At 35.3% G+C, this 72089-nt stretch overlaps 2 protein-coding genes across 2 annotated transcripts; both read left to right on the top strand.

The window, feature by feature from the left end:
• Positions 1-25714: 25714 nt before the first annotated feature.
• On the top strand, positions 25715-57580 carry LOC145332871 (uncharacterized). The gene is made up of 10 exons (XM_080177960.1): positions 25715-25846; positions 26471-26537; positions 34512-34564; positions 36058-36131; positions 36393-36460; positions 51069-51127; positions 51987-52037; positions 52397-52453; positions 55734-55823; positions 57486-57580. Exons 1-10 carry the CDS (start codon positions 25755-25757, stop codon positions 57571-57573), a joined length of 699 nt encoding a protein of 232 aa, XP_080034086.1. The 5' UTR covers positions 25715-25754; the 3' UTR covers positions 57574-57580.
• Positions 57581-64695: 7115 nt separating this feature from the next.
• Positions 64696-67607, top strand: LOC145332417 (uncharacterized). The gene is made up of 3 exons (XM_080177414.1): positions 64696-64837; positions 65308-65470; positions 67240-67607. The coding sequence occupies exons 2-3, from the start codon at positions 65326-65328 to the stop codon at positions 67605-67607; spliced, it is 513 nt and encodes a 170-aa protein (XP_080033540.1). The 5' UTR covers positions 64696-64837; positions 65308-65325.
• Positions 67608-72089: the final 4482 nt, after the last annotated feature.

Below are 72089 nucleotides of genomic sequence, written 5' to 3'. Positions count from 1 at the left end.
CGCTAATTTCATTCACTAAAAGTGGTAATTTTGTGTACCATCATTGGGGATGTATATCAATTTATAGGTTAGTGTCTTATCCTTTAAGATCCCTGAAAGCTTGAGGTATGAATTGCATAAACCAGAGCTTGCATCACGTGACAGAAAAGAACAATAAACAGTCAGGGATCTACAGGGATAAGACATTGGCCGTTACATTGATTCCCAATGATGATACACAAGTTTACCCTTCCTGTAGATTACAAGTAGTGGTTGGAACGTTTGAACACTCAACTTAACTAACCAATCATGCATATTCAATAAACTTAAGTTAATGGGGCGTTGTCCTGTTACAAAATTTTTTATCAATTTGAAAATTTGAGTACCCCCCCCCCCCCCCCCCCCCCGACAGTCTGGATAGTCTGCGGGAGGAGGAAAAGATTTGGACACAGGAAAAAGGCAAGCTTCAATTTAATTCAATAACGTGTCCGTGCTGTGTGGGGAAGCCGAGCGAAGCGAGGCTTCTCCACAGCACGGACACGTTATTGAATTAAATTGAAGCTTGCCTTTTTCCTGTGTCCACAACTTGATGTCGGGGTACTCTAATTTTCTAAATTTCAAAAACTATTTTAGGTTAGGTTAGGTTAGGTTATAGGCTAGGGAGCCGAGCGCTGCGGCCACGGATGTTCGTTGTCTGGGGTACTTTAATTTTCTAAATTTCAAAAAACTATTTTAGGTTAGGTTAGGTTAGGTTATAGGCTAGGGAGCCGAGCGCTGCGGCCACGGATGTTCGTTGTCTGGGGTACTTTAATTTTCTAAATTTCAAAAAACTATTTTAGGTTAGGTTAGGTTAGGTTATAGGCTAGGGAGCCGAGCGCTGCGGCCACGGATGTTCGTTGTCTGGGGTACTTTAATTTTCTAAATTTCAAAAAACTATTTTAGGTTAGGTTAGGTTAGGTTATAGGCTAGGGAGCCGAGCGCTGCGGCCACAGATGTTCGTTGTCGGGGGTACTTTAATTTTCTAAATTTCAAAAAACTATTTTAGGTTAGGCTATTTCTTTTAAATATTGCTACGCAACCCACAAATAAAATTGTTCTTGCTAAAAAAACGCGGACGAGAGGGAGAACATAAAGGGGACTGGGAAAAGGGGGTTGTTGGTCAGATGGGAGAGGAAAGGGGTAAACAATACAGTAAAAAAACGCGGACACGTAGCGGACGAGAGGGAGAACATAAAGGGGGCGGGGATAAGGGGGTTGTTGGTCAGATGGGAGAGGAAAGGGGTAAACAATACAGTAAAAAAACGCGGACACGTAGCGGACGAGAGGGAGAACATAAAGGGGGCGGGGATAAGGGGGTTGTATATAAATAGACTGAAAGCTTGTAGCTGTTTGCTAGTCGACTGCCTTGTAGCGAGGGACTGCGATCCTAAACTGGTTGGCATGGTTGACTAAGGAGGCAAGGCAAGGCTCGTGTCTCGCCTTATATACCCTCCCTCCCTTCCTCCTGTCCAACCTAATAATAGTTTACTTAAATTATTATTTTGTTGTCGGGGGGGGGGGGGGGGGGGGGTACTCAAATTTTCGAAATCGCTAAAAATAATACTAAGAGGAATCTACCGTTAATGGATAAGAAAAGGTTATAAATAAAACTTTGGGGAATAGTGTATTAAACAGCCAAATGTCCCCTCCCTCCCTGATAAACAGTGCATTTCTTTTTGGTACAATTTTAAAGCAGTACAATTCTCATGGTTACCTAATCTATATTTATAAGTTTATTTATAAAATTTTAATTAAAAAAAAAAATATTTTTCATACCTCAAAGTCAGATAGCTAAAAAATATAATTATACGGATCTAATGGATACATTGGATAAGTTGGGTTGATTTTGAAGAAACTCAGATTGTAGTAATGTAAATTAATAGATTTGAATTGACAGTAACTAACAAGTGCAGATCTATATATTTACTAGCGGCTTCACCTCTAGAATCTAGGGGCTCTGACCTAAGCCATCAAGAAACATAAGTGAATTTTACCTCAAATAGAAAACCAACTTTACTGCTATTTATAATAGTATAAACCTAATCTGGTTTGCAATGATCTAGAATCTAGTTATAACAGGATTTATTGCATTATTTGTGAATCATGAAATCATCATTTTAAAGGTCAAGCAAAACAATAAAAATTCCCCAGTATCTTTTTTTGCAATTTTGTAATCCTAAACATGTTTGTTTTAAATTGACTGAAAATGCAATTGTTTAAGCAATATAGACAGTGTCAATATCTACGACACTGCAATAGATATACCAGTACGGCTTCGAAACCGATTGATATCCGCTGAAAAATCATGTTAGGAATCGTATTACAAACAATTTTAAAATAACATTTAAGTGAGAAAAGATATTGTCAAACGGACTGAAATCATTACAATTATATTAAAGCTTTTTATAGTTCCTATATAAAATCACTGCATACTGGCCTACCATTGGTAAATTAAAATGTATAAAGGGCCAACCATTAGTAATTTAGTCTGTGTATTGGCATATCATTGGTCATTTGTATTGAATGACGCCAATTTTTTAAAGGCACTGTAAAGAGCCTCAATTGTGTTTTAACATTACACTAATTGAAATAAAACTTTAATAAGATACAAAAAAAATACATAAAAAAAAACATTTTTCTTTCAAAATGAAATGCTTCGACGTCCCTGCTTTTGCGAATAATCTGCACAACGCTAAAACATTACCAATTGTTTAAATTGCATTCTTAACACTAGATTTTACCAAGGATCTAAAGTGATAAGACAATGGCAGATAAAATGATGTACATCCCAAATGAACATACACTAAATTACCCCTTCTGAAGATTAAAGTTATTAGTTGAAACGTCAGTACACTGAACTTAACAAACGAACTAACCAAATTCCCTAGTCCCCAAAGTTGTTAATCCAATAAGAAAAAGTTTTATAAAACTTTGGGGACTAGTGTAATAAACGGCCCAATGTTCCCTCCCTCCCTGATATTTAATACTAGATTATAACATTTGGGAATTCTTACTATTTCTCAGAGTTTCTTCATTCTTTTTGGTCCATTTTTTTTGCTTTTATTTAGGGCATTTTTTAATTTGTTTTGTTTAAGAATCTATATTCTATTACATATCTGGGGCTGGTTTTATTAAATCAAATGTTTAGAGATCTCCCCCCCCCCCCCCCACAAATAGTTATAAAGCTTCACTGTAAAGGAGAACTATATCGGTTCAGTGGTTAGCGACACACAGATAGACATACAAACATCCAGTTACTTTTTGCATTGAGAATTTATGGACATGTGTATGTATCAAATGTGCCTTTAAAGTCAAAGTGTATTAATAATACCTACACTGTTAAAAATAATTTTTTTATTTAGTATCAATTGATACTCTGGAGAGTATTGGACCCGTAAGTACGCTACAACTATATAATTAATATATAACACTATGTAATACTATATAACACAATAATTATTACTATACAGAACCCATACATTTTTTTAGTATCGATTGATACGCTCTAGGGTACTATAGAATACGCTGTAGAAAAGTTTATAAAAATAGTAATATTTTATACGTTGTAGGGTATCGGAAAATACGCTGTAGAAATGTTTCTTGATTTAGTACTATTTCATACGCTGTAGCATATCAGACAATACGCAAGAGAATGGTTTATTAAAATAGTAACTATTCATACGTTCTAGGGTACGAATCTGTACTGTAAAGAATAATTGAAACAGACACCATTCGTGCACACCTCTCATGGAAGTGTTTCTGCTTGGTCGTTATAGACAAAGATGAAATGTTACTATTTATGCTCAGATTTATAATTTTGTTTTTTGTAATTATGACTGACCATAGTTTTTATTTTTAAGGATAATGTTTAGTCCTAAACATCTTTAAAGTAATTTTTTTACTAAATTTACATTTAAATTAATGTTTTATGGCTCTGCTTGGTATGTTTGTTGATATAACAAAATGTATATGTACATATAATAATCATATATTATAAACTGATCTTTCATACAAAGTAAAACAGTTTCATACTCTACAAAGTATCAAAAATTGTGATAGAGGGTAACAACAATTGCGAAGGAGGGTAATGAAAAATTACTTCTACCGTACTGAATTTTATTCCCAAGAGCGTATTGGATAATACTCTACAGACAAATACATTATTTAGTACTACATGTTACTTCACAGAACATTACCTAATACTCAATACAGCGTTGAAAACTTCCTTGTATCGTAATGAGGTTTTTTTCCTAGTACGTACGGATTGATACTATACATTAATGTGAAGAATATATAGTATTACCTGATGCTAAAAAAAAAATTATTTTTAACAGTGTAGTTCATCAAAAATTGAATATTTTAAGTACTTTATACTTTTAGGATTTTGTAATCTAATCGCTTAGTATTTCAAAACAAGGATGCCAACATTTATAAGAGCGAAACTCAACAAACAAAACATACAAACAAACTAGCAAAAACATCGTTTTAAAATTTTATATAAATACATAGGTATGCAGAAGAGGGCGAGTAAATTCACAAAAAAAAAACCAGACAACTTTTTAAGGGAGGTTAAAAATGAACATACTGACATATTTGTACGGATAATAGAGTTGCATAACGAGCAGAGTTATCCGTTACGGACGGACGTACAAACCTTAATTATAGAAAAGCTTCGCTCTATATTATCACAAAAAAAGCGTCGTTATAGTAAAACATATTCTGCTACTTTTAAATGAGAGGTGTGAAGTGACCTATTTACAGTGTTTAATGGAAAAAGCATAAGCACTCAGGGAGGGAGGGGGCATTGGGCTGTTTATTACACTAGTCCCTAAAGTTTTATATTGATTTTTCTTATTTGCTGGCTTAACAACTTTAATTACTTAATCAAGTTTGGGATCCAAACGTTTCAACCACAACTTGTAATCTACAGAAAGGGTAAATTTGTGTATCAGCATTGGGCATTGTCTTATCCCTTTAGATCCAAAATATGTACTAGATATAATAACAACGTACACATTACTACTTTATGTGTGTATGTAAATTATTAATATTACTATGTAATATCAAAACTTGTAGCTGTTCAAATATCATCAAAAGAAAGAAGTCTTTACGTCTATGAATTTCGGAGGATTTAAAGGGATAACACAATAAACAATAAATTGATGCATATCCCCAATGATTTTACACAAAATTACCCCTTTCTGTTTAAATTTACCAAAAAACTAATGACAAATGCATTAACCCGCGACCGTGGCTCAACACGTAGCGCATCCGCTCGTCGTCGGGAAGGTGATAGGTTCGAATCTCGGTCCGACACCGCGTCATAACTAAAGACGTTAAAAATGGTTCCTACTGCTGCTATGTCAGGTGCGCGACATAAATAGTTAGAGTAGGGGGAATGCCTTGGCCCAAAACAGGCGCAACTAACTACCATGCACAGTTAGGACTTCTCAGACAAAGGTCGTGCAATCAAAGGGTTGGTTGTCTGATGGCAAATGGACGCTTTACACCGCAATCATAGGGCTTAGGGCTGACAACCCTATCCCATATCCATAAGCCACATTGTTACAGAAACACTGACGAATTGTCAGCGGCCTATGCTCCCCCCTGTGGAGTGATAAGGGCTTGTTACTGTTACTGTAATGACAAATGCATAAATCCTATAAACAGTTTGTATAGTAGTTTTGCAACATAAACAGAGAGAGAGAGAGAGGACAATGGTCTGTTTATTACGTTAGTCCCCAAAGTCCTATAATAGAGTTTTCATATTCGTTGGCTTAAGAAACTTTGGGGACTTTTTGAATTTGGTTAATTAAGTTCAAGCATTTCAACCCCTAATTTTAATCTACAGAAGGGGTAATTTTATTATTATTGGAGATGTACATCAATTTATCAGCCATTGTCTTATACCTTTAGATCCCTAAATATAAATAATTACTTGAACTAAAGAATACATGAAAATGAAAAACATTAAAAGTAAAGTAAAATATAAATAAAACAGCTTGTTGCAGAAGAGAAAATTGTTCTTAAAATTCAGTATGTATATAAGCTAAAATTCTAAACAAACAAGGATAAAACTCTAAAAACAGATGGTAAGACTAGATTTTAAAGATGCTTCGCTTTAAGAAAAAATACATTGAAGTTCAGATAAATATGAAAATTATATCAAACAAAAAAAAGGTTGTCAATAAAATTTTAATAAACGTGTAGACTTTCTGGTATTGATTATAGAGTTACTACGTTATCTAATTGTTCCTGGAAGCATCATGCAAAGTTTTAAATCGGTAGGACAATTAAAACATGCCTAAGATAAATAGTTATCCGTTATTGACCGATGTAGAACTAACAAAACATATTTATAAAGCTTTCTTAACAGTTTAACTAATTTGAAACCAATTGCAATATCCGAGACATTTAGCTTCAGATAAAAAAATTTACTACTTTCATAATATAAAATACTTATTTTCTAAACTTTTTAGAAAAATTCTTTATGTTTTCACTTAGGCTGCAATTGCATTAGGTCGATTAATCTTAACAAAAATCAACACTTAAATAACAATGGAAAAGATTTATACATTTTCAAGATCAAAAGGTCAAGACCTAAAATTTACAATGTTAAAAGCCAATATTTTCTATAATTAGCGTCTGTCCGCTCGTAAGTAACAGTTAGCTCTGTTTATTAATTTAAAAATGTTAGAATTGTCAAATAAATTTCAAACTTTACATGATGATTCCTGTAGTAATTAGGTACAGTTTAGGAAGCGTAGCAATTCTATAATCGTTACCTGAAAGTCAATACGTGCTGATTGTTTGATTTTTTGACGGAGACGGATGTAAAATAAATTATCGCTACTAACAAGAATGACAACATTTATGGACTATATAAAATATACAATTTTCATTAACTTTTAAGTAAAATTCCGGAAATTTCAAAACATAAACAGACAGAAATTTATTTATATGTATAGAGACTTTTCTTTAGAATCGGCTATTTCATCCCTTTGATCAAGATACCAACTAGATGTAAAATAAGGAAAACAAGAAACAAAAAGTTATTCTTTAATAATCTTTATAAAAGTAAAATGATCAATGTTTGTCTGTCTGTCAGTACCGAAGGATCTCGCTAAACTGTTGAACCAATATAGTTCTCCTTTACAATGTAGCTTCTCATAGATCCTAGAAAATTGTAAAACTATTTTGGGGGATGGTACCTCCAACACTAGAAAACTCTATTTTTAAATGTTAAACCTTTTCATATTGTATTTTCTATTTTTTAACATCGACTTTCATAAACAGGTAAATATATTATCCCTAAGTTGACATTCTTTGTTTTTATTCCAACAATCAAATTAAATTTAAGGGTGGATCTTTACCCCCCTTATAAATTTTATCCCTGGGGGAAAATCTTTAGTGAAAAGGAGGTTATCCCCCCCCCCAAAAAAAAATAAAAAATAATAAAAATAAAGCTCACACGACTTTGATGAGGTGCACCCTAACGTTATCTTTAAGCGCATGACTTAAAAGCAGTAGGTACAACTTAATATTTTTTGCATAACACCCTATTAAAAAAGTAGTCAGTTTTTTTGTGTGTAGCTTAAGATTTCAATAACTACTTAACTGCTTAAGTTTTCTATCTTATGGAATCTTCATATATGTCCGGGATGGTCTTAGGCTATGTAGATTAAATTATTTGAATGGTTCTAGGCTTTTTTCCGCTTTCACCACCCTATTAAAACAGAGCCCCTAGGTGTTAGGGGCACAGCCATTAGTACATGTATATTTCTTAATTTTAAGTTTTCTAAAAGTTGAAAGGTTGAAATATGAAAAGTCAAAAAGTTATTTTCGTAAATGTAAAAAGTTTAAATTTGATGGCAAATAAAAAAATGTACAAAGAATGTGATTGTTTAGGCGTAAGTAAGTTTGCTTTCGATGCATAAGTTTTTTTTTGCGAGTATTGCGAAGTTTTTTTAGTGCCTTTAATTGCCATTGTTCAATTAAGATGTATACAGGCCTGTCATTGGTAATTTAGTCTGTGTATTGGCCTTTTATTGGTCATTTGTATTGTATGACGTCATTTTTTTGTTGGTTGAATTTGATTACGTATATGTATCAATTATTAGTAAAATAATTCTATATAAGAAATTACCAATTATTTTAGCTTCCTGAAAGTAAAAGTATTGTTTTGACAGAGTATTTTTTTCTATTTTTAATGTATATATATAGGCAGGGATATAAAGGGATAAGACAATGGCTGATAAATTAAAGTATATTTTCAAATGTTGATACACAAAATTATCCCTTCTGTAGATGACCATTAGTGGTTGAAACGTTTGGACACTCAACTGAATGAACCAACAATTGTTAGACCAACGAATAAGAAAATGTTATCATAAATCTTTGGGGACTAGTGTAATAAACGGCCCAATGTCCCCTACCTTCCTGATATATATAGGACTATAAAGGTATATATACTGTTTGTTTGTAGAGTATCTTTATTAATTGACAGTCAACCAACAAGTGGGTAAACACATTGTTGAGTAGCGCACCTACTCTATAATCAACTTTGTATGTCCGTTCGTCTGTCAGTCAGTACGTGACGCTTTCATTTTTCGGATTCTACTGAGGATAGACATCTGAAACTTTTAGTTAAGATTTCCATGACATATGCTCATATATTCTATACATTGTCTTGTTCGTCTGTATGTCGGTTAAGTTTAAAAAGATTAAACATTTATTTTTTAAAGGTTTCGATATTTTAAAAAAAGCTAAAATTAATAGTGTAGGTTGGTCGACATTCCCCACCCCTTTTAAGTTAATTGGTACATGTTAACAGTTTTAATTATCTTTCTTTAGTTTTTCATCATTACTTTTTTTGCTGATATTTTTGTCCTTGGTCTTACTCTATATATTTTACATACGTAATACATCAATGACGATTATATCAAGCCGGGACAAAAATAAAAAAGCAGGGTGGTAGGGAATATTAGGCTGTTTATTACACTAGTCCCCAACGTTTTATAATAATGTTTTCTTATTCGTTGGCTAAACAACTTTGGGGACTTATATCTAAAGTAACGATATCTTCATCCCCCTTCTGGGTAAATTATATGACCAATAAATAAGGAACAGTGTAGCAACTTAGATTTACGATAAATTTTCCCCTGTCAATATATCCACATATACTATATTCATTTATATTTTACATACGTAATACATCAATGACGATTATATCAAGCTCTGACAAAAAGGAAAAGTCAGGAAGGGAGGGGACATTAGGCTGTTTATTACACTAGTCCCCAAAGTTTTATAATAATGTTTTCCTATTCGTCGCCACAACAACTTTTAATATCGAATTTTGATTGGTTGGTTCATTATGTTGAGTGTTCAGACGTTTCAACTCCTAACAGTAAATTACGAAAGGAGTAATTTTGTTTAATAATCATTGGGGATGTACATAAATGAATCTGTCATTGTCTTATCCCTTTAGATCCCTGGAAAAAGTATATAAAAATAGCTGAGCTAGATAAAACAAAGATGACAATATCAATTAGTAGCGAAGCACAAGAAAATCCTAAGTAAACAAACTGAAATATAGACCAGATATTAAAGTTGTAAAGGATAGACGTACGGACGGACTGACCCTAATTATAGAAACGCTTCGCTTTTTTAAAAAAGTGAGAAATTATGAGATATATCATTTCTAAAATATTTTTTCTTTTTTAATTAAGCATGTCCGATGGACCTAGTTAAACTGCTCAATGGTTCAGGGAATCATCAACTAAAAAATATCTTAAATAGTAGCAAAGAAAATTATATATTGCCCAAAGCTTGAATTTTTGTCTATACCAATATTCATCCAGTATATAATTAAAATACCAATACTTTTTTATGAAAAAGTATTGGTATTTTCTATATTTATATTTCCGTTAAATCATCCACATTTTTTGTGCGTCTTTTTACTTTATTATGGATGTTGTCATCCTTGTAATATAAAACTTTTCCGTTACTTTTAATCATACATCAAAAAAAGATAAATTGTTCAAAAATGAGAAATTAAGCACACACAAAACATTTCACAGCAGGGAGGAGGGAGTCATTAGGCTGATAATTACACTAGTCCCCAAAGTTTATAATACCGTTTTCTTTTACGTTGGCTCAACAACTTTGGAGACTTTTACTAAATTTTGATTGGTTGGTTCATTAAGTTGGGTGCTCAAACGTTTCAACCACTAATTGTAATCTTAGGAAGGGGTATCATTATTAGGGATTTACATAGATTTATCGGACATTGTCTTATCCCTGCTTTCAAAGTTTTTACAAGTTTTTAAAACTTTTTTTCAATGAGGGTCAAACTTAACAATTTAATACGGTGTTAACATATTCAAACATAATCCTTTTAATAAAGTAAGATGATGTATATTTGTCTGTCTGTTTGTTTCTTTGTACAGACGGATCTCGCTAACGGCTGAACTGATATGGTTCACCTTTAAAGGGTAACTTCTTATAGGTCCTGGGAAGGTTTAGAACTATTTTAGGGGAGGGTATTACCACCCACCCAAGAGAAAACACATCTAGAAAAAATTCCTGGACCTACAACATATTTTACCCTGTCATGCTATCCATATATATATACATCCATTGCTAAGTGATTAAGCTTATCTGATATTTTATAGAATATTTTATAACTATCCTTTTATGAAAAAAAACAAGGATGACATCAGAAACGGACTGTCAGAACTAAATAATCAGAATATAGTATAAAACTTTCAGTAAATTTTTTTTAAAAAACTGCTGTAATACAGGATAATATTTAGGAACATACTTACATTTTTAGGACTTAATTATAGAAATGCTTTTATTCTGGACGGATGGATGTACGGCCGAACAGAAGGTCCAACCCTAATCATAGAAAAGCTTCGCTTTAAGAAAACACTTATAAAAGTTAAAACAATTTATTTTCTCATCATTTATATAGGGTGAATTTTCTTAGCAAGATTGCCAAGTCCAATCTTTCTACTTTTTTCCGACCGTCTGTTATAAATGTAGCATTCTTGTTATAAAAGTAACAAGGATGACAACATCTATAAGTAGCAAAGCACAAAGAAATCATGGTTGAAACTACGGAAAAAGTTATTTAAAGAGCAGTTTTTTAGTTGTCATATATAAAGAGAGTGAGTATGTGATGAATAAAAAGTAAAAGTTAAGACACCTTTGTAAAAAATAATATTTTTGTTTTTTGTAGCATGAGCAACAAACTGACAGACAAAGTATATTGATTAATGCTTTTTTTGTATCTTTACCATAAAAATCAGCAGTCTATTATAAAAAGCAGCTAAGAAATAGCATAATCCCCAATAGCGTTATGGACGACCAATGGATATACAGACACAGTGAATAATAAAGTTCTCTGCTACAAAAAATTTTATATTTATATCTATGAACTTAAAGAGAGAGAGGGGATAATGGGCTGTTTATACAATTGACCCTAAAGTTTTATAATAACGTTTTATTATTCGTCGCCTTGACAACTTTGGGGACTTAAGTAAATTCTAATTGGTTGGATCATTAAGTCGAGTGTTCAAACGTTGCAACCACTAATTGTAATCTACAGAAGGGGTAATTTTGTGTTTCATCATAGGGTATGTACATCAATCTATCAGCCATTGTCTAATCTCTTTATAACACTGATTCAAAAAGTTTTATATGAGCTCAGTTACTTTTGGTTCCTTTATCCTTAATTGTATAATAGCTAAAAGAAAAAATAATTATCTACAAATAAAAAAGAAAAAATGTTACGTTTTTCATTGTTTATAAAAGAATTTTGATTAGGGATTTTTTTTACAAATCATATAAATTTTATTTTTTATACATTCTTCACCAAATGGAGGTTTAATTATATTTTCAATAGTTAAAACAGCTATTTCCTTTTTGTCGTGTACAGATATACCCCTGACCGACCCCCCCCCCCCCCACCTTATTTTTAATTTGTTTGTTTTTAACAATTGGCTAGAATTTGTTAGGTGGTTTTGAGTACTGGGAAGCCTCGCAGGGTCAGGACACCGCAGATTTAGGTCTTTTTTTAAAAATTGAGTACCCCCCCCCCCTCGACAACGACGAACAACTATTTTAGGTTGGGTTAGGTTTAAGGCTAGGGAGCCGAGCGCTGCGGCCAGAGTTTATAGTTCGCTGTCGGAGGGGGAGGGGGGGGGGGAGGGTACTCAAATTTTCAAAATTGAAAAAAAAATTCTAAGAGGATAATACCCCTAGGTCTTATTATAATATTTTTTTATTTGTTGGTTTTATATCTTTGACGGAATTTTGATTGGTTGAGTATCCAAGCGTTTCAACCACTAATTGTAATTTACAGAAGGGATTATTTTATGTATAATCATTGGGGATTTACATCAATTTATCGGCCATTGTTTTATCCCTTTATATGATATCTATATCTATTTACTCTGATATTAAATCCTTTTATATCCTATTGTATCAAACCATTTCATCCTGTGGTAATGTTGATTGAAAAATATTTTTTTTTTAGCACAAAGAAAAGAAAAATCTTTAGCAAAAAGTCATTAAAGGGAAATCTGTAATTTTATAACATCAATAAATTATAAAAATTAACATATAAATCTAGTGTATTAAAATTAAGCTTTATATATTCATTACTTACTAAAGAATAGTTGCTATGAAGTGTTAGGTTGTATAATTAAAATATTCTAAAAAATAAAACTTTTCAAGAATAGTTTTTATTACTTAGTAATTTATGTTTGTTTTCCTTTATATGACAATTGAGAATAAAAACTTTATTTTTTAAAAATTGCTTAATGGAAAGCCTAGTCTGATGAAAAGATCTAATGTAGATGAAAATAAATTAATCACTTTAAGGTTTTTAAACTATTGGCAATAACACAGGGATCTAAAGGGATAAGATGATGAACTATTAAACACAAAATAATTCCTTCTATAGTTTACAATTAGTGATTGAAACACTCAACTTTAGACACTCAACTTAATGAACCAACCATTCATAATTCAATGAAAGTCCCCAAATTTGTTAAGATAACAAAAAAGAAAGCGATAATATAAAACTTTGTGGACTATTGTTACAAGCAGCTCAATATTATTCCCTGACTATAATAGATAAATTAAAAACATTAAAAAGTTTTTCTTTAATAGGAATCCTTATAAAAAAAAGTAAAATTGAAGCTATATAGTAATCCTAAAATCTCAATAAATCTTGAATTTAAAATGCACTCAACAAAAGACAGTTTAAAAGTTCAATTTAAATATATTTCTACCTTGAAAAAAAAAGATCCAGGTACTTTATTTCTCATTTAGTTAGATTTAGTATTAGATCATTGAATTTAAAATGCATAGTTGATTCTATAAGGCACTGTTTATTGCTCTAAATCTGTATTTAGATTGTAGATGTTCAAAAAAGCGAGATTATCTATATTAAGGGTTAGTCCGTCCATCACGGACAGTTAGCTCTTTTCGTTAATTTAAACAGGTTAGAATTGTACTATTGATTTTAAACTAGCTCTCAAAGTTTTATAATAACGTTTTCTTATTTGTTAATTTAACAACTTTTACTACTTTTATTGAGTCTTGAATGGTTGATTCATTAAGTTGAGTGTCCAAACGTTTAAACTACTGATTGTAGTTTACAGAAAGGATAATTATGTGTATCATCATTGGGGATGTACATCAATTTATCGTCCATTGTCCCTGGTGATGATATTTATGATTCTGGTGCCTGTTTTCCGCATTCCTTCAGGCAATACTTCACAAAGTAAACATATGGATATAGACTAAGGAATCTAAAGAGATAAGACAATGAATGATAAGTTGATGTACATCCCAAATGACGATACATATATTTACCCCTACTGTATATTGGTGGTTGAAACATTTAATCACTCAACTTAATGAACAAACCAATAAAAATACAGTAAAAGTCCCCAAAGTTGTTAAGCAACGAATAAGAAAACGTTATTATAAAACTTTGGGGACTAGTGTAATAAACATATTATTTTCGCCACTCTCTCTCTGATATACACTGTATGTGGATATTATGACTGGATCAGTAATATTTGACATAATATCATTTAACATAAATTCATTTCACATAAAACATTTGGCATAAAATCACTTCACATAAAGGTACATTTGACATAAAAACATTTGACATAAAGGTACATTTGCCATAAAGGTACATATGATATAAAGGTACGTTTGACATAAAGGTACGTTTGACATAAAGGTACACTTGGCATAAAGGTACATTTGACATAAAGGTACACTTGGCATAAAACGTTTCATATAAAGATACATTTCAAAGTCTACCCAAGGTTGTCATTTTTTTCCCCGAGCATGGCAACCGGTGAACAGAATCTCAGTTCTGCACCACAAGCCTCGCACGACTGAAGTTCCCATGTCTATACAGTCATATTTATATGAAAATATTTTTAGAAGATTTTTGAATTTTTTTTTGAAGATTTTCCATTTTTTTAAAAAGATTTTAAAATATTTTTATTTATTATTAAAAGAAAATCTTCAAAAAAAAATTCAAAAATCTTCTAAAAATATTTTCATATAAATATGACTGTATAGACATGGGAACTTCAGTCGTGCGAGGCTTGTGGTGCAGAACTGAGATTCTGTTCACCGGTTGCCATGCTCGGGGTACCTTTATGTGAAATGTACCTTTATGTCAAGTGTACCTTTATGTCAAATGTACCTTTATGTCAAATGTACCTTTATGTCAAGTATACCTTTATATGAAATGTATCTTTATGCCAAATGTACCTTTATGCCAAATGAGTTTATGTGAAACGTTTTTATGTCAAATGTACCTTTATGTGAAATGAGTTTATGTCAAATGATACTTTATGTCAAATGTTTTATGTGAAATGAATTTATGTGAAGTGATTTTATGTCAAATATTACTGATCCATTATGACTGGGGAAATATTATCGTCAATTTAGAACGCTAACATGAAACCTAATTATTCGTCAGTTCGTTCATCAAATAGGAAGGGAGGGGATTTGGTAAAAGTGTGGTGTGTAAAGCTTCAAGTTCCACTTTATAAGAGAACATGAAAATCGGGTTTAACATCCAAGTAATAATATATCCATTAGAAAACACAATGTTCTTTTTTTAGGGATATTAAAGGATAAGACAATGGTCCATAGATTGATGTACATCTCCAATAATTAATAACAAAAATACCCCTTCCGTAAAAAAATATTAGTTGAAAAGTTTGAACACTACCATGTTGAGCCAACAAATGGAAATCTAATAATATTATCTAAACAAATTAGAATAAGAGTTTATATTTTTTTATAATTAAATGTCCCCTCCCTTCCTGGTTTTTCTTACTAAACCAATACCTTATCAAAATAAGGAAGTCGATATTGAGAGAAATTAGATTTACATAAGGAACTATGGTTTTTAATCAAAGCGTTTAATAAATTTTTATTGTTTGTATGTCTGATTGTCTGACCATTACACATATGGTCACACATCTCATTGGTTGGAATAGTTATTTATCGCATCGTATAATTTTAATATTTGTGGAAAATTGCGGATGTTAATCGGTTTCGAAGCCAAAAATTATTTCTTATCGTCCTTTGAAGTATTTTATGAAGATTCATAAGACGAAAAGACATACACCTTTCTTTAACAAAAAAAACACTTCATTTTTTCCTTTTATACATTTAATTTAATTTTAAACAAGTGTCAAGTTTTTCTAAGAATTTATATTTCCCCGAAATAAAATAGAAAAAAAGTTTAAAATACAGTTCATGGAATTTGTATTTGAAATTTACACTTTCAATATTGTTCCAAGTACTTGAATTAAGGGAATTTGAATGGTTATGTATTGCATCGTATTATAGACTGTTTTATGCGGCTATAATAAAAATTGAAACAAAAGTAAGATAAAAACTAGTTTTGTTAGCCCCCAGAGACCAAAGACCCTTGCTAAAAAACTGATATTTATCTTTATTTAAATTTTAGAGAGAAATTGTCTATTATATGATGATATGTTATTATTAATTAAAAATAAGTTACAAATTAAATTTACAGGACTGGTTCTAATTCAGCGGATATTAATCAGTTTCGAAGCCTAACTGGAAATTTTTGTGTGTGTTTAATCTTTTTAATCCAATGACATAGCTTTTAAGGCAAATAAATCAACAGAAATAGATAAATATATTAACAGGATCTCTCTAATGGTTGGACCGACATGGTTCTCCTTTTAGGTCAGCTTCTTACAAATTAAAATATATCATTAATAATTAAAAATAAGCTTGATACTGCTACTCAATTTGAAACCGATTTATAACTGCTTAAATAGAACAGTATCTCAGCCATACATAAAAATTATGTATAGCATCGTTTTATAGATATTTTTCCAGGAAAGGAAAAACAAAAAATTTAAACCAGTTTTTTTTAGAAACGGCCTTCGAATCTTCGGGCCTAACAAAACGGGGTTTAATCTAAGAGGTTTTTCATTTTGATATCCGCGGAAAGCTGTCTATAATACGATGAGTTTAATAACTATTTTGCACTTTCAAGAGCTCCTCTATTTATGTAAACAATTGTACTAGTTTTAACTAAAGTTGAGCAAATAAAGAAAGGGTTTATTTTTCATATTGATTAATTTAGCAAATAAAAAGTTTTATTATACATGTAGGCGAGGTTTTTCATTTTATAATTGAAAAAAAAAGAATACTTGTAGAAGTGAAGCCAATTTATATGTGATCGTATTTGTCCTTTGTTTAAAAAATAGTATATCCTATTATTTAAAGTAATACGTTATTTTTATCTGTAGCGAAGGATCTCGCTAGCCACTGAACTGATATAGTTCTCCTTTACAGTATGGCTTCTTTTAGGTCCTGAAAAGGTTATAGATTATTTTATTTTTATAAATAAGTCTTGGTATGTTTATTTTTCTGTCTTTACATATCACTTCGAATATAAAGCCCCTAGATACTAGAAGCGCAGCCGCTAGAATTTACATAAGTGATAAGAATGGATATAAATATTATAAAAATACTCTTTACCAACAAAAAAAGGTCTAGTAAACAATTGACTTGGTCCGTCAGTCTGCCAGTCTATCTATTTTTGGAAAGGTTTCGTAATTTTATATTAATTAATAACCATTTATGACGACTAAACATCTGCTCCATAACTCACTTTGTTAGTTTGTCCATTTATAATTTGTTTGTTGCTTCGCTACTTATGGATGGTGTCATCCTTACTTTCATTTATAATTATACATAATTGTCCGAGTTATTTCATTTTTAAAAGCAAAGCTTTTCTATAATTAGGTCCTATCGTCCGTACGTCTGGAACGGATAGCATTTTTCGTTAATTTAGGCACGTCAGAATTGTCCTTACGATTTCAAACTTTGCATGGTGATTCATTTAGTAGTTAAGTACGATTTATGTTATCTAATTATTCGATTGATCTGATTTTTGGTATGTTGATTCCTGGGACAACAAAGTATAATGTTATAGGCGAAGTAACTCTGTAATCAAGTCCTAAAAATGTAAGTATGTTCATTATCCTGTATCAAGCAGTTTTTCAACAAATTTACTTACAATTTTGTTTAGACTCTTATTCTCATTTATATTCTGATTATTCAGTTCTGTCACTATACAAGTGTTAATGTCCGTTTGTCCTACCGTTTCAATGCTTCGCTTTTATGGATGTTGTCATCCTTGTTGCTACTAAAAATACAAAATTATTCCCCATATGAAGTAGACATAAATTGATATATTATTACCTGGATGTTGCACCAGATTTTCATGTACTTTAATTAAGTGATGCTCGCAATTGGCTAGAATAAAAAAGAAAAATTCAACTTTCTTTACCCTACATCCTCCCCCGATAATGAATGAACGAATTGACCAATAAATGAGGTCCATATTAGCAACCTAAAAATTTTCCCATGTTAATAAATCCACATACATTTTATATCCATTTATACACAATTTATTTCAATAAATATACAACATAGTCTGATTATAATTATTTATAATTCTGTATCAAGGAGGGAGGGGACATTGGGCTGTTTATTACACTAGTCCCCAAAGTGTTATATTATTTTTTTATTATAATTATTTATAAAACTGTATCAGGGAGGGAGGGGACATTCGGCTGTTCATTACAATAGTGCCAAAAGTTTTATTTTCTTATTTGTTGGCTTAACAACTTTGGGGACTTTTATTCAGCTTTGATTTAGTTTAGTTTACAAACGTTTCAACCACTAACTGTGATAACAGAAGGGGTTATTATGTGTATCATGCTTGGGGGTGTGCATAAATTTATCATCCATTGGTTTATCCCTTTAGAACCCTGATTCTGTATTCATATATAGTTATGAAAAATGTATTATTGGGAAAAGTGCAATTTTTTCATACAAATTATGTTAAAAACTACTTCTTAATTAGAAAAGTATTTTCCAGTATGGCGTCGAAAACGATCAATGTTCGCTGGATTAGAACCGGTACACATAGTCATACTGAAAAATTATGTATAGCAATTTTCAACGAATATTTAAATAAAAATCATAAGATAATCTTATAATGTTTCATCTTTATACTTTATAGACAGCTTTCCGCGGTATTAAAATAAAAAATAATAAGATGAAAACTAGTTTTGCTTGACTGGAAAAAAGTGATATTGGACTGGGACCCAATGTTTTAAAACCACATTAACTCATTCGTTGGTTGAGTATACAATTAAATTATGATTAGAGTTCTAAACGAATAGAGTCAAAACTTTCCAACAAATAATATTAATCTACTGGAGGGGTAAATTTGTTAGCCATCAATAGAGATGTATATCAATTTATCGTCCATTGTCTTATCTTTTAGGATGCCAGAATATCTTATTATCAAGGCGAATATAAGTCCGACTGTTGTAAATTATAAATATTGCATCAAAAACAGAACAACCAGAATATTGTCTGTTTCTGATACACATTACACATCTTTATAATAAAGTAACAGGATATCTGTCTGTGTGTACTAAAGGATCTCGTTAACTGCTAACTCTCCTTTACAGGGTAGATTATTTTTCTTTTTAAAACTAAAATTAAAATTGAGTATTACTGTTTCTTTGAAATAAAAACTAAAAAAATGTGTTAACGAATTCAACCCCCCCTCCCTTAAGTGTCCCTAGAGGCCTCTAGGGGCGTAGCCACTAGTTATAAATATTGCATCAAAAACAGAACAACCAGAATATTGTCTGTTTCAGATACACATTCTTATAATAAAGTAATATGATCTCTGTATGTGTGTGTGAGTAACAAAGGATCTCGTTAACCGCTAATTCTCCTTTACAGGGTAGATTTTTTTCTTTTTTAAACTAAAATTAAAAATGTGTGGGTGGTCAACTCCAAAAAAAACAGATATATTTTATTTTGTCTTCTTAAATAATAATTGAGTTATCGAAATTAATCAACCCTACTTAAGTGTCCCTAGAGGCCTCTAGGGGCGTAGCCGCTAGTTATAAATATTGCACCAAAACAGAAATTGCAGAATAATATATAATATTATCTGTTTCAACGGAAACACAAATTATATTAATACAAGATAATTATAAGAACACAATTTGCTAAAAACAAATGGTTATTCGGTACCTTAACCACTGATAATCCCTCAAAACTCATTTCAAAATAAAATAGAAGGAGTTAGTTTTTCATTTGTTTATTTATTTCTTAGGTCAGGTTAGGTTAGGATATGTTTGGTGCTGGTTAGCCCCGCTGGGTTATACAAGTAAAGGCTGCAGGGTTTAATCATAGAAATAAAACTATACCCCCCCCCCTTACTTTCAGATTATTTAATTAAAGGAACGGTTATTCTATAATCTATAAAAAGAGTGTAATCGCTCTAATTCACCCTATGAAACCTCAAATCGCTTAAAATTTAACCTAATACTATATCTGCCGTTTACACCGAACATTTATATTATTCAGAAACTTTACTTACATAGTAATGTACAGAGTAAATTTTAAACAATAAAAAAAAACATTTTACCCCTATTTTAAAAGACTAACAGACATACATACGTATTTGTAGAGTATCTCCAATACATAAAACCTTACAACTCTTTTTCCAATTTACCAACTAAAGCAATATTTTACATTAACTCCATTCAGGGAGATAAAAGGATAAGACAATGACCGATAAATTTATGTATATCACAAAAAATTACCCCTTTTGTAGATTATAATTAGTGGTTGAAAGTAGCGTTTGTACACTTAACTAAATAAAGCAACCAAGCAAAATTCCATTAAAGACCCCAAGCCAACGAATAAGACAACTATTTATAAGACTTTGGGGACTAGAGTAATAAACAGTCCATTGTCCCCTCCCTCCCTGAGCTCAAGTGCTAAGATTAAATCAAAGTAAATTTAGAGAAAGAAAAAAAAAAGGAAAGTATATTTTCTCAGGGAGGAAGGGGACATTGGACCGTAAATTACACTGGTACCCAAAGTTTTATACCGATTATTCCTTAGCTCCAAAACTTTGGGGACATTTGTTGAATCGTCATTGGTTGGTTCCAAACTAGTAGTATACAAACTTTTAAAACAATATATTTAATCTACAGAAGGGATAATTTTGTTTATCATCATTCAGCATGACATAAATTTATCATCCATTTTCTTACCCCTTAGAATCCCTAGCCAAAAAGTCTGAAGTCTGTCTGAAATTTATTTGTTTGTCTTAAAGGCTTCAACCATTTGGAAAATTTATATTTATACAATGAAAGTGCTCTCTGTGTTAATATGCCAAATACAACTAGCGGCGGCGCCCCTGGAATCTAAAACTTAAATATAACAAGGATCATAGGATGACATATCCAAAATACCGAAGCACTGAAACGGTAGGACTAACGGACATTAACACTTATATAGTGTCAGAAATGAATAGTCAGAATATAAATGTATAAGAGTCGAAGCAAAATTGTAAGTAAATTTGTTGAAACTGCTTGAAACAGGATAATATTTATGGACTTGCTTTCATTTTACCATGCAAAGTTTTAAATCGATAGGACAATTCTAACATGCCTAAATTAATGAAAAAAGCTATCTGTTTGTGATGGACGGACGTACGGACGGACCGACCCTAAATATAGAAAAGCTTCGCTTTTAAAAATGCCAAGCTTACCTAAAGGGGATCGAATTAGTAGTTATTGAAATTTAAAACTCTAGGAAAAAATTACTACTTTATATGTACAACTAGCGGTTATGCCCCTAGAATCCTCTAGGGGCACTTAAGGTAGGAGAGGGAAAAGTCGACCTCATACCATTTTAAATTTGAGCTTTAAAAGTGTAAAAAAAATATTTTTGGTGGGAGGGGGTTGAAGACACCATCTCAAAAACATTATCGGTTCAGTGGTTAGCGAGATCCTTCGGGACAGACAAAAAAACGCTTACTACTTTATTTCCAGAATTTTTACGTACACTTTTAACATCGTCTTAGGAATCTTGATCCTTTTTCCTTACAGACAAATGTGATTATAGAGTAGCTTCAAATATTGCTGAGCTTTTGGATTGGACTGTCTATTACACTTGTCCCCAAAGATTTATTATAATGTTTTCTTATTAGTTGGCTTAAGAACTTAGAGACTTTAATTAAAATTTGATTTATTGGTTCATTAAGTTGAGTGTCCAATCTTTTTTTAACATAATTGTAATTTACAGAATGGGTGATTTTATGCATCATCATTTGGGATGTACAACAATTTATCGGCCTTGTCTTATCCTTTTAGATCCCTGTTCGATAAATTCTTGCTGCTTACAGACAGACAAATATGATAATAGAGTAGCTTCGAATATTTCTGAGGTTGTGGATAAACCATTATGGTTTATCTTTTCCCACCGTTCTTAATCTTTCCAGGATTAGTGTTAAATTTAATGAAGATTTAATAATTCACTAGCTTCTAGGGGCTTTGCCCCTAGAGTTAATGAACTGCGTTTGATCAACCCCATTTTTTGCATTTTTGATTTAACGTAGAAAGTTTTTTTTGGACACAACCCAATCTGTCCCGATTTTGTATCACTTTTGAAAAGTGCGATTCCTGTGACGTCATATAAAAAGGGAAGGGGGAAGAAAATCTCTTCCCTTTTCTCCCAGTTTCTTCCCCCCCTCCCTTTTTCTTTCCCGAAACGTATGTGACGTAACTGGAATCGCACTTTTCAAAGTAATACAAAATCGGGACAGATTGGGTTGTGTCTTTTTTTTGTCTGAATCATATTTTCAACAACTCTCTTCTTTTTTATAGAGGCTGCGTATAGGTCTGTATTTAGAATACTTTTCTTTATTTACTTTTAATACATAGCCCCTAGAGGCTAGGAGTACATCCGCTAGTACTGAAATAAAATAAATCTTTGATAAGTTTTATTGAGTCAGTATTTTTTTCGAGAATATATTTGCTCTATTCACAACAATTTTCACAAAGTTAAAATGTTTTCAAATATTTACTTTTTGTCTGATTTAATGCAAAACATTATGTTTTATAAGGAGCGAAAATAATAATAAAAAACGTTGTTATTGTAAGTCAACTTTCATTAGTTTTAAAAGCAAAGCTTTCATATAATCATTTTCAGTACATCCGTTCGTAACGGTTAGCTCTTTAAGTTGATTTAGACATGTTAAAATTTTCCTATCCATTTAAAACTTTGTATAATGATTCTTATGATTCAACTTTAAAATTGATATAGGAATGTCTGTACGTTCATTTTTATTTTGAACTTTTTTTTGACAACATTTTTTATAAGATATAGTTATACTATATATCTGACTTTTGGAATACTGATTTTTAGGATAACAAATTACAATGTTATAAGCGAAGCATCTCCATAATCAAGTCCTAAAAATGTAAGTATGTAAATTTGTTTTCTGTATTTGACAGTTTTGCAACAAATTTACTTATAATTTTGTTTAGACGTATAAAACTATGCATGTGTGCTACTTAAGAATAAAATTGTGCCTGATTTAAACAAGAATGAAAAAATCCATAAAGGCAAAGTTTTAAAATCAGCTGAAAGGGCATAACGAACCTAAACACTTATATATTAGAATATAAATTTTATAATTTTAAAGAAAACTTGCGTAAATTTGGTGCAAAATTATAAAAAAAAAATTAACTTGATTATAGAGACGCTTCTTTTGTTGTCTTTTGTTACAGACGGACGTACAGACCCACCGTAATTATAGAAACGCTTCGCTATTGAAACTATGTGTATATATAAATGTGGCATCTGTGTATATTAACATTTGATTTTCTCTGTCAAACAAACACTCTGCAAATTGATACATTAATACTCGGATGTTGCACCAAATTTTCTTGTACTCTGATAAAGCAGTGCTCGCAGCTGGCTAAAATAGCAATACCATCCAACAAGGACGACCAAGCTTTTTCATTTGGGGGAGGGGCCGGTGGGGGGGGATGGAATTAGAAATTTTGAAGGAGGTAATCTTTATATCACCTAGGCAAGGACGTCCAAGTTTTTTTATTCGGGGGGGGGGGATAAACAAACCGACACACATCCAATTACTCTAATAAATGATGAAAATGTTTAAAAATCCTAATTATTTGAAGAAAATAAAATAATGTTCTATTGATAAATTTGCTCTTAATTTTTTTATTATGAATTGGAGGATTTTTTGACTTACAGAGTAATATTATGGTTTATAAAATGAAAAAAAAAACATTTCGTTTTATTTCAAGTATGACAAAATATATTCTTCTCGTCTGCTATTAAAGATAGACAGCTGAAAATTATGGAAGAAATTTTCTCAATACAAATAAGAAATCAATCATGCTTCAAATCACTTAAAAATTATCTAAAGGTTTTGTGATTTTTAAAATTTATTGATTATTCTTTTCTGGTCATAAAAAAACGTCATATTTTTACAGATTTTGATAGGTTATTTTATGTTATGTTAGGTAAGCATAATGATTGGTTAATGGTTAGAGCCCCCCGCAGGGGCTAGAAATACAAGAAAGACTACTGTGAAAATACAACGAAACCAGCTACTTCCTTTTCTTTCCATGATCCTTTCTTTTTCTTCCTTTTTCGTTCTTATGACAATTGAACATCTGCTATAGAACTCACTTTGACTATTTATCCCTTCATCATTTTTTTGTGTTTTGCTAATTATGAATGTTGTCATCCTTGTTTTATTACCGTTCATGTATATTGCTTACATTTTTTACCTTCCCCTTTTCATTTTTGTATATCTAATCCTACTCCTACTATTATATAAAGTAGTAAACTTTTTTCTGTCTGTAGCGAAGGCTCTCGCTAACCGCTGAACCGATATGGTTTCCCTTTACAGTGGAGCGTCTGATAGGACCAGGGAAGGTTTTAAACTATTTTGGGAGAGGGTATCTTATTCTCCACCCTCCCAAAAGAAATATTTTTTTTAAAAACTCAAATTGAAAAGGGGAAGGGGGTGAATTTTAACTCTCCCACCTTAAGAACCCATAGAAGCTTCTCGGGGCGTAGCCGCTAGTTAATTTTAGAAGAAGACCTAAATTTAAAACGTGTAAAGTTTCGCTCTAAAATAACCCGTTTTTTGCATAAAATACTATGTTTTGATTTATTTTCAATATTCCAAACGAAATGTATGCAGAATAATAATAGTTATTTATCGCATCGTATAATAGACAGCTTTCCGCGGTAGTTAGAATAAAAAAAATGAAAAGATTTGAGTTTTGAGATTTTTATTTTAATAATATTAAAAAATTGTCTGTAATTCGATGCTATTCATATTTTTTTAGTTTGGCTGAGAACCGGTTCTATTCCAGCGGATATTATTCGGTTTTCAAGCCATACTGGAAATGTTTTTAAGTAAATGAAGGGGAATTTATGACAGCTTGACATTTGCAAATCGTTTGACAAATGTTTCCACTGTCAAGAAAGCTATACTTTATTAATGGATATATTTTACGTGGATATATTCACAAGAAAAAAACTGTCGGCATTGCCTTGATAATATGGACCTCATGTATTGGTCATTTGGTTAATCAAGTCCTGACACTCTACAAGAATTAATGTTTGTTTGTCCCAACATTTCAGAGCTTTGGTTTTATGGATGTTGTCATCCTTATTCAAATAATTTGACATGATATATAATTATCCTAGGAATATTTAATTTGATTAATAGCGGATTTTTTCGAAGAATATTCATTTTCTTTTATATCAAAACTTCTCAGTGTAATTAATGTTCTTTTTCCCTCTTATCATATTGGTTAAGCTTCACTTTATACCCGCAAAGGGGGGGGGGGGATCTCACACACCCCCTTTCCTACTTTTAACTTTAAAAAAGTTGGAATATTTCTTGGTAAGGTGGTAGTACTCTCTGCCAAAATAGTAAAGAAGAACCATATCGGTTCAGTGGTTAGCAAGATCCTTCAGAACAGCGAGACACAAAATCTGCACAATTCCTGTTACTTTATTTTAAAGATGATTAATAATCGCGGAAAGCTTTCTATACTACGATGCGGTAAATAAATATTATAGAAGTTAGATGCTGTTTGTAAGTGTTAATAAAGGGAAGATAACCTTTTTTCATTAAAAAATGAAGTAGTTTAATCTAATTAATCAATTACGAACCTAAATTGCATTATTTATTCTGATGCATATTCATATTTTCAGAAAATAAACTATGTTTTCAAGATAATGATTTGAAAATAGAAGATAAAATGAAGTTACCAAATGTGACAGCTGCCGCTATGAAGACATCAGCTGCTATGAAAACAGCAGCTCTACCTAGAGATACAATTTTTATTATTAGGTGATTTTTCAAAAATTATTGCAGATGTGTGTGAAATATTTGATTAAGTTGATTTATCTATTTTATGGAAACTGCACAATTAATTTTGATTTTAAATTTTTTGGTAATTGGGAGAATTTTACCTCTTTGATTAGACATTGTTTAGACACATCCAGTGCATTGTTTACTGTAAAGGCCATTACAAACTATAACATGTTCTTTTTATCATAGTTCATAACTGTTTAAATCTGATGGAACTATATAGTATTTGATCAAGAACATCCAAACATTTTTTATTATAGGTGGTGGTAAAAATTCATAATTGTGGAACTAAAATGTCTTGCAAAGCGCGCCGAAAAATTTGTTGGGGGGGGGGGGGGTATTTACTCCCCCTAAAATTGTAAAATTAGGATGGGAATACCCCCTCCATAATGATTGGTAGGGGGGTAAATACCCCCTTCTTAATGGTTGGGGGTAATTTTATATGGTGGTGGGGGGGTAAAATTAAAAGAATTATTAAACATTTTGGGGAAGCCTATCCCTTTACACCCCCCCCCCCACTCCCATGGACTTGCCTGTCTGGAACCATGTAATTTTCTGGATTATACATCTATAATTTGTTACATCATTCTTTATTTATTTTAGCGATGATCCACCGCCCTTTTTCCCGCCACCAATCTTAAGAACTGAAAGTGATCAACCAAAGATTAAGGTATATTAAATTTGGATACATAGTTAATAGATCTAAGTTTGATGGAAAATGTTTCTCGCTTATAAAGAGGGTTTATGATCAGGGAGGAGGGGACATTGGGTTGTTTAATACATACATTAGTCCCCAAAGTTTTATAATAACGTTTTCTTATTCGTTGTTATAACAACTTTGAGAACTTTTATTGAATTTTGATAGATTGGTTCATTATGTTGAGTATTCCAACGTTTCAACCACTAATTGTAATATACAGAACGCGTAATCATCATTGGCAATGTACATCAATTTATTGGTCATTGTCTTATCCCTTTAGTACCCTGTTTTACTGTACTAAAAAGCTTGTTGTGAAATATATGGCAATAATGTAGATCTTATAAGCACTACAAATTTCTGGTTGCGAGATAAACTGAAACAAGGATGACAACATCCATAAGATCATGGATGATAAAATACGGACAAGAAGATTAAAAAAGCATTTGTTAAAATGTAATCTTTAGAAGAGAAATTAGCCGCCTATATTGAATAACAGCTCAGAATATCACATTTCCCCATATTCCCTGTACGGGGCTACACAATACCCAATACAACTAACCTTACCTAGTTGATTCATTAGTATTATCTAACATACCAGTTTCCAATCTTTTCAACTTTTTTGTTAATTGTTAATTTCGTTGCAAGGCAAAGAAACACATTTACATGTTATAACTTTAGTGTAGCTTCGCTCCGAAAAAGTAAAAAATATCAGAGCAAGAATGCACAATCCAAAGAGAGAAATACAGAGAGAGAGAGAAAGAAGGAAGAAAAAAAGAGAGTGAAAGTAAATCTTCATAATAAAGTAAAAGGATGTTTGTTTGTTTGTCTGTTTGTACCTAAGGATCTCGCCAACCGCTGAACCTATTGGGTTCTCCTTAACAGGGTAGCTTCTCATAAGTCCTGGGAAGGTTTGTAACTGTTTTGAGAGGGTAAATTTTTTTTAAATTTTTGATTAAATAAAAAATTTTAGAAATACGATGAATCGCCCCTTAAGGTGCGTTGCCACAAAAGGGACTATACCCAAAATGAGTTTTGTGATTCTACTTCTCCCTCCTCAAGTGCCCCTAGAGGCCTCTAGGCGCGTATCCGTTAGTGAGAAATAAAGAGATAGAGAAAGGGTGTGTTATCAAAGAAAATAACACTTAAAAAGGATTTGATTATTCTCCTTTTTTCTTTTCAATTTTACTAGATTAAGTTGAAAATTAACTTTTTATTTTTTTACCCATAAACATATCCCTTTTTCTTTGAAAATATATATTTATAATGGTCCTACCCCAAACGTAAGAGTCCCAAACGTCAGAGTGGACAAACGCAAGAGTCCCAAACGCAAGAGTCCCAAACGTCAGAGTGGGACAAACGTCAGAGTGGGACAAACGTCAGAGTGGACATTGCTTAAGTAAAACATCAGAGTCTATGCTATTTTAATTATATGACAAAAAATAGACAGTTAGGCCCCCTAGCCTGCCTAGCCGCGGGCGCTCGGCCCCCTAGCCTATAACCTAACCTAACCTAATCATAAAGAAAATGACTCTGGCTGCAGCACTCAGCACCCTGGCCTACCTAGCCGCAGCGCTCGGCCCCCTAGCCTGCCTAGCCGCGGGCGCTCGGCCCCCTAGCCTATAACCTAACCTAACCTAATCATAAAGAAAATGACTCTGGCTGCAGCACTCAGCACCCTGGCCTACCTAGCCGCAGCGCTTTAATGATTATAAAATCGAGACTCATACGTTTTACTTATAAAATGTCCACTCTGACGTTTGTCCCAAAAATCCTGCGTTTGTCCACTCTGACGTTTGTCCCACTCTGACGTTTGTCCCACTCTGACGTTTGGGACTCTTGCGTTTGTCCACTCTGATGTTTTTCCACTCTGACGTTTGGGACTCTTACGTTTGTCGTGGAACCTTTATAATGCCAATAATTTTTGCTAAATGTCAAAAATTTTCGTGACAATTTTGTGGAAATTAGCAATTTTATTCATTGCAGATTTTTTTTATTATTATTGAAAATAGAAATAACAAATAATTTTCGTTTTTAGATTCTTCTAGCTTTAAAATAAGAAAATTTCAGCCGCTTTCAAATTTTTAAGTAACAAAGGACCTAAAAGTTAAATTTTACCAAGACTTGGCGGAAATTCTTTAAATTAGATCTCTAGCTCTAAGAGGACCTGATATTATCGGGGGGATTATAGAACACCCCCCCCCCCCCCCCACCACTACTTGACCGATTAAGAGCGTCCGACTTCTAAGAGTTAACAAAAAGAGAAGAAAAAAAACATTTATATAAATTAATATTCTATAATAATTCTTTTTCTATTTAAATTAGAATAAAGTTACATATTTGTCTGTATAATTCCAGGGAGGGAGCGAACTTTGGGCTTTTTATTACACTAGTCCCTCAAAGTTTTATAATATCGAATTCTTATTCGTTGGCTTAATAAATTTGTGGACTTTCCATGAATTTTGATTGGTTGATTCCTTAAATTGATTATCCAAACGATTCAACCACTAATTTTAATCTACAGAATGGGGAATTTTGTGTGTCATTATTTGGAATGTATATAAATTTATCACATATCATTGTCTTATCCCTTTAGATCCCTGGTATAATTCTAATTAATTAGTATAACCAGGGATCTAAAGGGATAGGATAAGGAACTATAAATCTATCTACCCCTTCATAATTTATTTATTGGTGAAAAGTTTCAACACTGATACTTACATGTCTTTGTTATATAGGTTTATGTCAAATACCTCATTTAGCATAACCTGTTTTAAAAAATTATTAATTTTGAATATTTAAAACTAATTTACCAGGATATTTAGTTAACAAATTTTTTATTCAGCCATAGATCAATGGAAAATAAATCAATCAATCCCTAAATTAATTACAAAAGTATATATTTTTTAGGTCATAGACATATTTCTACCAATTTTTTAAATAAAATTACAAGATTATTTCCAGTTTTGCAGTCCCAAAGGGACTGCAGGCCCGAGCAAACAAATCGATACATGATTTTTCAGTATGGCTCAAACTGGTTTTAATCTAGCAGATATTAATCGGTTTTGTGTTCTTACTGGAAAAATAAGCAAAATCAATATTTTTTATGGGGAAAAAATAAGTTTTTCTTGATTTAAGATCGGAGCCGGAGCTGTCATCATCACAGACGGCTCCGCGAAGCCGGAGCCGCACCAAAATCAAACGGCTCCGAAACGCTGGTTAAAATGTAAACAGAATACAAACATAGACTGACTCAAATCGATTAAAAAAGAAGAAAATGTCCAGCATGGCTTCAAAAACCGATTAATATTCGCCAGATTAGCACCGGTTCTCAGCCATACTGAAAATTATTTATAGCATCGTATTTCAGACAGTTGTCCAAGAATATTAGAATCGGGCTAACAAAACTAGTTTTAATCTTGTAATTTTCATTTCAATATTCGCGGAAATCTGTCTATAATGCGATGCAATAAATAACTATTACTATTTCTTTTGCCCGGCTGCGTAATTAAAGTTTGTATGAGATTAAACTTATTCTGCTCACCTAATCCATTCCTCTAACTCTTTTCCTTGTATTATGCAAAAAGAATGTATAATATATACAGTTTAAATAAAAAAGAACAGTTACGTTGTTAATTACAAAAGAGGCTCGTTATAGTGCATACAAAAAAGGGTACAAGATAAAAAATGACGTTATATCAAAATAGTCCATTAATCTAATATGACGTTATTTAGGATTAGGCCTTCCTACTCATAATATTAATGTCGCGCATCTGACATAGTAGCAGCTTGTTCCATTTTTAACGTCTGTGTTAGGCCGAGATTCGAACCCAACACCTCCCCGACAATGAGCGGATGTGCTATGTGTTAAGACATGTCCGTAATTGTTTTTATATTATTGAATGAAAACATTTTCAAATAAATACCAGAGTAGAAGTGATATCAAAATAATCAGGTATGTAAAGGGATAAGACAATGGACGATAAATTAATTTACATCCCCAATGATGTTACACAAAATTACTTATGAATATTACAATTAGTGGTTGAAGCTTTTGGACACTTTTAGAATTAATCAAAATCGAATAAAAGTCCCCAAAGTTGTTAAGCCAGCGGATAAGAAAATGTTATTATAAAACTTTGGGGACTTGTGTAATAAACATTCCAATGTCGCCTCCCTCCATGGAAAATGATGCTATCTAATATTGTTGCATGTTCAGTCAGATGACCAACACAAAACAGTATGGATTTGTACATTTTAGCTTATTTTTTAATAACTTTAATTAAACAGCCTACACTTCACATAATCTTAAACAGGGCCCAGCATCTACTAAAGTGGTTTTGTTTCTTTAGAAAGGTCGCATTGACATGTCGTTAATTTTCAATACGTCTTTTTTGTGACGTATTTAAAGAAAATGACTTATGGCCTTAACTGTTTTTTATTTGCCATTATTTTTCTAAAAAAAAGAAATTACAAATTAATGCCTGATTAAATATAAAAATTAAGGTTGTTTCAATACGTCATTTTGTATTTTTTCCACATTTTAATATATATTGTATAATTACATATTAATGTTACAGTAAATGAAATAAATAATGCGGCATTTATACGTCCTTATTGTGTAATGTGTCATCTTGATTAAATAAATAATTTTCAAGAAACTTTAGGAAATAAGGAAGAGTTCAGAAAAAATTCTGACATAATTATTTTTAGATATTTTTTTCTTCTTAAAAACTAAAAGTTTGTAACATAAAAATAATATCAAGAAATCTATTATTTTTATTTTTGAAGTTAAATTTGTCTTATGAAAAGACAAAAATAATTTCTGAACTATGTCAGACCGCTGATCATCATATAAATATTATTTTAGTATTTAGTAATGGTTAAACCCCTCAAACAAACATTACAATTTATGTGTAATTTAATCTGTGTAAAGAATAAGATTTACTCAATAATAGAACTTCGTTCGTAAATGTGATGAGAGAATGAGTTAAATGAATTTTAAAAACATTTTTCCTTCTCTTGTTGCATAATTTCGAAAGGAGATCATAATCGACGACAAATCATGAATTTAAGTTTTACAATGTTGAGGTAAGAAGTTAGCTTAAACAACTTTGGGGACTTTAATGAATTTCAATTGGTTTTATAACTTTAAAGGTAAGAGTTCTATTTAATATCAATCCTATTATATTAATTAGTAAACGTTTTTTGTCTGTCCCAAAGGATCTTGCTAACCGCTGAACCGATATTGTTCTCTTTTACAGTGAAGCTTCTTATAGGTCCTGGGAATGTTTTTAACTATCTTTTGGGAGGATTCTACACCCCCCTCCCCCCCAAAAAAATATTTTTTAAAACTCTTTTGAAACTCAAATTTAAAATGGGATAAGGTCAACTTTTCCCCCTACTACCAGTGCCCCTAGAGGCTTCTAACCAATCTGTTCCATGATATTTTGTCTGTTGGTCGGTTGGTTAGGCAATAAAAGGCAGAAATTTAGAAATATATATAAAAAAAGATTTTCTCGTTTCCTGATTAAGAGTGAGGCCTTATTTTTTTCCTGTGTACATTTCTCATATTCAAGCATCTAGATTAATTGCAAATGTTATTAAAATAATCCATTTATATTTAACTCAAATCAATTTCTAATTATTAATTAATTCTAATGATTTAATTTAAAAAATATTTATTTGATTCAATAAAATAATTGTTTAATATTAAATCTAATATTTTATTGATACACATTAAATACCAATTTTGGCGGCCATATTGTTTTTTTTGACGTTTTACAGTAAAAAAATGACGTTTTGATATGTCTTTATTTAAAATAATATGTCATTTAATATTTTTGTTATTTATATTTTTTAGTGACGTTTTTTCAGAGTTAAGGCCGCATTTTTAGGATTTAATAAAATATTATTATTTTTTAATTAATATTTAAATTATATTGTTAGTTTGGCGGCCATCTTGTTTTTCTGGACGTTTTAAAGGAAAAATTGACGTTTTAATGCGCCGTTATTTAAGATAACATGTCATTAAATTCAAAATATTGTTATTATTTATATTTTTTTTGTGACGTTTTTTTAAAGATAACGACGTATTTTTGGTACACAAAACGTCCTTAAAAAAAATATGAAACGTCATTTGTATAGTAATAAAAAAGTTACGTCATTAAGGACGTATTAATGCGACATGTTTCTTAAAATAATGCGATAAAAGTATATGCTGGGGGAGGGAGGGGACATTTGCCTAATTATTACACTAGTCCCCAAAGTTTATAATAAACTTTTTCTTACTCATTGTCTTCATTACTTTAGAGACTTTTATTCAATTTTGATTGAATGGTTCATTTAGTTCAGTGTCCAAATGTTTCAACCATTAATTATAATTTATGGAAGGGGTAATTTTGAGTTTCATTATTAGGGATGTAAATCAATTTATCGGCCATTGTCTTATCCCTTTAAATCCCGTTAATGTTGGGGTCTATTGTCCTTATATATATAGACATGATAAACAAGGAAATCCAATATATGTATATCATAATATCTCCAACCCCATAAAAAATTAACATTTTATTTTCTTAGTGGAGGGGTGATAAAAATCAACTTTTGTGTGAGAAATGTCAGAATTAATCTGATTTTTTAATAACTACGGCTTTGAACTAATTTTTTGATGAGTTTAAATTCAAGTAATATTCCTCCCCCCTGCCCCACCCTTAGGATAAACTGTTTTGGGGGGAAAACATTTAATATGTTTCCAAAAAATTTTCACTTTATTGTATCCAATGCCTAAAAGTGTTCATTGGGCATGCAATATTTTTTTTCCTGACTTGGATCTGAATTTCTGAAACTAAGCTAAACTTTATCAATAAATTGCATTAAAAGGATATTCTCAAACTATGATTTATGATTTTATGTATTTCTGTTTACCTGGTTATAAGTCTTTTTAAAAGCGAAGCTTTTCTATAACTAGGGTCGGTCCGTCCGTACGTTCGTAACGGATGGCTTTTTTCGTTAATTTAGGCATGTTAGAATTGTCCTATCGATTTCAAACTTTGCATGGTAATTCATTTAGTAGTTAGGTACAATTTAGAAAGCGTAGCAACTCTATAATGATTACCAAAATGTCCGTACGTCCATTTTAAACATGTTGATTTTTTACTTTTTAAACAACAAATTTATATATATGATCTAATCATCAGATTGATCTAAATTTTGGTATATTGATTCCTGGGACAACAAAGTATAACTCCATAATCAGGTTCTAAAAATGTAAGTATGTCCATAAACATTACCCTGTAATAAGCAGTTTTTCAACAAATTTATTTACAAATTGTTGAACTGATTATTCAGTTCTGACACTATACAAGTGTTAATGCCCGTTTGTCCTACCGTTTCAGTGCTTCGCTTTTATGGATGTTGTCATCATTGTTATAGTAATCTTAGGTCTATATATGTATTTTTATTTTTCTCTCCCTGCACCTAAAAAAAAGTCCGAGTGGTAAAATTTACATATCGGGTTGGATATAAAATAGTTAGATAAAAAGTTACCCCATTTAAAAAATAATGACATTGTCTTTTTGTATGTCTGTCATTTTTAGCACAGACAACTCAAGTTGAGGTAGTGTCCATTAACATGAAAGTTATAAAATGATGAGGTGCATAAAACGTGTTATTTAAACGGAGGAAAGAGGCCTTGGGATGTTTATTACACTGGTCCCCAAAGATTTTTAATGACATTTTTATTCGTTGGCTCAATAACTTTGGGAACTAAATTGAATTTTAATTGGTTGGTTGATAAAATTGAGTGTTGAAACGTTTCAACAACTAATTGTAATCTACAGAAAGGATAAATTTGTTAGGATGTACATTGAGGATGTATATCAATTTATTAGCTATTTCTATCCCTTTAGATCCCCTGTAACTTCTTATTAATCAATTTTAATTTTTTAGGAGATTCTGATAATATCATTTATACTAGGACTTTGGCTTTTCTCAATTTTAAGGTAAGAAATCAATCACAATCCAATTATATAAACTTTTTTTGTCTGAAGCTAAAGAATCTTTGTGGTGGTTTTAGGTTTTGTATTTCCAGATTTATATCGTGGGATGGTTAACTTCTAGTTCTTGTAATAAAGTAACAGTATGTATGTCTGTCTGTACCGAAGGAATTTCCTGACTGATGACCCGATATGATTCTCCTTTACAGGGTAGCTTCTCATAGGTCCTGGAAAGGTTTATACCTATTTTTGGAGAAAAAAATTACCCCCCAACCCAATTCTTTATACTATTTCTTTTTAAAACTACATTTGAAATTGGAGGATTGAGTTCTCCTCCACTCTCTTCATCTTAAATGCCCCTAGAGGCATCTTAGGGCATAGCCACTAGTTGAATAGCAAAGCTTTTCAAACAAACATACAAGAAAATGTATTAAGAAGTTCAACAGACTGGCATTTTGCATGCAGTGAAGCTTCAATTCGTAATTCAAAGTAAAAGGATGTATGTCAGTTTATCTGGAGGTGCAGGAGGTCTCAGGGAATATACCTACTAGTCCTGTGGTGGTTTTAATCTTCTCAAGAGGGTTGGAATACCCCCTTCCAAATATTTAAAAAGATGATTTAAATAAAAAAAAGATTTTTCGCTTTACACGTCAGGTTGAAGCAACTAGAAGCTAAGGGCGAAAACCACTAGTTCTTTAAAAAGTAGTTTAGGTATGTTATATATCCGCAAGGTTTCCTATATTTAAACTCAGGGAGGGAGGAGACACTAGTATTCACAGTTTTAGGACATTGGTTTCTTGTTCTTTGCCACAACAACTTTGGTTTTGATTGGTTGGTTCATTAAGTTAAGTGTCCAAACGTTTTAAAATTGTAATCTACAGAAGGGGTACTTTTATCTATCAACACTTGGGATGTACATTTATTTATCGGTCATTGTCTTATCCCTTTCAATGTGATATAAACTACTGCTGACAATTTGTAATACATATTTTATTAGTGATAAAATATTAAATACATTATGACAAGATTTTCTTATATTTGATAGTGTCAGGGAATAATGGATAAGGAAATTGTTTTATAAAATATAATCATGTAAGCTTTTCTATATTTATGGTGGGTTCATTCCAAATTCATGTACCGAACAGTTTGTTTATCAAGTAGGAGGGAGGTGATTGATAAAGTATTATTGAGGTGAATATCGTAATTTTAGCTAGTTGTAATCACTTTATTACAGTACTATCTTCTATTTCATTTATGTCCCAATAATAATGTATAAGCATAGATGTATAATTTAGACAACTTTCTGGCCCATTGGTGCAGACTTTTTAGGTCTGCTAGCAAATTACATTCAGCTTTTAAATTTATGATGCTATTGGCGGATATTCAAAGACCGTTCCCCATCCCCCATCCCGTTCGTAGAGTTAATTATAACGCGAAACTCTATTATTTTACTTTAAATTCCCAATCCTTAATTTCTAATGTATTTTTGATTTTGCTAGATTTTTCCGAGTTTGGCGAGATATCCTAAACTTTTCTCCAGATACACTCAGAAGAAATCAATCAATAGGAAGCGGTAAGCAAAATAATATTTGAAAAGAATTATATGGTTATTGTTACATAGGTTAATAAAAGAGGGGTAGAGGGTCACTTTTTGTAAACAGACCTAAAAGTGAACTACACACCAGAAATATTTCGTTATATAAGGTTTATTAATTTTTCTCCTATACACCTATTCTTGCTTATAACAAATGTTCATTGAATCTCCTTGTCCATATACCCATCTATATTTTTTTTGCTTCTCTTCTTATGGATGTTGTCATCCTTGTTATTTAAGGAGTTGATTCATTATGGACCTGGGCACTGCATTATATTAGAAGCATTAAAAGATCCGGCAGTTTACAAGTGAGTAATTTTGTGGTCTTTCTATTTTATTCGTATGGGATAACGCATTATATCTACAACTCTTTACTCACTTAACTCTTAACGGTTTTTTGAGAAAGAAAGAGGGCTATAACTTACTGACTTTTGAAAAAATATTCCCATTCTAGCGGGCACAGGAGGCCAGCAAACCTGGCAGGGTATTCAAGATAAAAAGCAAAAATATTTGTTTGACTTTAAACAAAACATTTTATAGAGCCTAAAATAAAATATCCTTTAGTAGTATAAAATAATATGTCCGGGTCAATTCCAGGTTCCTGGTTTGATCCCGTAGGTTGCGAGCAAATTGTAAACTTAAGTTTATCTTACATGTCTACAAGATATAATAAATTTTGTGAAAATCTGTCGCAGATTTCCTTCCAATCAATAGAGGTACAGAAGGGTGCTGGACTGCAAAGACTTAAACATATTCTAAAAATGAATTTGATATCTGTACCTAATCTTTAAGGTAATTGTTGAAAAGATATCAAATCAGATTAGTTCATAGTATGTTTTAAGTTTCAAACTGGAATAAATTTTGTGCTGAAAAAAATATCAAATTTTAGAAAACTAGTTGATTCAACCCTAGCCTCATTGGAAGAGAACAGGATTGATAAAGCTTTCCTGAAAAATATAACCAATTCGCACCATTATTCAAAAAAGTCCTCTAATTCTCACAGCCAATATAAACTTTTAATCATGGTAAAATTTGAAATAAAATTTAAACGATTAGATTATTAATTTATCTGACAGTCTGGCTACCTGACTCACTCATGGAGGGAGAGGACATTGGGCTGTTTATTACACTAGTCCCCAACGTTTTAATAATGTTTCTTTATTCATTTGGTATTACAACTTTGGTGACTTTTACTGAATATTGATTGTTTGGTTCATTAAGTTTGAGTATTCAAACGTCTAAACCACTAACTGTAATCTACAGAAGGGGTAAATTTGTAAAACAACAATGGGGATGTACATCAATTTATCTTCCATTGTCTTATCCCTTTAGATCCCTGTGTCTCACTTTTCAAAACTTTGTTTACAAAATTCTCAAAAGTTAAGCAATTTGTGAATTAGTAACAAACAAAACAAACTATTAAATGCGCTTGTCGTCGAGAAGGGTTGATATAGGTATGAATCTCAGACTAGCACAGCGTCATAAACATCGTTACGTTAAAAGTTGGGTGCGCGACATAAATAGTTAGAGTAGGGGCCGAAAAACAGGCGCAACTCATTATCATGCATAGTTAGGACTTCCAGACAAAGGTTATGCAATTAAGCAAGTGCACCAAAATAAGACGTAGTCCTCATAGGCAAAAACAGACTATAAAAACTAAAGCGTTTCTATAATTAGGGTCCGTAACTGATTGCCTTAGTGCCATTAAGATAAATGTATAAACCTCATAACCTTCTTATTACCTAAAAGACAATATTAACTGTAACTATAAAAGAACCATATACACACTTTACTTTATGAATAGCGGCTGAGCCTCTAGAGGCCCTTGAGGTGAAGTCGCCTCCCACCCCTTTTTTAATTGTAGTTTTTAAAAGAAGAAGTTTTTTTTTAAATTTTCTTTGGGGGAGGGGTATTTTTTCTGGGAGCGATTTCTCTTGAGTGGCTGGTGGTACACTTCTACAAAATAGCTACCTAATAAAGAAGAACCATATCGGTTTAGTGGTTAGCGAGATCCTTTGGTACATACAGAATTCCTCTTTACTTTATATGTAATGATTAATAGGTTTTATACACTAATATTGTACTACCTAATTTATTAATTTGATAAGGCATGCAATAAGCCTTGGAGATTAATCAGAAAAGAATAAAAAAAAAGTATGTATAATTCTACAGGCTATATAATATTTTTAGTTTAATGACATTTTGCATATTCTGTTTAACTTTTTGGAAAAAAAATTGTAAGGGCGTATATACACTTTTAAACCAGAGCGAGAGGGGACAATGGGCTTATTAAACGAGTCCCCAAAGTTTTATAATAGACTTTTCTTATTCTTTGGCTTAACAACTTTGGGGACTTTAATGAATTTTGATTCGTTCATTAAAATGAGTGTTTAAACGTTTCAACCACTAATTTTAATCTACAGATGGGGTAATTTTGTGTATTATCATTGGGTATATACATCAATTTATCAGCCATTGTCTTATCCCTCTAGATTCCTGCCTTTAAACTATACAGCTGTGAAAAGTTTTATTTTATCCTAAAACTAAATGACTTTGCTTGTTTTTTACAAGAGAATATGTCTATTTTTGATTCGACACTTAGCAATGGATTTATTACCACTTGGATCTTATTCCAGATTATCATGTACTCTAATAAAATGAAACTTGTAGCTGGCTTAAATAACGATTTCCCATCCACCCACTTTACTCCATCCCCTCCTCTCCTACTGGATGAACGAACTGACAAATAAATGATGTCCGTGAAAGCAACCTAAAATGACGATAATTTCTTTCCTGTCATAATATCCACGTATATTCTATATCCATTTACTTAACCGTTTTAACTTCGCCTTTACTTTAAATTATTAAATAGCGGCTGCGTCCTAAGCTTCTAGGGGCTTTGTATTCTTAGAAGGTGCTTAAAAATAGCCTAAAACCATCCCCCTTTGTCTGTAGCTGTAGATTTTGATAATTACTGAACAGATTGAATCCTTCTTTTTTTGAGAAACTTTTCATAGGTCACATGATTTTAGGCTATTAATTTTCATGGTTTGCGGCTGTTTTTGTGTCGTTTCCAAGCCACTCGAATACAGAGCCCCTAGGTGCTAGGGGAGCTGAAACACTAGTATATCCTATAAAGCATGTAAGGATAGAATTACGCTTTCGCCCAAAGTACCCTGGTGAGCACTGACAACTCCCCCATCCCCCCTTTATTTAAAATAAATTAAAAATATGGGAAGGGGGTGTTTTTTTTTTAATGAGGTTGGGAATTTTTTTAAGGAGGTTGGGGGTTTTTTAATGAGGTTGGGGGTTTATCAGTGCTTAACAGGTATTTTGTAGGAAACCTACAAATATGATTTAGAAAGAGAATAAAATAGCCATATATGTGATTTTATGCAGGGAGGGAGGGGACATTGAGCTGTAAATTGCACTTGTACCCAAAGTTTTTGTAATAACGTTTTTATTCGTTGGCCTAAATACTTTAGGTACTTTTATTGAATTTTGATTGGTATGTTCATAACTAGGGATATCCAAACTTTTCAACCAATGATTTGAATTTTCCGAAGGTGCGATTTTATTTATCATCATTGGGGTTGTTTATGAAATTATCGACCAATGTCTTATCCCTTGTGATCCCTGGATATTATGGCAATAGATATGCAATGCATCTAAATCTATATAAGAATATTCAACATATGGTAGAAATATAAATACTTTGTATTATTGTGCAGGCATCTAATAGGATAAGACAATGGCCGATAAGTTGATGTACATTCCCATTGATGATGCACAAAATTATCCCTTTTGTAGTTTAAAATTAATGGTTGAAACATTTAAACGCTCAACTTAATGAACGAACCACTACAAATTTATTCAAAAGTCCCCAAAGTTGTTAAGCCAACGAATAAGAAAACATAACTATAAAACTTTGGGGACTAGTGTAATAAAAAGCTCATTGTCCCCCCTCTCTCTGATTATAGTGGGAAAAGGAATTTTGATAAATCGGTTTCGGTTAATAAGACAATACATTTCATATTGTCTACAATTTTACAGAGATAGAGGGGACAATGGGCTGTTTATTACGCTAGGCCCCAAAGGTTTCTTGTACTTGTGGGGACTTTTAACCACTAATTGTAATCGATAGAAAGGGTGCTTTTGTGTATCATTATTGGGGATAAAAATTAATCTAACGGCCATTGTTTTATCCTTTAGATCCCTGTTAATTTTTATTATTGAAATATTTATATCAACAGCTATATATAAGGTATATACTCATGTATTACTTATATTTCTTTTTTGGTTAAAATAGATAAAATACTGTTAATATATTAACTAGGGTTGGGCCGGATATCCGGCCATTTTCAATATCCGGCCGGATACCGGATATTGAAACTATCCGGCCGGATATCCGGCTCTATAATTTTTTATATTTTAAACCAAAAATCTCTGCTTTTTAAAATTTTAAATGGCTATAATTTTCTTATTGTTGAAGCTAGAAGAACATTTTTTCTGAACAAGTTTAACTTTATGTAAATTTATATAAGATTTCTGAAGAAATTTTTTTTGCTACTTTGGTATCTGGTAATTTGGCCGGTTATCCGGCCGGATATCCGGTAATTTGTCCGGATAACTGGATATTTGCCGGATATCCGGCGTTAGCCGGATATCCGGCCGGTTACCGGATATCCGGCCGGTTACCGGATATCCGGCCGGTTACCGGATATCCACTATACAAAAAGTCTCAGTGGCGCTCAAAAAGGAGGGTAAAGGGGTGATACACCCCCCCCCCCCTACCCATCCGTTGGACCTATAATAAAGTTTTTCACCCCAAAACAACCCTTTTAGACCCCTCAAAATATTGCATGATCTTTGCAAATCAGGAAAAATGTACAACCTAAATTGTTAGTTTTTAAATTTAACCCTTTGGGAATTTACCTTTCCGGGGGGGGGGGGATTTTTCTGAAAAAAAAGTACTGGGAATTCATATTTAGAAAATTACTGAATATAATATTTTTTTGTGTTAAAGAGTATTAAAATAAATAAATATCTAATTCAATTTTATGAAGCTTGGGATATGACACCTAACCATTGCAGATTTTGTGGCATTTGCCGTGGTCAGTATACTTTTAAAAGCGATGCTTTTCTATAATTAGTTCTGTCCTTACGTCCAACCGCTCATCCTTACCGTCAATTCATGATTGTTGTCCTATCGATGTTAAAATTCAAATGTTGATTCAAGTAACAGCCGGGTATGATTTTAAAAGCGTAAATAACTCTATAATCGTAAACATACCATTGTGGTATCCGCCGAGGATAAATGGCAGACACCGGAGTTCAATTAGATTACGGCAGTGTGACAGACGTGGACACCTTACTATAGAGAAGCTACGCTTCTCTAGCATTCACCAAATAATAATCAACATCTATTTCAGTTGTCACTTTATTGCAGGTCTAAAGGGTACTAAAGCTATATACAACAAACAATAACTACACAGATAGGAATAAATAATCATAACATAAAAGCATTATAATACATACACAATAGTCAGTTTGGGCAATAATGATCCCCCATCCCTGGAAAGGGTGGGGGGAATTAACAATACAGTTAACCATAATAAACTTGGCAGATTCAATCATTAATTTTAAGCATAGGGAGGGGGTCGTCAGACCCCTTCCCCAGGACTCGGGGGAGGGCCATTGACCCTCCACCGAACCCCGGTCAGGGGTGCCATAGGCATGGCTCACGGTTGCCGAATACCACAACTCTCCCCTCGGAAGGCTGGGAGAGGGTTTCCCTACCAGACTTCCGACAGTGGTTGAGGCCTTCGGTCCGCTCCTTAGGGCTAAGATATATATATACAACGATAATGATTCAATGGAATCCTAGTGGTGAGTGTTTCTCAGGGTTGATGGGCTCCCAACGTGGGATAGAAGGCAGAGGCTGGCTTTGGTTGGACACGTTGTTCAGCGCCGGCAGGTGTCAGGTTGGCGGGTGGCACAGTTGTTGCTGGGACAGTCAGCAGTGGGGCATGCTGGTTGTTGTTGGCAGCGGCTGGGGCACTGGCTGCCAAGTTGACTGTCTGGGCGGCAGCCTGACCTCCCGAGGGGCCGCAGGGTCTTCCAGAGGGCGGTCCTGGCCTGCCTGGGCGGTCATGCCCGCTATCGGCTGATTGCATGGACACCATTTCCTCGGCTGCTTCCCGGCCGATGGGAATGGCATCCCAGTCTACTGAAAAGTCCCGGGACTTGGCATGGGTGAGCCGGGCTCTGGCCAAGGCCTTCCTGTACAAGGTTGGATGGTACAGGAACACTTGTGACATCGCATTCAGGGCTGCCCGGACACCTCCTTGTGCTGCTGCCAGAGAAATGATGGTCAGATCCCCCAACAGTTTGAGGATTAACAACAGCAGACACAGTATGGCCGCGCCATCTCCCCACTCGTGAATAGCTTGTCTGAACCCAGCCCAGACATCCAGGGCGGCCTCTCCTTCCTCCGCCAGTCGGTCGATGTTGTAGGACACTATCCCATGGTCACCTGTGGCCGAACAGCTGCCCTGCTGAACGCATGAGCCATAGGACAGGCCGGTCAGCATGGCGCTTTTATATGCTGGGAACGCCAGCAGTTGCTGCCAGTCATTCAACTCAGCCTGCGAATACAAGCCCCCTGAACTGAAGTCATCCAGGGGTTCTGTCAACAGCTGCTTAGGCGTATCCAGCGGGGGTGGCCTCTTCTTAGGAGCGGGGGTTAACTCTATCCAGCCTTCCTCCGCGTGCACAGTCAGGGGGTATGTGGAGGAGCAGGGAATCTTGGTGGCGTGGCCGCTATACACTCGTGTCACGCATCTACAAACCCTGTGGGCTCTACTGGCACTTTGTCCCAACACTCCTTGTGTTCACGGACAACATATTTGTTGCGTTGGCAGGTAAGCTGGAGCAGGACATCTCCCCTCAGCACCGAGAACGTGCTCCCCTGGACACGCACCGGGTGGGCCGGGTCTAGTTGCTGGAGCTTCCAGCAGTTGGCCGCTACTTCTTCTGCTGCTGTGCTTTTCATGCGGGTCTCCAGAGTAAATCCAATATAACCTGCATGTATCTGGGCCTGCAGGGGGACATCAACATCCCTGGCCGATACTCTGGGTAGCGCTGCCGCGGCTGGGTCAGCTGCCACGAACAATGCTGGATGGTTGGTGGCATGGGCCTCAAAGTCGCAGTTCACTATTGAGGTGGGGTTGGTCATGTTGATGAAAAACTGGGCCTGATGGTCAACCAGGAACGCATCCATCACTAGGCTGGGCTGGAGGCTGCGGATCAGCCTCAAGGGGCAATCTCTCCCCAGGTGATCCCACACGTAGGTTGCTTCCCCAGTGATGCAAGACAGCTCTGAATGGGGACACTCCAAGGTCAGGTGGTCAGATTGGGACTCCACCCGTCCATCCTCTACTACGTAGGTCTCTTCCTTAACCAGCAGCCGTCGCTCCTGGAGCACTAATTCATTGCGGTACAGCTGGCCCTCGAAGTGGACGTCCTCCCCTTCACAACCCACCCCCTCGGGGCTGTTGACGAGGGCGCCCACCATGTCGAGGGTGAAGAACAGGGGATGGTTCAGCTGGAACGTCAGTGGCTGGGTCTTGCCTGGCAGCATGTAGACTCGGTTCCTGGCCAGGTCTCGGCACGTTTCTGGATCTATCTTGGTTGGCCTCATGAGGGTGGGGACCGAGGTCACCTTGAGGTGACCCCATACCCCACACCTGAATGTCCACTGGGACACAGTGAGCTGGCAACTGTATCCTGTTGTTTCCCTCACCTTGACTTGCTGCAGGACGTGTACTTCATGGCCCAGGGGCACCTCCTGGTGTAGAGGTTCCGTGTTGCACATCTTTTCTTTATTGTAGGCTGTGACGTGGGTGGGGTTGGCGCAGTCCCATCCCACCAGGACGTAGCTGGTTGTAGGCCACACGGCTGCCAGCAGGAGGCCCCACAGGACCATCCACCAGTGAGAGAAGCTTCCAGGCAGCCATCTACCTCGCACACGCGGCTGGGGATCTTCGGCTCGGGTCACGGCTGCTTCTTGGGACTGGACACGGCTGGGCTGCTCCTGGCTAGATACAAGTTTCCATTGAGCGTTATCTTTGTGTGGCCGGGGCACCCCGATACCCTCCCCAATGACAGACTGGCAAGCGACTGGCACTTGCCTGGGTGTCGGCTCCCCTAGCCCCAAGTGGTCCCTTCCCTTGTCCAAGGCATGCCCAGTGGCATGGGGCTGAAGTGCGTGTGGCACAGGCTCGCCCTTACTCACGTCCCTCCCCTGCCCTAGGAACTCAGGTGCATGTGGCACAGGCAAGTCCTTATTTTCCCAAATTTCCATCTCCCCAGCCTCTGGTGCAGGGGGCACAGGCAAGGCTGGGGTTTTACAATGGCTTGGATACAACACATTTATCAAATTTAACTTATCCTGGCTCGACTGGGGTTGCTGGGCAGCTGGGTTCCTTCGGCTGGCAGGGGGCTCTGGATGGCAGGTAGTTGGGCTCTCCCTGCAGGCTGGTGGCGCTGGCTGGCTGGGGGTGACGGGTGTCACCCCTTCCTCTGGGACTGCTGGCTCGTTCCAGGATCCAGGTCTCTCGGTGGCGGCGACGGTTGTCGCCCCAGGCACCAGGTTGGAGGCTGGCTCGTTCCAGGATCCAGGTATCTCGGTGGCGGCGACGGTTGTCGCCCCAGGCACCAGGTGGGAGGCGCTGGATAGCACCCCCCAGTCATCACAGGTGGCGGCGCCGGGTGGCGCCCCATACATCGATGTTGATGCGCTGGCTAGCGCCTCCTGCCTCTCTCGTTCAGCGGCCGCCAGGGCCTCCCCGTACATCGTCTCAGTGACGCTGGGTAGCGCCCCTCCACTCTTGCTGGGTAGGCTCGGCCGAGCAGGCTCCATCATGTTGAGGCTAAAAGGCTGGGGCCTCAGGACTTCTGGCTCGGCGATGTTGTAGGGTTGCACCAACTCCGGCCCCAGGTGGTTGAGACTGAAGCCCAGGCCAACCCGGTTGGGTTCAGCCGCGCCGCCCAGTACGTTGATCCTAGCTGGAACGGTCCCAAACTGCGGCATCCCGTCAGCTCGGTCCGCGGCTTTGGGGGCGGCTGCTTGCTGCGGTGGTGCTGGGGGCGCGCTCCCTTCCATGTGGGCCACTCTGCTGGGCTTCCCTGGAGGGGCACCCTTATCGGCAGTGCGCCTGCGGCTGGCTACCTGGGCCCAGTCAGCTCTGCACTCGGCCGCTGTGTGACCGTCATAGTGGCAACGCTCGCACTTGGCAGAACGGTCACGGCGTGGCTGGGTGCGTCTCTCCTCTAGGCTAACTTCCATAGGCGTCGGGCAGTCTCGAGCTCGGTGGCCTCTCCCCTGGCAGCGGAAGCAGCGACCTGGAACCTTGTCATCTGGAGCGACCCTCCCCATCTGGTGGAGACCCGGAGCCAAGGAGCCAATCTCCATTGGCTCCGACTCGTCATATTGGGGCAACTGGATGCAGGCAGATCCAGTCAGCCCGTCGGTAGAGTCCACTAGGCACACACCCTCCTTCAGCTGCTTGGTAATCATGGTGACGGTGAACATGGCTCTACGAGTGTACTCAGGTACACTCGTGATCTCATGTCCCATCATGACGCATTTCACATTAGCGTTACGAATGCCACGATTTAATTCGTCCACCAACAACTCGAGATCCTCATGGCTGTAGGCATCCCTATACAAGGCACACTTAGTTGATATGTATGCTTGTATAGGTTCTGTCGAGTGTTGCTTGTAATCCCTAAACGCTTGTTTAAGCGTTTGGGATTCAAAAGCAGAATGAAATAGCATTTCACACTCGGCCTTGACCTGTTCGTAGGTCAAGGCTTGGCCTGCCTCGCCAAACAGATGGGACGCCATTTCCGCCGCTTGCCCTACCAGTGACAGTAAAAGGGCGTTGCGGCGGTTGAGGGAGTCATGGGGTGGCACGCGGTAAGCCGCCCATGACATCTCGAGTCTGCGGATATGTGAACTCCAGGATTGCTTGGGCGGTCCTCTAAACTCCGGCAGGTTACTCAGCATCAGCTTGCGGTACTCGGCTGGAGCCGGCTGAGGGTCATCCTGGAGCCATCCTGGGGCTTGGTCGCCTCCTGGCGCTTGCGGCTGTTCCATCGGGTCAACGGTTCAACGGCGGGACGCAAAGTTATAAAGTAATAGAATAAATGGTTTGTCACTTGAGGCTTTCTAGCCTAACGGCCAACACTGTTTTTATCACTAGGTTGGTAGTTTAGTTACAAAGATATAACTTAGCTGTGCTTATCACTAGTTGGATTCTGAGGTTGTAGAGTAGGCTGGTAGGGGTAGATAGATGTTGAGGGTCTGAACTGCTGTCAGGAACTGATTTGGTTTTCCTTTATCACACTATAGATAGGAGGAGGGAGCTTGTAATTCCTTATTTTCTAAAAATACCTCTGCTAGATGCTATGGAGTAGCTCCGCTCCGGTGTGTGTGTGTGTGCGTGAAATCTCCTGCGCTTGCAACGCGCTTACGCACCGTCAAATCCGCGCACACAGGTAAAACGCGCACTTATCCCTCAACTCGCTCTCTCATTGGTCCGCTTTGTCCGTTGAATTTTATGATATTTCCGCACTCCGTTGCGTTACCCGTGAATGGCGCTCTGTGTTCCCGGTCACTAGCTCCACACCGTGGACGGACTTAGTCTGGTGTGGGTAGGAGGGGAGAAGCGCGTGAGGGGACAGGGGTAAATCCGTCCGTTCCCCCTGTGAGGAAGGGGGGAGTGCTGTGGGTTTGAGGTAACTGTGTGATGAGGTAATGATGCCTTTTCTCCCTAATCCTAGGCTTATCTATTATATCACCTTGATTGTATTTCCTTCAGTGGAGAGTGGGCTCCTCCCTTTCCTCTGGAATAAGGGGTGTATTGTTGTTGTGCTGTAGGCTTGAGGGGATTAGATTGTGTATCAGGGTCCTTGTTATATTACATCTAGCTTCTATTTTTGTCCTTATCACAATTACATAACAGATTTGTTTACCAACCCTGTTCTATTTTTAGTTGTTATCACAATACACAATAAATCCAAGCCTGTTCTATTTTTAGTTTTATCACAACACAACAAATTGTTTGCCAATCTTTGCTCATAAATCTATTGTTTAGCCATCACACCAGGGTGGTAATCCCTGCAATGTGATATAATATCTGTTTTTCTAGATGGGTGGCTGCGTTGTAGCCTCTCAGGATACTTGGAGTTGACGTAGTTTTCTCTGCTTTGGTGCACTACACTCGTATGTTGGCTCGCAGCTCGCAGCTATGTGGCATGTTTCAGCCTATCAGCGGCAGGGAATGTCCCGTCCTGCTAGCGCCGCTGATCCAAAACCGGCTGATGGCGGCAGGGAATGTCCCGTCCTGCTAGCGCCACTGGTTCGGATCCTGCTATCTCTTGCAGTAAAATTGGCCTATTTTCAGCCGTTTACACTTATTTGGCTTGTTTCAGCCGGTCCGCAGGCCTGTTTCAGCCCTTTGAGCGCTCAATTCTCCGTTAGATGTCGGCGCTTCTCGCGGTTCTTCGTCAAGTTTCGCTGTGTCACTTCCACAACTGCCGGATGCAGAGTTAGACCTTGCTGTCCAGGATGGGTAATTCAGGTTGCTTGTGTCAGTTTTGCCAGTTTCACTGCTGGGAGTACCTTAGCCTCAGCTGCGCGTCTGCTCTACACTTGTGGTTCGCCGTAATCTCACACAGCTGTCACCAAAAGTTGTGGTATCCGCCGAGGATAAATGGCAGACACCGGAGTTCAATTAGATTACGGCAGTGTGACAGACGTGGACACCTTACTATAGAGAAGCTACGCTTCTCTAGCATTCACCAAATAATAATCAACATCTATTTCAGTTGTCACTTTATTGCAGGTCTAAAGGGTACTAAAGCTATATACAACAAACAATAACTACACAGATAGGAATAAATAATCATAACATAAAAGCATTATAATACATACACAATAGTCAGTTTGGGCAATAATGATCCCCCATCCCTGGAAAGGGTGGGGGGAATTAACAATACAGTTAACCATAATAAACTTGGCAGATTCAATCATTAATTTTAAGCATAGGGAGGGGGTCGTCAGACCCCTTCCCCAGGACTCGGGGGAGGGCCATTGACCCTCCACCGAACCCCGGTCAGGGGTGCCATAGGCATGGCTCACGGTTGCCGAATACCACACCATCAGTGCGTCCATTTTTTTTTCACTTTTTCACAACAATTTTTTGTTTGAAATAATTACACCAGATATTTTAACAATGATTCTAGGATAACAAGGTTTTACCGTCTGATTTTAGAGCTTCGCTTTTGTGGATGTTGTATCACTACTCTTCTAAGTGTAATTACCTCTAAAATAATGCCCCCCCCCACAATTTTTTTCTTTAAAAAAAAATTAATTAAAAATAGTCGACTCCCTCAAACACAAGGGGTACCCTTAGTCAATAGTAGAGATAAAATTGCCAAATATCTAAAATTTGCCTGTATCTTTTCAAGGGTCTAAAGGGATAAGACAATGTACGATAAATTGATGTAAATCCCTAAATGATGTAAATCCCCTTCTGTAGAATACAATTAGTGGTTGAAACGTTTGTACATAATGAACCAACTAATCAAAATTCAAAGAAAGTCCCCAAGGTTGTAAAGACAACGAATAAGAAAACGTTATTGTAAGACTTTGGGGACTAGTGAAATATACAGCCAATGTCCCTTCCCTCCCTGGTATGTTTCCCTGATTAAAAATGTCAATGTTTTATACAACCAAACTCAATTATTTCATTTCTAAGAAGAAAAACAGAAATAAAACTTTTACTTTTTCCTGGAAAAAAAAGAAAAACCGTTCACTTATTATTTTCACAAAAAGTCATAAGTAGTCTAAAGAATTCGTGTTTACTGTACATTTTTTACCAGCGAAGATACTTTATAATTCATTTTGTCTGTCGTTCAATCATTCCGTAAGGCATAAAATGTTATTTTCTCTACGGCTATTTTAGATATTCAAGAGCTGAAATTTTTTGGCGATGCGCTTCTCTTTACTAATAATGTATATAATTTGTTCCGTCTGTCTGTCAGTCATGCTCAAAATACAATAGTAGGAGTTACCGCATAACAATGACAAGTAAAGCAAAGATTATTTATTTAAAATTTTGAACAAGTTTGCCTTTATAAAGTTCTTCATAAAACCACTTCCGAAGGGAGTTAATTAATGCCCATTATATCAGTTGCTTTGCTAAGGTCACGAAAAATCAGCCTTAAATAAATCATATATAGAGAGGTTTTATGAAAGACTTCATAAAAGCAAACTTGTTAAAAATTTTAAATAAATAATCTTTGTTTTTCTTGTCATGATTATGCGGTAACTCCTAGCGGATGAAAATTGATCTTGAAATTTTTAAATTTGATTTTCTCCTAAAGACCCCGCTGAAATATTTTGGTTTTACCTGGAATGATCATGGTTTTATGTCTAATTTCACCATACATAGGTCCCAGAGCTCAGCACTTACTTTTGTCTTGATTCAATTGTAGCCTGGCGTGAGATAAAAGGTTTAGACAAAATTATTTCAGACGATTCCTCTGATTGATAAGCATCAATGTTATTTTGTGTTTCTTTTTGTTTTTCAGTCATCTTCTTATAATTTTGTGCTTCGCTATTTATGGATGTTGTCATCCTTGTTTACATAATTGTGTAGATTAATTAAATTAAGTTTGGCACCTACTCTATATACTATGTAATATCAAATATTATGTGTTGTGTCGTAGTGTTGGATTTATTCTGAAATAAATGGTCGATAAATTGATGTGCATCACCAATGATTATCCACAAAATTACTCATTCTGTAGATTACAATTAGTGGGTGAAACGATTGGACATTCAATTTAATAAACCAACCAATCAAAATTCACTGAAGTGCCAAAAAGTTGCTAAGCCAACGAATAAGAAAACGTGATTATAAAACTTTGGAAACTAGTGTAATATACAGCCTATTGTCCTCTCTCTCTCTGAAATTATCCTCGCTCTTAATTTTGGTTAAAGGGGGATATCATAATCGTAAGGGGAAGTCAAAATATTTAGTTGAAAAAACCTATTATACGTTGATATTATGACAGGGGAAAGATTTTCGTCAATTTAGGTTGCTAACATGGACATCACTTATTGATCAGTTCGTTCATCTAATAGGAAGGGAGGGGTTGGGGTAAAGGGCCAGCTATTACTTTATTAGAGTACTTAATCTGGGGTAAGATCCTAGTAATAATCAATACGTTACTGAACCAAACGGTATTTTAACCAACGCTTTACTGAAGTCAAAGTGACATTAATTCGCTATAAAACAAACAATTTTATCTGGGATCTTTAGCGATAAGACAATGGACGATAAATTTATATAAACAACAATCATGATAAACAAAACAATCCGTTTTGCATATTATAATTATTGGTTGAAAAGTTTGGACATTAATAGAATGAAACCAACCAATCAAAATATAATAAGTACCCAAAGTTTTAAGGCCAACAAATATGACTCATAAAACTTTGGGTACTAAATGAGATCAATAAGGTGAGTCAAAGATCAGGATTTCATATTGATCTGATACCAATTAGTGCTTTTATATTTTCCAGTATGGCTTCAAAACCAATTAATATCCGCTAGAGTAGAACTGGTACTCAGCCGTACTGTAAATTCATGTATAGCATCATGTTATAAACGAATTTCAATGAATATTAAAATAAAATCAAAAATTAATACTAGTTTTGTATTTTGATATCCTTCGGCACCTAGGGGCAAACAAAACTGGCTTTCATCCCATAATTTTGTATTTTAATGTCCGCGGAAGGCTGTTTATAAAACGATGCGATAACAAATATTATAATTTTAGAGTGAGAAAAGTTCCAAGAGCCAAGCTGTAGACCAAGGGCAGAGAGATTTAGCTATTGTGTAAGTTTTAAAGCGCTAGAAAGTGCCATGTATGACGTCATAAAAATAGATAAAATGGTAAAGGAAAACCACACATCACACTTTCCAGTGCTTCTAAATTTTTAGAAGCGAAGCTTTTCTATAATTATGGTCGGTCAGTCCGTACGTAACGAATAGCCAGTAAACTAGCAAATGATGTTTTAAGTAACTTGTACTGTTAGTATATTCGTCAAATTTATCGTTCACATCGCTGAAAGTGAAATAATCTCATTAAATAAAGTAGTAAGCTTTTCTGTCTCGCTAGCCGCTGAACCGATATTGTTCCTAAATGAAGCTTCTCATTGGTCTATGGAAGGTTTATAAGTATTTTGAGGGATATTTCCACCCCCCTCCCAAAAGAAATAGCCCTTAATTGTTTAAGTAAAAAACGAAGATGAGGGTTGACATCGTCCTTCCGTCTATTTTGCTGGACTTGATATTTGAAAAAAGCTTTTATATTTCGTGGCTAATAATTGTAGTCATACCTGTTTTATTTTAGAAAAAAAATAAATAGCCCCCCCCCCCCCTTTCCAAAAACTTAAATAAAAAGAAGAGGGTTGACTTCTGACGGGTCAGCCTCAAGAGGCCTCTAGGGGCGTATCCGCTAGTCTAATATAATTCAATTATTTGCTAATCATTATGAAGCAGCAAACAGCGCCTAATAAAAAATGACGGCATACAAAACATATGACCAATGATAGGCCAGTATTCATTTACTATTGGTCAATTAAAATGTATATTGTATACTGGCCTATCATTAGTCATTTGTATTGTTTGACGTCATTTTTATTAGGCTGCTTCTTATACGAGACATTTTTAGTCATCCTTGTTTTATATTTAGAGAAAGAAGACAACAATGGCAAAAGAGGTTGAAGGGACGCAGAGCTGATAGGTAAACCGATAAATTTCCACCGGATTCGAACCGGTTCTTTACCTGCCATACAAAAAAATATCATTTTATTAAAGACACAAATTTCCCGAATATTAAAATAATATCTAAAACTGGTTTTAATACTAATGTTTTAACTTTAAATATCCGCGAAAGATGCGATAGATAAATATTACCACTATTTTATTAATGCACATCTGTGGCAATCATTTGACAGGTTTGATTCCATAATAACAAAATAATAAAGTTGATAAGTTGGTTACAATTTATATAAAAAAGCGCAATCAAATTACATGCACAGTTCGGTTTTTCCAGCCTAAGAAACATGTTCATATCTAAGTATTACTATGATTTATTTTCAGTGAAAAATTGGGATGTAAACCAAAGGAGAAAATAAAAGAAAGATACAAATCCTGCAGGTATATATATTTTTTGCAGGGCTCGGCAGCAGCAGCGCCTTAGCCGCGCATAAGCCTCAAATTTAAAATGTTATTCCGTCCGTTCGTCTGTTAGAACCGGTGTGGGGGAAGCGTGAATTTTTCAGCTTCTATTGAAGATAGACGTCTGTCAAACTTTCAGGAGATTCCTTAGCAGATACAAATTACCATCCAATTTATAATATACTTGGTCTGTCGGTCAGTCAGCCATGCTATAAAATCGTATTTGAAAGGTTTCATGATTTTTATACCATACATCCATTCTTTTTTCGCAACTTTTAGATAATGTGCAGTTATCCTTGTTATATATTTTTTCATGGTAATCTTTTTAAGATAATAGATTTTTAAACTTTTCTGCAAATTTAATTGAAGTTGAGAAAAATTCTAAAGTTTTAAAGTGACTTTTTAATGTGTTAAACAATTATCATAAAAAGTACGAAATATTTTTTTATTCATCTCAACAAATTGAATAGTCATGAATGTATTATTGACAGTATAAATAGTATGTTAGATGTAAGTTTGCCAGGAGTTTAAATATGATTGCATTTTTTTCAGCTTAAAATTCAGTCTGCCATAAATACAGCCATACTTTTTTAATTGCACTGGCGAAAATATATCTTATGTATTTTTGCTGGATTTGTAAATGGCAGTCCCACAAATAGCACTATAAACATCTATAAATCGCTAAGAAAATTTCTAATAATATGTATGCTTATAAGAGTGGGGTTAGAGGGGGGTTTACTGCCCCTCAAACCTTCAAACACATTATTTTACCCCCCCTAAAAACTTATAAAAATATATTAGATTCTCCCCCTCCCTCAGACATAAAAATTGAAAAAGCTTAGACGTCACTGGGTATAATGTAACGTTATGAGATTACAAACAGAAAAGCAATGCTTTGCGGGGATCAAAGACATTGGCTGATATATTGATTACATTCCCAATGATGATACACAAACTTAAGGAACCAACCAATCAAAATTCAGCCTTGTCCCCAAAGTTGTTACGCTAACAAACAAGAAAACCTTGTTATAAAACTTTGGGGACTAGTGTAATAAACAGCCCTCCCTCCCTGATTGCGTTGAATGATTGACTAAGCACAATACATTTGAATTACAGTTATACAATGTCATCCTGTTCAATTTCATTTCAAGTTGATATCTTCAGTTTAGAACATATATGTATATTAAGATATATAAGTTGGAAAGAATTTTTATGTTAGAGGGAGATTTATTATTTCTTCTTTATCTAAAAGCGGAACTACAATTTAAGTTCATAAATTTTGACCAATAGGATAGGTGGATTGCGCTCTAATTGGTTGAATGATGTGCGACACTTAAGCTTCTCCTATCAGAGCGAAGATAATTTTCTATCCACCAATCAAATTAATTGTATTTCCGCTTTTAGATAACAAATTATACAAAAAACGAATTTTATAAAAAAAAATCCTTAATATTTGATGCAGATTTCGAATCTCTCTCTAACATTAAAATTCTTTCCAACTTATATATCCTGATGTATAATATATCAGGGGGGGAGGGGACATTGGGCTGTTTATTACACTAGTCCCCAAAGTTTTGTAATAATATTTTCTTACTAGTTGGCCTAAATAACAAGTTTTGACACTTATATCGCTTTTTTGATTGGTTGATTCGTTAAGTTGAGTGTCCATACGTTTCAACAAATAATTGTAATCTACATAAGGGTAATATTTGTATCATCATTGGGGATGTACATCAATTTACCTACCATTGTATAGATGCGATACTTTTTGGTCATGTAAATCAATAAAAGCTCCGCTATTTTTGAGTAAATCATATTTCTAGTTTTTAACGGACAAACATACAAAGTTTATATACATATATACCCTCCCCCAAAATACAAAATTCTCCCTCGATATAAGAAATACAGGCAGTCAAACTCTTAGATATCATACTACTTTAATTAATATCAGGATTTTTGCATTGTTTTAATTTTAAGCTATAATTGAACAAAATATTTCTAAGGGTGAGTTGCTTCTTTAAATCGCCTAAACTGAATATTTTCAGAAAAAAACACACTTAATCAACAAAATGATTTTTTTACTTTACTTTTTATTTTTTTTATTTAATCTAGACATTTAAAGATAGATAATTCCCCCCCCCCCCGTGTAAATAAACTCAAGAATTACGTTTCAACATAGATTAAAATTTTTTTCCTTTAGTAGACAATTTGATTTATACTTTTAAAGCTAAATCAAGTGTCATGTATCGTATGTTATAACATGAAAAAATAACTACTTTTTTATTTATTTTTTCTAGAGATTCCAATATCTGTAGTGCTCCAGCCTCTAGTCATCTGTCCAGTAGTGATATTATTTATATACTTATCTATCTATCTATCTATCTATCTATCTATCTATCTATCTATATTCTAGAGATTCCAATATCTGTAGTGCTCCAGCCTCTAGTCATCTGTCCAGTAGTGATCCTATCTATCTATCTATCTATCTATCTATCTATCTATCTATCTATCTATCTATCTATATATCTATCTATCTATTCTAGAGATTCCAACACCTGTAGTGCTCCAGCCTCTAGTCATCTGTCCAGTAGTGATATTATCTATATACTAATCTATCAATCTATCTATCTATTTATCTATCTATCTATCTATCTATCTATCTATCTATCTATCTATCTATCTATCTATCTATCTATCTATCTATCTGTCTATCTACTTATCTATCTATCTATCTATCTATCTATCTATCTATCTATCTATCTATCTATCTATCTATCTATCTATCTATCTATCTATCTATCTATCTATCTATCTGTCTATCTATTTATCTATCTATCTATCTATCTATCTATCTTTCTATCCATCTATCTATCTATCTGTCTCTATATTTATATTCTAGAGATTCCAATATCTGTAGTGCTCCAGCCTCTAGTCATCTGTCCAGTAGTGATCCTATCTATCTATCTATCTAGCTACCTATTCTAGAGATTCCAATATCTGTAGTGCTCCAGCCTCTAGTCATCTGTCCAGTAGTGATCCTATCTATCTATCTATCTATCTACCTATTCTAGAGATTCCAATATCTGTAGTGCTCCAGCCTCTAGTCATCTGTCCAGTAGTGATCCTATCTATCTATCTATCTATCTATCTACCTATTCTAGAGATTCCAATATCTGTAGTGCTCCAGCCTCTAGTCATCTGTCCAGTAGTGATCCTATCTATCTATCTATCTATCTATCTATCTATCTACCTATTCTAGAGATTCCAATATCTGTAGTGCTCCAGCCTCTAGTCATCTGTCCAGTAGTGATCGTCCCAGGGAGCATATGTCATGCAGATGCATGAAAAAGTAAGTTATTTTTGTGCTCTTCTTAAATTGATATGTCTATTTTATTTTTATTATCTTCTGATGTGTGTTTTGTCTAATATATGTAAATCTTCAAGTAAATATGTCTCACGCCAGGCTACAATTGAATCAAGACAAAAGTAAGTGCCGAGCTCTGGGACCTATGTATGGTGAAATTAGACATAAAACCATGATGATTCCAGGTAAAAACAAAATATTTCAGCGGGGTCTTTTTGAGAAAATTAGATTTGAAAATTTCAAGTTCAATTTTCACCCCCTAGGAGTTGCCGCATAACCATGAAAAGAAAAGCAAAGATTATTAATTTAAAATTTTGAACAAGTTTGCTTTTATAAAGTTCTTCATAAAACCACTCCTGAAGGGAGTTAATCAATGGCCGTTTTTATCAGTTGCTTTGCTAAGGTTACAAAAATTCAGCCTTAAATAAATCATATATATCTGTTTGTAAATTAATTTGTTTTTTTTTTGGTTAAATTTGTCTGTCCATTTATCTTCTTGCCAGTTTTTATTGAATCCGCCTTTTTGATTGTTTGTCTTTTCCTCTGTCTGTCTGTATATTAGTCTATAAGAGCACTTGATGTAGTTAGAGTTGACCCTACACCAATGTTCATTTTAGTTTTATAAAAAATAATCAGAATATAAATGTATAATAGTCGACACAAAATTTGTTGCAAAACTTGTTGATACAGAATAAAGTTTATGGACATACTTACATTTTTAGGACTTGATTATAGAGTTGCTTCGCTTATGATATTGTACTTTGTTGTCCCAGGAATCAATATACCAAAAATCAGATCAATCGGATTATTATATCACATAAAAATTCGTTGTTAACAAAGTAAAAAAAAAGTGGGGAAAAAAGCCCTACAAAATAGATGGATAATCCCTCATTTTTATGACGTCACTTGTTTGATTTTTGAGCGATTTTCTTCCCGTACTTATATATTTTATTCAGTTTTTTTAACATACCGCTAAAATTACTTTGTCTTTTTCCTCAAACATAATTTAATTTAAAACATGATTTTGATAACCTAATTTTCTAAATTCTGAATTTTATGAAATTTGTTTCAATTTTGCTTTATTTGCTGGGTATATTATATTAGATTTAGATAAATTTAGGTCTGCTGCTTTCATTCAATTATTACCAGGGAGGGAGGGGACACTGGGCTGTTTATTACACTAGTCCCCAAAGTTTTATAATAACATTTTCTTATTGGTTGGCTTAACAACTTTGGGGACTTTTTGTGAATTTTTATTATTTAGTTTAATTAGTTAAGTGTTTATCGTTGCAACCACTAATTGCAATCAACAGATGGGGTAACTATGTGTATCATTATTTGGGATGTACATTAATTTATCGGTCATTGGCTTATCCCTTTAGATCCCTGAATTATTCCAGTATAGAAGCTAAAAGCCACTCCATTTCTATATTTGTTTGTTCATTGATTTTATTTTAACTCTAAAAGATCTAGGTTGGTTTAAAATGCCCACCTTTTCAGTTACTATTTAAGCAACTTCTACTCCAAAGCCCTACAAAAGAGCAGAAAGCAATTTGTTAGCAGACAAAAAAGGTCCCCAACAGGGGGATCCAGGTAGTTGTCTGGTTATACGCCTATATTTATAGATTTACTCTTGTTTTATTTCAGAGAACCCCGTGGGAAGAAGCCTGGAGTGCCTGCCAGCGCCAGAAAGAAGGCTAAACGAATTACAAGATCAGATCCTCTAGGAAATTAATAATTACCTTATTTTATAAAGTTGTAAACTTTTTTTAGTCTGAAGCGAAGGATCTCGATAACCGCTGAACCAATATGGTCTTCCTTTACAGTGAGGATTCTCATAGGTCCTTGGATGGTTTAGGCTATTTTTCTCTTCTTACATATCCCTTCGATTAGAGCTACTAGGTTAAATGAAAAATAAATGAAAAATAATTAAAACCAATTTTGTTAGCTCAAAGTGAAACTTGTATAATTTTTTTTTTATTTTCATTTCATTATTTGAGGAAAATTGTTGTAATACATGCTATGCACGATTTTTCAGAATGGCTAAAGACCAGTTCTAATCCAGGGGATGTTAAACGGTTTCCAAACCGTACAAGAAATTTACTTTAGTCAATAGCATATAATTTACATACCAAACAATAGATAAACTGGAACAATAGCCACTACATCCCCAATGATGATACACAAAATTACCCCTTCAGTATATTAAAATTAGTAGTTGAAACATTTGTACACTGAACTTAATTAACCCTTAACGGTCGGGGGGGGGGGGGGCGTTGAACGCCCCCCCATCCGGTTTTTTCTATCTCATATTCTGTGTGTGAAAGATAAAGAGCCCAAACTGCTTGACTTTTTAAGTATGGGTATGACACATAACTGAGAGTTGGAATTTTTTGAATATCTTCATCCTGGCGGGCACAGGATGCCAGCAAATCTGGCAGGGTCATCCAGGTAAAGAGCAAAAATATTTTTTTGACTAAAACAAAGCATTTTATCATACCAAAATACTAAAAAATCCTCTAGTAGTACATCCTTATATGAAATACAGGTGGCCGCAATTTTTGACTTAGAGACTTCAAATTTTAAACTTAAGCTTTTCTGACATGTCTACATAACGTATTAAAATTTCATGAAGATCCGCCGCCGTTTTCCCGCCGACCGCCGACTGCGGCGGCTGGCAGCTGCCAAGTACAGCTGCGGCCGCTGAAATTTATATTTTGATATTTCTAATGTAAAGTTTACATAAAGATAAACATTTTCTGGAAAAAAAATTTCTTCTAGCTTCAAAAATAAGAAAATTACAGCCGTTTGAAATTTTTAAGTAAAAAAAGACCTAAAAACAAAGGTTGTTAAATAAAAGGGTGAAGGAAGCGAAAATTGACTTAGACTTATAAAAGGTCGGAAATTCATTATCAATCAGGGGACTTGCACAAAAAAATTTAGCCCTCTAGCTCTAATAGGAACTGAGATAATGAGGGGGGGCGTTGAACGCCCCCCCCCCCCCGACCGATGAAGGTGCGGCTAGGGGCCCGACTGTAAAGGGTTAACCACCCAATCAAAATTTCTAAATGTTGTTTAGCCAACGAATAATTGAAAATTAAAAAAACTTTGGGGACTAGTGTAATAAACAGCCCAATGTCCCCTGCCTCCCTGCCTGGGAAGAATATAAAAACAAAAGATTTACAATAATACAATTAATTTTAAATCAATGTATGCCTTGAAATTTATTTAAAGGTTATATAGAATAAATTGTTTTGATTCTAAGAATGTCTATATTTTCTAAATATCAATCTATTACGTAGCAAAGTTAATATAAAATCTTTAGGACTTGATTATAAAGATGATTCGCTTATAACATTGTACCTTGTTAGAATAGGAATCACAATTCCAAAAATTATATAAATAGGATAAATAAAACATACAAAATAAGTAGTCAAAAACAGTACAAAAAATCAGCATGTTATGGTAACGTTATAAAGTTGCTACGCTTGCTAAATCGTACCTAATTGCTATATCAATCATCATGCAAAGTTTAAAATCGATAGGACAATTCTAACCTGTTTAAACTAACGAAAAGAGCTAACTTTCCTGATCGAACTGACACTAATCGTAAAAATACTTCTTAAATAAAACATAATTTTAACCACACCCCCCCCCCCCCCCCCACCTAAAAAAAGGCTTGGACGTCCTTGGTTGAAATGGCCTTTGCAATGTAATCATTCTTGATTGTATTAATTGTGTAGGCATGAAATGTCAAGTATATGTGGTTTAACAAATATGTCAGGAGGATAAAAAGATATCTACTTTTGAAACAAATCTTAATACAAAGAAAAGCCAGGGATCTAAAGGGATAAGACAATGGACGATAAATTAATGTACATTCAAAATGATGATACACAAATTACTCGTTTGAACCGTAAAATTAGTGGTTGAAACGTTTGAACATTCAACCTAATGAACAAACCAATCAAATCAATGAAAGTCCCCAATGTTGTAGAGCTAACTAATAAGAACACGTTACTACAGAACTTTGAGGACTCGTGTATTTAACAACCCATTAATCCCTCCCTCTCTCTCTCTGACTAATAATACTGAAACTCAAAATAGTAAGATTTTTCAATGAAAAAGTGTTCTCATTGATTCTTTTTTATTAGTTTATCCTGTTCCATAAAATCATTTGTGGAAAAAGTTTGGAAACTGTACAGACCAATCGACAGGGAGTGAGGGGACATTTGGCTGTTTATTATACTAGTCCCCAAAGTATTATAGTAACGTTTCTTATTTATTGGCCTAACAACTTTGGGTACTTTCATTTTGATTGGTTGGTTCGTCTAGTCGAGTGTCCAAATATTTCAACTTCCAATTGTAATCTACAGAATTGGTACATTCGTATATCATCATTGTGGACGTACTTCAATTTATAGGCCATTGTCTTATCTTTTTAGATCCCTGAAAATAATGTCTACATGAAATGACATTTAAGACATTAAAAATGTTATTTTCCTACATTTATATACTTGATTTTACTGACCAGAAAGAAAAACGTTTTCAATATGTTTTTGTTAGTTGTTTAAACCAGAGAGAGAGGGGACAATAAGCTGTTTATTACACTAGTCACGAATGATTTTTATGACTTTTTTTGTTGACTTAACAATTTTGGGAAGCTTTACAAAGTGTCACAAAAAAAATCAGCCTTTTTGAGGTCATAAGAATGAGAGATTATCCATCTCTTTTTTTGAACACTTTGTAAAGCTTCAACTTTGGGGACTTTTGTGAATTTTGATTGGTTTATTCATTAAGTTGAGTGTTCAAACGTTTCAACCGCCAACTATTGTTTTGAGATTTCAACGCACTGGGAAGTTTTAGCGATTCTCATGAACTTATGAAGATTAGGTTTTTAATGTATTTTTTAGGTTTTTCAAAAAAATTGAGAGAAAAAATCTTTGAACTGAAAAAACATTGAGGAAAAATCTTTCAATGAAACCATTAAATAATGTTAATGCTAATCTTTCTAGTGCTCCATGTAAAAAAAAATAATGTTTATCTGTCAATTGAATTAACCATTACCAAAAATCATGGATGGACAGATGGACAAAGTGATTTATAGAGCATACGCTCAGTTGTCATATAAATAAGAAAGAAAGGTAGAGAGAATATGCGATAAAATTTTTAATATTGAGAATAATCACAAACAATTTTAGCAATATGTCTTCAATAGCAGCTAAGAAAATAAAAGTTATGTAAAGGTATAAGACAATGGCCGATAAATTGATGTACATTGCCTTTGATAATGTCAAAATAATCCCTTTTGTAGATTACTTTTAGTTGTCCAAACGTTTGGACACTCAACTTAATGGACCAACCAATCAAAATTCAATAAAAGTCCCTACAGTTGATAACACAACGAATAAGAATAAGATATATTAAAACTTTGGGGACTAGTGTAATAAACAGCCCAAAGTCCCCCACCTCCCTGGGAAAAATAAGGAAATTATGAAAATTGTGTTCAGTACGACAGAAGAGCGATAGCAGCGCAGCATCCTCTACAATTATACCTTCCCATGCAACAGAACCAGCCGTCCATACTTCACATCCTCTGCAGAGAAATTATTCTGACACATCAAACACTAGGGAAGGAGTGGACATTGGGCTGTTTATTACAACAGTCCCCAAAGTTTTATAGGGACGTTTTACATTCATTTGCTTGACAACTTTGGAGGCTTTTATTGAATTTTAATTGGTTGATTTATTAAGTTGAGTTTCCAAACGTTTAAACCCCTAATTGTAATTCACAGAAGGGGTAATTCATCATTGGAAATTCAAATCAATTTATCGGCCATTGTCATATCCCTTTAGGGAGTCGGCTGTTTATTACACTAGTCCCCAAAGTTTTATAAGAACGTTTTCTCATTCGTTTGCTTGACAACTTTGGAAACTTTTATATAATTTTGCTTCATTAAGTTGAGTGTCCAAACGTTTTAACCATTAATTGTAATCTACAGAATGGGTAACTTTGAGAATGAACATAAATTTATCCCTTTAGATCCCAGTCCAACATTCTAAGAGGAGCACATTCAATATCTTCTAACACTTCAAGGAAAATTAATTTTATAAGATTTAACTAAAGCTTTTGACAATTAAAAGTTTCTACATAATGGGAAACTTTTTGCAAACAACATTTTATCCCACCATCATTTAAACTTATAATTTAAACAGTAAAAGTATTAGTAAAAAAAGTACACCTTGGGGCCTCTTGGGGCACTTGAGGTGGAAAGGGGGAGTAGACCTTTATTTTTTTAATTCTAAAGTTTCATAAAAATTATTGGGGGGAGGTCTTTTTTCAAGGAGCTACTTCTTTTGGGAGGGTGGTGGTACCCTACCCTAAAACAGTTGTAAACCTTCTCAGGACCTACGAAAAGCTACACTGTAAAGGAGAATCATATCGGTTCAGTGGTTATATAGATCCTACGGTACATACACAAAGACACACACATTCTGTTACTTTTATATTGTTTATGGTGGGAAAAATAAAATTATGATTTTCTTTTAAAATTACTCTTGCTATCGTCAGGAAAAACTCTGTATCGTCATCAACTCTGCGAGTTAGCCAACCTCAGAAAGAAGCAAAACTCAATAATTTTGTTTCTATTTCAATTGATAGATATGACACGGATAATACAGGAAAGAAAAAAAAAATGCAATACAAATTTTATTACTTGGATATTTGTTCCATATTTTCACGTTCTCTAATATAGTGATACTCGCAGATGGCTAAAATAACGATACCCCACATCAACTCTCTTAACCAAATTCCCTCCCCTAATAGTGGATGAACGAAATGACCAATAAATGAGGTTTCCATTAGCAACCTAAATTGACGAAAAATTTATCAATTTATCCACGAATTCTATATAAAATAACAAGGATGACAACATCCATAAAAAAAGCTCTAAAACTATAGGATAGATGAACATCAACACTTTATAAAGAGTTTAATTACTGAAAAAGCAGAATATGAACAAAGTCTAAACTAAATTGTATGTAAATTTGTTAGGAAACTACAATAATACATGATACTATTTAAGGACATTTGATTATGGAGTTGCCTCGCTTATAACATTATACTTTGTTGTCAGTATTCCAAAAATCAGAATCTTATGCTTTTTTGTATAAAATAATTTACAAATTCAAGCGAGTAAATATTTTTTTTATCTATCATAATGATTAGATGGTACAAGCCTATCCCTATCAAGTGAAGGACCCAAACACAAAGCCTTTGCTGCACTACCTAGGAAAAATCCGGCAGGTAAAATGACAAATTTTTTCTTATGTAAATGTAGCAGGATATCTGTTTAAGATCCTGCTGAACCAATATGGTACCCTAAAACTAATTTGGGGAGGAGTTTCTCCACCCATCATAGATAATCTGCCACTGGAAAAAATATTCCCCCTCCCAACTTTTTTACATTTTCTTTCTAAAACTAAAACTGAACGTGGAGGGTCGACTTACCCCGACTTCCCGTCATAATTAAAGACAGAAAAAGATTGTTTTTACTATACTGGTGCTATGTCAGGTGCGTGGTCTTAAGGGCTAGAGTAGAGACAATGCCTTAGTCTTAACCTGGCGCAACTCATTAAAATTTACAGGAAGGACTTTCATACCAAGAAAGGGTTGTTTGTCATTAGGACATTTGGTCGATCAGACATGCACTCAATAAGCAAGGTTTGTTTCATAGATACACCATTTAAGAACTTCAATTATCCAGGTTAAACTGAAAGACTGAAGAACAAAAGATTTGAAAGACGTAGAAAGTCCAACAAAAAAGCAGCATGTTACGTCATAAAAACGAGGGATTATCCTTTTTTTTAGGTGTTTTCTTTCCCACTCCTTCTCTCCTCATCCCTCATTTTTATGACGTCATTGAGGGACTTTCTTCGTCTTCAAGATTTTTAATAAATTGATAGAAAAAAAATGCCACATAGATAAATATACATGAAAAAAAACACCATAATATCCAGATTTTTTACTACCTTTACTCCCATCCTACTAAAATAAATATAAAAAAATCTTGGTCATCCTTGTACCTGTCTGTATTTAGTTCCAGGATGGCTGCCAGGAGGAGGTAGATCTGCGTGGTATAACAAGTCTGTACAGGAAATTTATCCCTTTTATTATATCTATTCGGTAAACATAAAGATAAAGTTATTCAATTACAAGCTAGGCTTTTTAAAAGCAAATCTTTTTCATAATTAGGGTCGGTTCGTCAGTAAAGGTTAGCTTTTTTCGTAAATTTACACATGTTAGATTTGTCCTTTTGATACATCAGGTTGCCATAAGTAGGTAGATCTGCGTGTTATAACAAGTCAGTACAGGAAATTATCCACGGTTTATTTTTATTTCAGTGCAAGGGGGGAGGGGTCCATTTTATCATAATTCCATGTGGGGGGGGGGGGGGGGAGATCTGCATGGTATAACAAGTCTGCACAGGAAATTATCCATTAAATATAAGGGGGGGGGGGGGTTTAAAGATAATGTTAGTTATTTTCAAGTTAAGATTTTTTTAATGGTTAATATCATCTTAAGGCTTTTGATAAAAAAACCCGTAAAATTCAGAAAAATAAATTGCAAATTTTTGGGGTTTCAATAATATTTATGTTTTAAAGGATCGAATGACTTAAAGCCACTTAGATTTAAAAGTTTGTGCAAAGCTTCATTTGGATCTTTCAACTTTTTAATTGTTTATGGGGAAGGTGGTAACCAATCAAAGGTGTTGTATATACCTATTTATTAACTTAACATCAATCTACTAATTAATAAAAAGGATAATTGTACAAATTAGTATACTGAGATATTAGTAAACGGAGATGCCACACCCGCGAGCCCTGGTTCTGAATTATTAGAACAGAATTCCTCCCTAGAGACGCCTAGTACCAGCTTATCTTCAAGACAAAAATCCCTAGATCTCAACCCTCCAAAAATTAGGAAACAATTTAATCAGGTAGTTTTTGAAGCTATTTACAGTGCCTATAAAAAATGACGTCATACTGGCCTACCATTGGTAATTTAGTCTGTATATTGGCCTATCATTGGTCGTTTGTATTGTATGACGTCATTTTTAATAGGCACTATAAAACCTTCATAGTTTTTTAATACAAAATAAGTCTTTACCGCTTTATTCAGGGGGACTAGAAAGAAAGGGTACAATGGGCTGTTTATTATTCTAGTCCACAAAGTTTTATGATAACGTCTTCTTATTTGTTGGCTTAATAACTTTGGGGACTTTAGATTGGTTGGGTAATTAAGTTGTGTGTTCGAACATTTCAACCACTAATTTAAGTCTACAGAAAGGGTAATTTCGTTTATCATGATTACATCAATTTATCGGCCATTGTCTTATCCCTGGAAAGGAACAGAAATAGGTCAATAGCAAATAATTACTTGTTCTAATATTTGTAACCTATTAACAAGGATGTATCATGTCCCAATATGGCAGCTATGCTTGAAGAACCTGTGACCTCAAAATCTGGATCAATCTCTCCCAACATGGCAGCTATGCTTGAAAGACCTGTGACGTCACAATCTGGAGCAACCTCCAAACCATTCTATGCAACCTACTCATTGGATTCTCAAGGTAATTCTGCAATTTTACTATAAGTTTGATATTGATGTATAAGAGGTGATGATATCAAGGATTAAAGAATGTAACAATGAGCAATTAATTCAATTTCAATAATAATCTTCAAAAGCAGATTTATCTAGAAAAATTGTAATACTTTGATTAGTCTAACATTAAAGGTGTAAATTCAGAAAATAATAATTTTTTTGAAAATAATTCCAACATAGTTGTTTGATAGTGATAGTGTGGTAGGGGTGAAGCGTTTCAACCCTACAACGCGAGTTCGATTCAAAAGAACCCCTAGCCTTAAGGATTCTATCAATAAAGTACTGCAAGTAGTTACTGTTTAAAAGATATATTTGAACTGAATACACATACAACAATTTAATAGCTTATATACAGAACAGATTACAAATGGGTTAGGTAGAGAAGGGTGTGGGGGGGAAGCCCCATCCAGGTGAACAGTAGAGGGGTAGGCTCCCGTAGGGGGGTAAGGTAGACGTCCCCCGAATAAGGGTAGGTTGCTGGGGGCATGAAGTGGGGAGGGGCAGCGCCCCTCCCGTTATCAGCGGTGTATAAGTTGACCGTTGTCTCTGATGATTAAACAATGGCCAAAAATGGGCTGGCTAGAATTGTGATAAGCTGGGGATTAGCGTCTGGGTGTTATTTGGTAAACACGGAGCATCGCATACTCTGGAAAAGGCTTGTCCGTATGCCGCCTACCACAATAGAACAGAGGGCATTATTATCATATTTGTTTCAAAATTAGGCATGGGCTGGATATCCAACAATATAATCTTTTATATTATTTAACAACAATCCCTGTTAACAAACAGTTATAAGTATTATTTCTTAGTTGCATGTAAAATGATTTGAGTTTTACCTACCCCAGAAATTATAAGTAAGTCAAATGGTAGTAATAGTTCATTAGATTAATTGCATAGAAGTAGGATCAACTTAATAGTTACTTAATTTTTAAATGTTAATCTTTTTAAAACAAAGCAAAAACTCCATTTTATGAAGAAAATTTCAATATCCAGTTATCCTGCCGGTCACCGGATATATTATATCAGAAATCAGCCAGATATCTGGTATCGGGCCCAGATAAACTTATTTGAATTTTTTTCATAAGATACTGAATTTTATATGTTTAGTACCTAAGCTTTGTGTGTAATTTTTTAACGGTATTCAATGTGCTAGTGCCCAATGTCTTTTAAATTAATAGTTCAGAGGTGAATTCTTTTTAAAAATTTGCCTCACTAAAATCAGTTTGCCCCACTAAAATCAGTGAGGCTCGCTAAAAATGTTTGAGGGGATAATTTTGCGTCACTAAAATTTTAGTGGGGCAAACTGATTTTAGTGAGGCAAAAGTTTTTTTAAGAATTCACCTCAGGACATCAAAAAAATGACACATTACAAACTTTCCCGATTTTGTATTACTTTTGAGGAACATGATTCCAATTACGTCATATTTTTCTTTCCCGAAAAAGGGAAGGGGGGAAGAAAATCTCTTCAAAAGAGATGGGGAAACCCCCTTTTCTCCCATCTCTTTTTTCTTCCCCCCTTCCCTTTTTTTTCTTTCCCCCTTCCCCTTTTCGGGAAAGAAAAATATGACGTAACTGGAATCATGTTCCTCAAAAGTAATACAAAATCGGAAAAGTTTGTAATGTGTCCAAAAAAATGACATTTAGATGCATATTCTTATTCCTAAAACCCATTATCATGCTTTATTATCTTTTATTTTTACATTCCCTAATTCAATGATATTTTCTTTTTGATTTCAGTGACAGCTGCATGTAACCCATTGAACTCATCTTCATGTAATTCCAATATGACATCTTCTTACACAAATGTATCATCTGACAAGAGAATCACATCAGCTTGCAATCCAAGTTTTACAGCTGGTGGGCCCTTACCAACAGATGGCATTCCATTGGTTGAAGTCACATGTAATCCAAACATAACAGCTGATGAACGTTTAATTGTGGAGTGTCATACTTTATCAGTGAAGAGTCCTATCGTTCCAGTCGTCCCCTCATCATTCTTTCTTACAACCTATGGGTCATCAAACATTCCTGGAATTCACAGTTTACCTTCTCAAACATCATATAGTTCAGGGAAGGAGCAGACATTGGGCTGTTTATTACACTAGTCCCCAAAGTTTTACAATAATGTTTTCCTATTCGTTGGCTTAACAACTTTTGGGACTTCAGTGAATTTTGACTTGTTGTTTAAACGTTTTAATCAGTAATTTTGATCCAGGGTAGGGGTAATTTTGGGTTATATCAATAGGGATGTACATGAATTTAACGGCTATTGTCTTATTCCTTTAGATCTCTGGTTTATAACACTAGTCCCCAAAGTTTTATAATAACATTTTCCTATTTGTTGCCTTAACAACGTTGGGGATTATTTTCAATTGTTATTGGTTGGTTCATTAACTTGAGTGTCCAAACGTTTCAACCACTAATTGTAATCTACAGAAAGAGTATTTTTTGTATTATCATATGGGGTTGTTCATCAATTTACCAGCCAATGTCTTATCCCTTTAGATCCTTGGAACAGTCTGCCAAGTGGGTCATCTTTGACTGCTTGTAAAAGTTTACCTAGGGGAACTTCCCTACCAACTTCAAACAGCTTTACCAGGGAATAGACATAATATATCTAGATGATCCATTTGACCCCATTTTTCGTAAAACTAAAAAAAGGGATTTTGCATGCAAAAAAAATTTTTACTTTTTGTTAAATATGAGATGCGGTCAACATTATTTGAGACAAAATAGTTTGGCGATATAATTTCATTCTAAGAAATCCAACAGTTAATAATTAATTGATTATATAATTGTCATATGCTTCACATTATACGAGAAAGAATTTTTTATACTTTTACTCAAGAAAAGCTATATCGTAAGATATGTGACATTTTAAAGCTTACTCATACTGCAAATGAAATAATTGTACAAGATTCGCAAAAAGTTTCAACCAATGAGTTGAATGTACCTTAAGTATTCTCATATTGGCTGATTTAGATAGTATGTCTCTAGATTATCTCTATTTACCAGGGGAGCATCTCTTAGTCAGGAAAACAGCTTACAAAGAGGTTCCTCTCTTAGTCAAGAAAATAGTATTCAAAGAGGAACTTTCTTGACAACTAACAACGTCAAGGGGTCATACCTAAGCCCTGGAAACAGTTTACCTCGAGGCACTGCCTTGATACCTGGTAATACTGTACCAGCTAGAAAAACCTTACCACGCATCACCAAGAGTCCTTCAGGCATATTTATATTTATAATGTTTGATCCTGTAGTTAAGACAATGGACGATGATTTGATGTACATCCCTAATGACGACGCACAAAATTACCCCTTTTGTACAATATATTTAGTGTTTGAGACGTTTGGAGACTTAACTAAATGAACCAACTAATCAAAATTTAATAAAAGTCCCCAAAGATGTCAAGCCAACTTTTGGGACTAGTGTAATAAACAGCCCAATGTCCCCTCCCTCCCTGATGAATATGAACAAATGTCTATAGAAAGAAAAAGATGAAGTAATGCCATTCACTGGGTAAATTTAATTTAGTGTCTGAAAAGGGTAAAAAAGAACTCTAAATTATCACAACCTCACACAATGTATTATCAAAAGAAAGAATATGATCTTCATAAATGTATAATTGTGAAAATATTATAAATACGTCTAAAAAAGTGTTTCAGTATGTCAAAAACAGTCAAACAAATTTTTAAAAAAATTGGGTATAGTTCCTTTCAAAACAACACCTATTAAAGAGTGTTTCATTGTATTTTCAGATTAGCTTTTGATAGGTTAGGTTAGGTTACGTTAAGTTAGGTGTTTGCCCCGCAGGAATAGAGAAAATCTGCTGTGAAAATACAACGAAACGCCCCTCAAGAGGCATTGTCACGAAATGAACTTTACCCGAAAATTCTTTCTAACTACAGATTTCTATATTTGTAGATTTTTGGTCATGCTTTTATTATGAAATGAAAGAAGGAAATATATTCTAAATATTTTTATTGTGGTAAGCCGAACGTTTCAGCTCATGGGTTGCGAGTTCGAGTCCAACGAGCCTTAGCCTTGAATTATTCTACCAAAACAAACTAGCAGGATTTAGTCATACAGAAATTATATATTTTACTGAATAATATTTACAATGAATGTTTACTATTTATATACAACAGATTATAACAATGGTTAGGTTTGAAGGGGGTGTGGGACACAAGGGCTTAGCCCACGGCGGTAGACAGGCTGCGGGGGCAGCTGTGGTAAAAGGGGAGGCAGCGCCTCCCGGTTGTATAATTGCGTGAGGGGCGCGTGATAGCTGCGTGTCCGTGCCCCTCCCCATATTTAGGCAGGCCAGTTTGACCGCTGGATAGCGGGGTCACCGTCGGTCATGAGGTAAATGGTGATATAATGGGATTAGTGCAGAGGGCTTGTTATGATAAGTCACTGCGTAGCAATTCTGTAAACTGCCCGTCCGTCTGTTTGCCTTATTACCACAACCTCCCCTTCAAGGGCTGCGGGGCTCTCGAGCCACCAGGCCTTGAACCTGGGGATACGGCAACCTATGTCTGCGCAGGACAGCCTCCTCCTGGGGCACAGCTCGGTGGAGGACGGCTCTGGCTATACAGGCGCCGCGGGACACTCGCTGCTCTGTCTGGCTGTGGTTGGATATCAGCATTGTCAATTCCCGGTTGGCCTCCAGCCGTGGGTTAGCGACGGCCAAGCCCCGTCGTTGGAAATTTTGCCTTGTCTGCAGAACTAATTCTGTCTCGGCGGGTAGCTGGACACGGAGGCCTAGGCTAACTCTGGAGGCTCCCAAGGGGGGAATAACGATGGATGAAGGCGCATAAAATTCCATGGGGGCGCCTGCTTGGTCCAGGTTACTTGGCCTCCTAGCTCCTACTCGGATGGGGACGGCTGTCATCAACAGGGGGCACATTGCTTCAGCTTCGTCCTCTGGGGCCGCCTCTTCCATCGCAGTGGCCGCCTCTCCTCCTACAGGCTCGCTGCTGGCCGGCAGGTTCTCCATGTCAGTATCAGGGTTCCAGATGGCATCTCTAGGTGGCTCTGGAGCTGGCGGCGGCGGCGGTGGTTCGTTGGGTTTGTGCTGCAGGTTCTCTTCTACCCGGTCACGATCCTGGCCGCTAGGCTGTGGGGCGGCGGCGGCTGGCTGGTACACTGGGAACTGTCCTGGGTCGCTAGCTGGCGGCGTCGCAGCTCCGGCAGGCAGCTCGGTGGCATCCTCGTCGCCGTCCAGGTCGCCTTGAATGTCTGTTGGAATCTGATGGGCAGTTACATCTCCAGTGTATTTGCGCAGTCGGCCTACATGCGCGGTGACTTCCGAGATCCTGGCTGTTGGAGAGGCAGGTTTGATGACATAATGGACGTCTGTGGCTTGTCGCACTATCTTCCAAGGGCCAGTCCATCTCTTGGTAATCTTGGCTGCCTTCCCTGGCACCAGGCGGGGGGCCAGATACCAGACCAGGTCTCCAACCTCGTACTTGGCCGTGCCTTCGTAGGCGGCCGCGCTCCTCCGGATGGTTCCCTCCTCTCGCTGCTGGATGGCGTCGTACACGGCATGGTAGCGTTGCAGGAGAGCTTGGACGTTGGCTGGAACCGAGGCATACTCTGTGTCTGGCAGCCGGAGCACCATATCCACCGGAAGTTTGGCCTCTCTCCCAAAGTAGGCCAGGAACGGGGTCACGCCCGTGGATCTGCAGGCCTTGGTGTTGTAGGCGAAGGCAATGGCAGGCAAGTGTGGCTCCCAGTTGTTGTCGTCTCTGTCTAGGAACAGACGCATGCCTGTGTTGAGCGTCCGATGGAACCTCTCCACCCGGTTGGACTGCGGGTTGTAGGACGGTGGATGTGTCAGGCCAATCTCAAGCTTGGAGGCCAGCTCCTTGAATACCTGGCCGGTAAACTCCATCCCATTGTCGGAGTGGATCTTCAGGGGACATCCGAACGTGGCCAGGTGGCGGTGCAGAAGGGCTTCAGCCACTGTGAGAGTGCACTTGTTGGGGATGGCGTAGAGGCTGACAAACCGGCTGAACCCATCCTGACAGGTGAGGATATAGCGGTTTCCAGCTGGGGTCTCTGGCAGCGGCCCCACCAGGTCAATAAACAGGACTTGCTGTGGATACCCCTGGCGGGAGGGCACATGTATTCCTAACTTCAACCTTTCCTTGGTAACCTTCTGTACACACTCAGGGCAAGTCTGAACCATCAGGCGGACGTCACGGGACAGGTTGGGCCACCAGAAATGCATGGCGACGCGGGCAATAGTAGCGTCCATTCCAAAGTGCCCGGCCATGGGGGTCCCATGGGCTAAAAAGAACGCGTCCTGCTGGAGGGCCGAAGGCAGCAGGTATCTTGTTCTTTCTCCTGTCAGGGTCTGGTCAGTGGTGGTGAGGCAGCCATGCTCGTCAAGTCCCAGGGCTGAGAAGCGGCTGGCGTACTGCTGCTCGTCTCGTTCCTTGCCGCGCAGCTCAGCCTTAGTTGGGGCTTTGCCATCGGCCACCCACTGGCGGACACGGAGCAGGAGAGGGTCCTGTGTCTGTGCTTCTAACACTCTAGCCGGGTCCAGTCGTGCGGCAGAGGGCCGGCTAGCTGCGGACTC

Source organism: Acartia tonsa, chromosome 11, assembly GCF_053477335.1.
Source record: "Acartia tonsa isolate MP-2025a chromosome 11, ASM5347733v1, whole genome shotgun sequence".
In the NCBI taxonomy this organism is placed as follows: Eukaryota; Metazoa; Arthropoda; class Copepoda; order Calanoida; family Acartiidae; genus Acartia; species Acartia tonsa.
This window is presented reverse-complemented; position numbering and strand designations above follow the sequence as displayed.

Bases quoted from the DNA above. Each gene is read 5' to 3' on its own strand.
- LOC145332871 (XM_080177960.1), top strand. From the start codon at position 25,755: ATGAAGTTACCAAATGTGACAGCTGCCGCTATGAAGACATCAGCTGCT. The intron at 36,132-36,392 runs GTAAGCAAAATA...TTGTTATTTAAG, and splicing joins AAATCAATCAATAGGAAGCG to GAGTTGATTCATTATGGACC. The intron at 52,038-52,396 runs GTAAACCGATAA...ATTTATTTTCAG, and splicing joins AAGGGACGCAGAGCTGATAG to TGAAAAATTGGGATGTAAAC.
- LOC145332417 (XM_080177414.1), top strand. From the start codon at position 65,326: ATGGCAGCTATGCTTGAAGAACCTGTGACCTCAAAATCTGGATCAATC. The intron at 65,471-67,239 runs GTAATTCTGCAA...TTTTGATTTCAG, and splicing joins CTACTCATTGGATTCTCAAG to TGACAGCTGCATGTAACCCA.